The sequence below is a fragment of the Protopterus annectens genome, chromosome 8.part1 (assembly GCF_019279795.1).
Source record: "Protopterus annectens isolate FY-2018-M chromosome 8.part1, PAN1.0, whole genome shotgun sequence".
Taxonomy (NCBI): Eukaryota; Metazoa; Chordata; order Ceratodontiformes; family Protopteridae; genus Protopterus; species Protopterus annectens.
Window position 1 is genome coordinate 496,249,010 of NC_056742.1, and position 62,615 is coordinate 496,311,624.

Below are 62,615 nucleotides of genomic sequence, written 5' to 3' on the forward strand. Positions count from 1 at the left end.
AAAGTCCGTAGAGGAATTTACATTTAAACATTTCCATGTTGAAGTTACTTTGCAGATACTTCAACTGAAGCTCAACAGATCCAAGCAAAAAATACAATTAAAAAAAAGATCCAATATTTCCATGAAAAAAAATCAAAAATAGAATTGTGCTTGAGGAGAATGAGTGGTTGGAATTCCAGGACATTTGAATACAAATCAGTCTATTCCTACTGCTCTGGAAATGTTTTCTGAACTTGAAAAGGAAGTTAAAAATGCCTCATTTATACAACATTAACATATTGATGGCTCACAGATTTAGCCTTGAGACTGGGACTTAAAGTGATCATTATAATCCTCAGATTTAGCCTTGTGAGACTGGGACTTAATATGAACGTTATAATCCACAGATTTAGCCTTGTGAGACTGGGACTTAATATGAACGTTATAATCCACAGATTTAGCCTTGTGAGACTGGGACTTAATATAATCATTATAATCCACAGATTTAGCATTGTGAGACTGGGACTTAATATGAACGTTATAATCCACAGATTTAGCCTTGTGAGACTGGGACTTAATATAATCATTATAATCCACAGATTTAGCATTGTGAGACTGGGACTTAAAGTGATCATTATAATCCTCAGATTTAGCCTTGTGAGACTGGGACTTAATATGATCATTGTAATCCACAGATTTAGCCTTGTGAGACTGGGACTTAATATGATCATTATAATCCACTTTAGTTTAATGGCTGAAAAAGATTTGGTACTTCAAAGTGCATATCAAACTACAGTAAATATTTTTCCAAGATTTACCAGAGTTGGTGGCTTTTAGGCATCCAGTTTTCAAACAGAGGCACAGACAGTTACAGCACCCAACTTTTCCAATATTAAAAAGCTGAAGTTGAATACAATTCCCCAAATTTACTGCTGTAGGCTCTAAAGGCTACTAATGGCTATTAATTGAGGAGCGCCTGATGGACTCCTTAACTGATTTTTTTTGTATTGGTGATATATTACAAAGTACTCATTCTTTAGACAAATACGTCTGTTTTTCTTTTTCTAATGAGTTTGGTACAGGGCTCCCCCTTGTTTAGATTGTATTAGGTTTAAACAATAGGCACTAAATATTGTGCCTATTAAAATAAATAGCCTGAACCACCAAATTAAAAGAAAGCTATTTGAAACTTTTTACAGTATATTTCTGTTAGTATTACTTGGCTTCAAGAACAAAAGCTGCGGTGGTGCAGCGGTAGCATTGTTGCCTCACAGCAAGAGGTTCTCCCATTCGATTCTCAGCTGGAGCACCTTCTGTGTGGAGTCTGCATGTCCTCCTCATGGTTGAGTGGCATTTGAAAGACATGCATAAATGGGTGTACCTTCGTTGAAGGCTGGGCATCGAGGTGGCACCTCGGCACTGTAAAAATCTACTGCCAATCATTAACAGACCAAAGTTCTGCTGTGGCGACCCCTAACCGGGAAAAAGCTGAAAGAAGAACAACATTACGTGGCTTCAAGAAGCTTATTTTGTTATATTTTTTGTTAACCATGTCAGACGGGCTAATGCAATGCCCTTTTCAGCCACTATTCAAGCCCCAAGGTAAGACAAATAAAACATTTTAAACAAGAATACAAAAAGTCTACATGACTAATTAAGCATTAATTACAGCAGTAGTATCAGATGAAGCCCCATACTGTATGTATAAAATGTAATAATTGTACTTGAAGTAAGAGAAAAGTTCATAGTAACAGAAGGTAGGATTCATCTTTTAAAAACATGGTACTATGGCTTTACATTTATTGTTGGCTCTCTTTGCACACCTTTCACTGGATATGATATTTTTCTGATTCACTGTTATTGAGTACACAACAGTTGTGGTATAACAATATAGTTTTGGCTGGAGATTTAATGTGCGTTTATGTAACAAAAAGGGAATGACAGCCCAAGATTTTCTACATTTAAGCAATAGCTGACAAATGGATATTGGTAAACCCTTATATACCCACACCCATACCCATGAGTCAATTATTATTATTATACAATTACACTGTTTAAGAAAGAAATTGCTTACCTTTCTTAAATAATGTCTTTTTATAACAGCCCCATAGTGTTCCTCTGTGTTGTTTCCTGTTCTTCCTTGTTTGTTGATGTGCCACGCTTCTGTATGGGACTTACATTCCCACACCTCCACAGTACATCAGTGCTTTTGAAAACAAACAAAAGAGAAAAGATGATCTCCATTGCCCTTTTAACTATAAAATACAGAGAGTTCAGAGGTGCGAGAGTCTTCCAAGACAGTGCAGAAGTTCAAAGAAAATCAGCTACATCTCTTCGGTTTTGCAGAACATACCTGATTTTTCTTGTATTTGCTTTGCACTCCATATGTGTCTCTCAACCTCTTAGCTGAAGAAGCAGGAACAAAACTTTAAATAACAGGAGACAAAGGATCCAAAATAGGTACAGATTGTAAATGTCTCTCTTATGAACTCATGAACAAAGCCTTAAATAACAGGAGACAAAGGATCCAAAATAGGTACAGATTGTAAATGTCGCTCTTATGAACTCATGAACAAAGCCTTAAATAACAGGAGACAAAGGATCCAAAATAGGTACAAATTGTAAATGTCGCTCTTATGAACTCATGAACAAAGCCTTAAATAACAGGAGACAAAGGATCCAAAATATGTACAGATTGTAAATGTCGCTCTTATGAACTCATGAACAAAGCCTTAAATAACAGGAGACAAAGGATCCAAAATAGGTACAGATTGTAAATGTCGCTCTTATGAACTCATGAACAAAGCCTTAAATAACAGGAGACAAAGGATCCAAAATAGGTACAAATTGTAAATGTCGCTCTTATGAACTCATGAACAAAGCCTTAAATAACAGGAGACAAAGGATCCAAAATATGTACAGATTGTAAATGTCGCTCTTATGAACTCATGAACAAAGCCTTAAATAACAGGAGACAAAGGATCCAAAATAGGTACAGATTGTAAATGTCTCTCTTATGAACTCATGAACAAAGCCTTAAATAACAGGAGACAAAGGATCCAAAATATGTACAGATTGTAAATGTCACTCTTATGAACTCATGAACAAAGCCTTAAATAACAGGAGACAAAGGATCCAAAATAGGTACAGATTGTAAATGTCGCTCTTATGAACTCATGAACAAAGCCTTAAATAACAGGAGACAAAGGATCCAAAATAGGTACAGATTGTAAATGTCGCTCTTATGAACTCATGAACAAAGCCTTAAATAACAGGAGACAAAGGATCCAAAATAGGTACAGATTGTAAATGTCGCTCTTATGAACTCATGAACAAAGCCTTAAATAACAGGAGACAAAGGATCCAAAATAGGTACAGATTGTAAATGTCGCTCTTATGAACTCATGAACAAAGCCTTAAATAACAGGAGACAAAGGATCCACAATAGGTACAGATTGTAAATGTTGCTCTTATGAACTCATGAACAAAGCCTTAAATAACAGGAGACAAAGGATCCAAAATAGGTACAGATTGTAAATGTCGCTCTTATGAACTCATGAACAAAGCCTTAAATAACAGGAGACAAAGGATCCAAAATAGGTACAGATTGTAAATGTCGCTCTTATGAACTCATGAACAAAGCCTTAAATAACAGGAGACAAAGGATCCAAAATAGGTCCAGATTGTAAATGTCACTCTTATGAACTCAGAAAGTTGCTAGAATAACAGGATTTATGTTAGTGTGCATTGTCTGAAAGATATGGAGTTTAAAACTCAAATGCATGTCATTATTTATTGACTTCACTCCTCAGTGATTTGCCAGAAAACCACAAATTTTATGAGGAACAGTTAAAAATATGAGACAAACATCTGGACATTCTGTGAAAATCTGTAGAGTTGAGAGGTTTGCCTGTGTAACACATATGAATATAAAAAAGATCTGGCCACTCAATGGTACTTTAGTGGCCATTTTTCTATTGGTATATGCTCGATTTACAATGGCCACAGCCACTCAATGATACTTTAGAGGCTGTTTTTCTATTGGTATATGCTCGATTTACTATGACCACAGTGGTACATCTGTCCAATCAGTGTGCTCATTTTTGAATAAAATGAAGTATCCTTGTATAATTCTCATTTATTTATGAAGCATAAGTATCCTAAAAAATAGTTATACACACCCTGATCTTCAAAATCCTCAAAAAATAGGTATATAGACACGTTGATCTTAAAATGATGACCCTCTGTAGGCTTCAGTATTGATATTTTTTATCATTTGGTCTATCTTATAGTGTTACAGAGATGAAAATATTTTCCAGATGTTTCTTGGACCATCCCACTATCATGCTACTGTTTGGTAACATAAGCAATTAAAAAGAATCCTTCTATACGAATGTACAACATCTGGATATTTATTATTCTGGAATTATTAATGAAATTTCAGGTGGGGATAATTTTCTGAAGTCTCACTTCTCGAGAGATGGGCGACATTTAAATCTTTTGTAGCTGGTTCAATATTCCCGACGACACATACGGGAAAAGAACAATGAAAGGACCTGGAGGAAGTAACTGACCAAATAACTCATGACTGTCAGTTACAATAAACACGTATCACCTAAACCCCGACACTAATAAAGAGTTAACAACCTCTTGAGGGAGAAATACAAGGCCACTATTATAAACAAAGCAAACCACTAAATTTAAAATGAGCACAGGAGACAGAATTGTTGGAAACATCTTTTCTGATGTGCTTAACACCACATTCATTCATACAATGCATAATCCTGGAGCACTGGTTGCTACACTAGGGGAGATTCTTGAATTTTTTTATATATTATTATGACATGTATGCCCAGCAAAAAAGTATAAATATCCTTAATTTTTTGAAGAACTCCATACATTACAGTTAAAATTTCTAGATTTTCAAGTTATAATCAAGAACATTTTTGATAGAATTAAAGCTTTACCTGATAGTAAAGCTCCATTTCCTAATTCACTTCGGAAATCGTTCACCGAGCTCTTGGCCCTTATTTATTATAATTGAATGAGTTCCTGATTGGGGTGGCCGCGTTGGTGCAGTGGTTAGCATTGTTGCCTCACAGCAAGAGATTCTCCAGTTCAATCCTCGGCTGGGGTGCCTTCTGTGCAGAGTTTGCATGTCCTCCCTGTGGTCGCGTGGGTTTCCTACGGGTGCTCTGGTTTCCTTCCACATGCCAAAGACATGCTGTAGGTGGATTGGACACTCTAAATTGGCCCTAGGTGTTAGTGCGAGTGTGTGTGCCTTCTGTGGAAGGTTGGGCACCGGGCTGGCACCTCGGCACTGTAAAACTCCACTGCCAATCATGAGCGGACAAGTGATCCATTGTGGTGACCCCTAACCAGGAAAAGATAAAAGAAGAAGAAGACTGAGTTCCTGATTGCTTGTTCTGGTCTGGTACACATAAATTATTTTAGCAAAAATCATCATGATGCAGAAACCTGAAAATGCTGACAACATTGCTTACTAACTATAGACCAATTACTAAGTTAAATACAAATGATAAAATTATGGCTAAATTTAAAAATAATTACATTATTCCACTTTTAACAAGATGAATCCACCCTAACCAGTTTGGTTTTATCCCTGAGATTAACTATATTTTGCAAGCTGTGGTGCTGTCTTACGGTTGTAGTACACTAAACTGGGAAAGTGATATCACATCCTGCTCTGTCTAGCATTTGATACAGCTCATAGGTTCATTGGTAAGAACCAGGCTAGCTGCCCTTCCAGGCCATTTTAAACCTAGCCAGTTTCCCATTAAAGGCAAGAATCAAACCTTGTTCATAGGTTCATAGGTTCATAGGTTCATACTAGGCTATCTGCCCTAGGGCATTTATAAGCCTAGCCAGAGTATGTTTGGCTTTCGCCACCCATTTTAAATTAATTTTGCTTGGTATATATTTGTTTGGTATATATTTCTCGGAGGTACAGGCCAACATGGAAGGACTGTGGCTGACCAAGTTCGCAGATGACTGCAAACTGGGTGCCATGATCGACTCTCCAGCCGACACAAGCATCCTCCAAAAGGGCCTCATAGAAACAGACAACTGGTGCCAGAGCCATGGCCTCAAGCTAAATGCCAAAAAGTGTATAGTCATCCCCTTTGGCAAAAACAAAGTGCCCACAAATTACCACATAGGTGGTAATCCATTAAGTACAGAAGAAGTCGTTAGGGACCTGGGGACCCAAGTTGATAGCAATCTCTCATTTGACAACCACGTGGCCAAAGTGCTTCTGTGAGGTAAACACCATAACCATTATAAAGAACATGCTTGAATTTGCATCTCTCTCCCCTTGAAGTTACCGCATCCAGTACTGCCAATGATTAAGACCTTGTAGCAACATGTGAAATGCTATACTTCTGTCACTCGGCATGACTATTTAACAACTATTCAGTTTCAGGAAAAGTCTAGTTTAAGGGCTACTCCTAGTTCATTCTCTGCTTATTATCACTCATAACCTACTTTAAATGCTGCTCAGGCAGAAATCTGCCCAACCAGAATGAAAAATATGGAAATAAAATGTCTAGATCATTCCAAGCACTTTGTTTTCTTAGTTCCTCATCTACCTCATGACTGTTGTATCATTTGGTTGACAGATTGCACTTACTGACAATGGACAAGATTAACCATGCTAAATCTGAAGTTTTTATTTTTTTTCTTATGAAAATGCTTTATAGAGTCGGGTGATAAAAATCCAATAATTCTTAGGGTGGCACAATATGTTAATCCCCAAAGACATGACAACAATCCAGTTTATAATCCATTTTAAGAAATTTCAAACAGATGGCAAAACAAAGTTATCCTTTGTAGGTAGACTAAATTTTCTTACATTGAAAATGCATTCATTGGAGATTTTTTATATAGAGCACGTTAATTCCCCCATTTTCTTGGCATGATAAAATAAGGAGAGTTTGACGGGAATGTGTACAGTTTGGGGAAATGATACATATTCTGTGAAAGGCTACAATAACTCCAACTGAAAAACACAGCCTGTAGCATGATAGATCCATATATTTTAATGTTAGTGCAATTCTAGATCAACTGTTTGCCATGAAATACAGGCCTAGAGGATTCATAAAAAATGTTTAGTTTCATTTGGCAAATTCGACTTCCCATGTTACGTATATCATCATTTAGGACAAACTGCTGCTTAAGATTTATACTTTAAGCCATTTCAATATGCATAGTCTGTCTCATATCCTTTTTCCATGGATCTCTGCTCCTCATGTGGGCTGGCTCTCTTTTATGCTGTACTGCCCAGCCCATAAAAAGGGTGAAGTATATCATATCTACAACTAGCTGGATCTGGCTTTATTAGCTTGAATGCTTCAATAAAGACTTTCAAAAAGTAAAAAGTCAGTGGGCATTCAAACACCTTTACTGAATTATCACTTGTGACATAAGCAAATTTACAGTCATATAAAAGTGATCAAACTATATTAACATAAGCATTATACTTCACATATATTGCTATATATCATATAACCTAAGCAACATTACATAAATTATTCAATTCTTGCCTTTTTTTTTAGCAAACCATCACTTACTATGTAGGTAATCATATGTTTATATAAATGAAAATAAACCACACCGACACAATCCTAGCACAAGCATTTTACATCACAAACCATACTGACACACCCCCAGTTGCAAACATTCTACATCACATATAATCTACCCGATCTTTCTCACTGAAACATGCTATAGCTCATTTAAGTCCTGCTGTCTTTTAGGCCTCATTCCTCCCTTGTATGTATTGTTCCCACAATTCCCATTTTTTCCTATGTAGTTTTCTCCTACTGTTTTCTAAAGATCTCTATTCCAGTTGTTTTATCTCTGTTACTATATTCACCACTTCCAGTGTAGTTGGTTTAGATTTTGATTTCCATTTTCTAGTAACTACTTTTTTGGTAACCACTGTTATTAGACACAGCAAGGCCTTACCATGTCTAGGCAATTCCGATTCTGTTTCTTAGATCAGAAAAATCATCTCCCTTGTCAGACCAATCTGCCCACCCAGTATCTCTGACAGTGCATCCTGCATGGAATCCTTAAAGTCCGCCAACTCTTGGCACTGTCAGAAAATATGTTCACAATTGCCTCTTTCTTCCCCTTCATACCTCCAACATTTGCTGTCTGCCTGAGGAAAAATTCTCTGGAATCTATTTGGAGTATAAAAATATCTATGGTAAACATTTCCAGGCAAAAATCCTAAATCTTCTAGATTTTGTTGCATATTTGGGAGGCATACATGTATCCTCCCATTGTTTCTTTGTGAATTGCTTATCCAGTCTCTCTTCCCAATCATTTCTAACCTCCTCTGATTCATTCTTATAGTTATCATGAAATATTTTATATGCTGTACTAATTATTCCTTTTTTAATGACAGCTTTGGGTCTATATTAGATCAGCAAACGCTTAAAAAAGTGAACGCTGATTGATCAACGTTATTTGTTCGAAAGTGGAAAATATCGAAGCAGCAGAAACTCAAATTTTTTCCTAGGGAAAGAATTTGGTTGTCCGTTTCTGCTGCTTCGGTATTTTCAGTGTTTTGGTGGAAAGTTACCGGTCGGATTCAGGTAAGTGTGCGATTGTGTGGATGTGAGTGTTAGGGTGGTTTAGGTGAGTTAGGGTTAGGGCTCGGGTTAGGTGTGTGTGCGACTGAGTGGACATGAGGGTTAGGGCGGATTTAAGTGAGTTAGGGTTAGGGAGCAGGTGAGGTGAGTGTGCGATAGTGATGGACCTTAGGGTTAGGGTTTGGGTTAAGGTAAGTGGGTAGTTAGTGGTTTGTGCATAGTTTAGTGTAGGGTTAGGTATCAGATTTTAGGTGTATGTGTGTGGATTTCTGTTAGTTTGGTGTGCTTGTGTTGTGTGCATGTGTTTTGGATTAGCAATTTTTTTCCCTGGGAAAAAAATCGCTGATCTGACAGTTCGAGATTGTAAGCTTTCACTTAAATTAGGTCAATTAATCAGCATTCGCTTTTTTAAGTGTCCGCTGATATAATATAGACCCGACAGCTTCTGTTCTAGATTCTACTAAAAACTCTATCACTGCTGGTCTTTCGTTTAGGACCCCTATTTCTTTCTCTTTGCTTATTCTCTGATATCAATCCTTGATAGGGAAGATCATCTCTAACCTGCAGTCCAAATAAATGCATGCCCTCTTCCCATTCTGTTACATTTCCCTCTCTAGTAATTTGCCCCCAATACCTTGGTTCCTTTGCCGGTTTTCTCCAATAAATTCCAGCCCCTCTTGCCTGTTGTCTGAATCCCTAATTGCAGTCACCCCCATCAGCAGAATCTCCTTTTCCATTCCTGTGTCGGCTTAGTACTTAGGATACTTTCTGCTACTTTATAGATATAATATTCTGTATGATTATTGTTATTCTCCTTAAAGGCTTACATCAGTGAGTATTCAGAAGCCATCTAGCTGGAAATGTTTATACCCTTAAGGGGTCATTTATACATTTCCCATGGGCCTCCTGCAAATGAAGTTTAAGGTATTACACAGGTTTAATGGTCCTTTTTGCTATTTTGCTTGTTTGGCTTTTCTGTATGATGTTTTACTTGTGTGGGTTCTATAAAAAAGGCAAATGACTGTATGGGATCCAATGCAATGTTTTGTAAATTCAGAAAATAGTTTGCTCATAGAAACCATTTTGCGAATGGCTAATGTATCCCATGTACTCATTGTCAAAACTGTGACAAATGAGAGAGCAATAGAATTCCCAGTCTCTTTTTGCAATCATCTGCTACTTCCTTTGCAATTTTTGTCAGCAAAAAATCTGTAGCCCAATTTAGATGCTTATTAAGATTCTCATGCTGTATTTATCATCTTCTGCCTGAATGGCATAAATTGCTAACTGTGAATATAGACAAAAATTTGATTTCTGTATGGAAAGCATACGATGCATATATTAACTCATTTACAAATAGAGTGATTCAACAAAAGATTTTAACACAGTGTATTGGATACCACATGGCACAGGATGGATATTGCAATGTAAATCATGCTGGCATGAATGTTGTGGGCAACGTACTTAATATCACATATGGTAGTTCATGCCCCAGAATTCATCCTTGGTGGAAGAAAACTGCCCAGTTATTTCAAAGCATTATAATTCACTAGGCTGATTTTGACATTAATACTCATAGCAACATTTTTGCCAAAACATGATTTCTTACTAGTTCTGTGTACTTTGTACTTCTAAAAGTATAGCTAAACAAATTATATTTTCTGTGTGGAATCAACCTAGTTCTTTAAATTCAGAGTTACCTGCTTCTTATTGGTGGGCATTATTTATTTATTTTACCAAATTTGAACATTAATATATTATAAACAGCAGCAAGGGGTGAGAAGAACATTACATGTCAGTATGCAGTACTCTTTCACTCACTTTTCTGTTTTATTTTTTTACACATTTATAAATGTGTAAGTGATTTATTATTTAAAAATTAATAGGAAGACTTTCTAAAAATGTAAGATGTAAATTCACATTGCTTTTCAGCAATGGCAGTTCTTAACAGGAAGATAATGCAAATTAAATTCTCTGTTAGATACCTCTGCAACAAACTACCTGTCTTTTCAAACGTCACTCACCTAAATCTGTACAGCTGAAACCAGTTGGGGAGGGGGCTTACTTCAAGTGTACTTCAGTGTGAAGCCCGTTTAGAGGATATGTAATGAAATTCACTGCAGGAAGTTTGAGAATCCCAGGGGGTTATAATTGTTCAAAGCAGCCCTCTCTCAAAGGGGGAAAATAAATGTGTATGGACACTGTACAAATGTCCAAGCAAAAGAAACATGCCCAAAATGTTAAAAGCAATGCTTCCAGATGCTGAACTAATGCAGTTAATATGCACTGACTCTTTGGTTGGTACAATTACCTTTGCACACCCTAAAAGGTTGGAACAGCTTTCCTCTGTTTTGTTGTAAGACAACATGCTGGCAGTAAATTTAGACGAGAGGTGTTTTATGGTGAACAGAAAGAAAAAAAGGCAGGAGTATTGGTTATAAGTTCCTTCCCCTGGTCAGTCTGGAATTGTGTAGTTCATTGTCACAGAGGTTGTAACTGTAACCTCCCCCATAATTCCAGAGTCATCAAAGGCTGAGAGTCTGAGTCATATAACACCTGATACAACAGGGACTGTAACCATGACCCCTATAATGCAGAGTTCTCCAGAGTATAATTGTCGCCTGTATAATCTAGAGATTTCCAGAGTATATGACTGTATCCTGTATAAACCAGAGATCTCCAGAGTGTATAATTGTGACTTGTGTGATGTCCAGATAATATCCCACTGAACTGCCACCAAATAATGTGACACCAGACAATACCCCACTAGGCTGTCAACAATAATGTGACGTCTCCCACTACCCTGAGTCAGTAACGAAGGAGCTTCAATTGTGAGACTGTCACTTAAATATTTCACCATTTTTCCCTAAGAGCACAACAGGAACACACTCTATAACCTGGGACTGGAGTCTCTACTTATGTCTGCCCCTAATGTAACTTCTTATTACACCCTTCAGAGCAGTGTGTCCCAGTTTAAGACCTCTGATACACTCACACTTAATTAAATTAAATCTGACACACCCAAACACTGCTGGGAAAGCCTGATACAGATTTCCAGCTGTGTCTCTCCCCCAAAATAATATGGTAATGCTGCCATCCATCATTGTCTTCATGGCCTTTTAAAAGAGTATCCAGTTATGAAAATTAGATATTAAAACAGATAGTAGCAAATGACCGAAGCATCCAGGCTTTCAGAGTAGCTTGGGAAGTTATCAAGGCAAGTATAAGCACTCTCAATTCAATAAAAAAAGCACTGATTGACCAGCCACAATATAAGTTAATAAAAAATATTTATTAATGAACAAAATGATTAAAAAATATAAAACAGTAATTTCCAATAAACAAATATAACTTATTCACCAGGAAAATGAAATCAATACTGTAGGATAGAAATCCAACATTCAGAAAAACTCTAACTGATCTAATTGATTAGTTATAATTTCCTATCTGACTAAAGAACACTGTCCCTGATCTAAACTAAATTATTACAATAGAACAAATGCAGGCTTAAAGTTCTTGGATAGTCCTTTTTGGGGATACACTGCACAGTACATATGTGAAGTACTCACAATTAGCTGTCAACTGACAGCTAACAACTGACTTCTGTAACAGACTTTAGCAGGCTCTTTTATTGACTAGCCTGTCACAACTGTTCCAGTTCTAATTTTCATTTCATATTTTGAAAATTACCCACCAGCCCTTTATTAAAGTTCCCTCCTGTCTTTCAGCTTCTGACAGTAACACATAGCAACTTTCAACATTCTGATGACATCATCTGCAGATCAGCTGAGTCTGAGACAGTTTGCCTTTAGAATATTTTTTCACAAACATGCGCAATTAAAAATGTAAAAGGACACTCTTCAAGTCTTTAAAACATTCTGTACAAACAAATAAATCAACATGTAAGAACCTATTTACAATACCATAGCTAGTCATGCTGGCATACAGTACACAGGTCAGTTTGAAATTATGTACAAGAACTCAGCTAGACATGCTAGCACAAATAACAGTGTCTAATTTCTTCACAGTTTGTATAGGCCAGAGATCTCTAGAGTGTATAATTGTGACCTGTGTCAACCAGAGCGATCCAGAGTGTATAATTGTGACCTTTATATCTACAAATATTCGTAGTGTATAACCATGACCTATATAATTTAGGAGTCTCCAGAGGATGTAACTGAAGTCTCCACTAATTGTAATTCTGATCCTTATAAGTCCTGTATCACCAGAGGCTATAATTATGTCCACATAATTCATGAGTTTGTAGAGTTGTAGCTGTTTGCTGTAGAGTTCTGAAGACTGTGATTGTGACTTCTCTGTAGTTCAGGAGTCCACAGAGTCGGTTATATTCTTGGGATCATCAGAGGCCGTGACTCTGACCCCATATGATTTAGAAACAGATGGAGGTCATGAATGTGAGCCTTCAATTTTATTTTGCTAATAACATGATTTACATTGCGTACAACAAGATAAAGAATTCCCATTGCTTTATTATACCATGCATGTAGATTAGTTTTTGTAGCTCCTGTAATCTTTCTGAATGTGGGCTCTTTACGATTTCTGTGAAATGATTCAACTGGCAAAAATACACCAACAATATTTGCAAATGGTATAATTCTTTTGAAAATAGAGATCCAGTCTATCTGGTGAGATCTGAATGCCATTTTGCTTTTACTTGACTATAGAACATTTGCAGGCTGTTTGGGAAGGGTGATTACTCAAACTTTAAAGTTTTTTCCCCTTATGTTTTTCTTACAGCCTGTTCCTCATCAGGTGATGAGTTATTAGTTACTAGAGCAAAACATTTTATCCGGGATCTTTTCCAGGTAAGAATTAAAGGCATAATTTTAATAAATATAACATATTAATATATACTGTACTATGTTATGCTAAAAAGAGTTTGAGTTTCAACAAAGTTGTTACTTGGAGTACGTGCATCTTTATAGGGTTGCAGTTCAAAAGGTTAAATCCTCTTTTACATCCACAAAAACTTTTCAACCAAATAAGAAAGGCTGCACAAATGAGTGAATTCTTATTTGTATGACTCACATGTGATTGAAATTACTTTTATATAGTGTAGGTAAGCAGGAGTGTGCAGGAAAATTAATCTTTAAATGAAAAGGTGGTGGCTGTGAAGATGCACAAGACGGTGTTATAGCAGTTGTAAACATACAAGTGTTTGCGGGTTAGTGTTGGAGGAAGCATTTGGTAAGGGAACAGAGTCAGTGCTGTGCATGTTATGTGTTCTCTGTATTGTGTGTCCTTTTGTTTTGTGTAGTAGTAATGTCAGGAGTGAGGGTTTTAGTAACATAGTGTGTAGGGTTAGGGTCAGGGATAAGGATAACATACATGAGTAATGTGGTGCAGGGGGTCCACTGTACTACCTTGCTTGTGTGTGCTAACCTTAAACTCACCCCTGCCCCTAACTCTAACCCTACACATTACGTTACTAAAAACCCTTTCTCAAACAGTACCACTACCAAAACAGCATCTGATCTTGGTTTTATAGCCGGGGTTTACTGATACAGACTTTTTAGTGGGAAAGAAATTTGCAAATGTTTTGTGATTCACTTTTATTAGTCATTCAGTGTTTTATACACACACACACACACACATATACACATACACACACACATATATATTATTTAGCTATATACAGGTATGCTTGGATATGTTTTTAATGGTATCCAGATCTACCTGTTATTAATCAAACATTTGCATTTGTTAACTTCTGTCAGTCTAGCCTTCATCTTTTCACTAAAAGTATTTAAAGTATTTATTTGTCTATATTCCTTCCTTATATTCTGAAGTAGGCTGTTCCAAGAAGTTGGTGCTATTTTAGTGAGGGCTGTTTTCATGCGTTCATTGGTTCATAGCTGAATACTAAGATAATTACCCTGAAGGAACATTTTAAGCATAGCCAGTAACCCAAAGTCAGAATCAAATACTGTACCCTGTGTCGAGGAGGTGAAAATCTTAACCATAAAGTGAACCCCCCCCCCCATATTTACTCATATAAAGCATAAAAGGTGTCTGAGCAGGGGTGTACCTTCTTGTTTCCTTAGTTATAAGTACAGCTACTGAGCAGAACTCTGTTCCTCAACAGTGGGGCAGTAACTTTCATGCAGTACCTTAAATGTTGAAATGTTTAGAAGACAAGCGGCGACCAGTAACAATTCCGATCACTTTTGAGTAACACAGTGATGTTCTGTGTTGTCATGCAGATTGATAAACATGCATATTGTTTCCAGTTGCCTGTTTTAGCTTTGTGTTGTTTGGGGGAGGAGACAAATAACAAGTAATCCATAATCAAGTCTGAGTGGTAGAAGTTCTATATTTGTAGCTCCTCTGTCCTCCGTGGTAAGATGAAGGAACATTTTGTACAACACCTTTAATGGTTTTAACTCTTTGTCTGCTTTGGTTTTATGTATAAAATGTAAAATATTCATCAAGAAGTTTTCCCAGGTGTCTGATGCTTGCTTTGGGACAGAGATGTTCCACATGGGCCCCTGATAATTATATTCTTAGTCTTAGTTAATCTCTTTGGGGACCCAGACATCTTTACCGCTGTCTTGTTTGTGTTTATAGTTAGCATATTTTTTGCTGACTATTTCCATTTTGATATGCAATCTTCCTGGAATAAATTAGCAAGGCCATTTTCTGACTTTTGAAGTTATGACTGTCTTGTGCATTAAAACACACCTTATACAAGACAGATCCCAAATGAGATCATTTAAAAACATGAAAAATAATAGTGGCACAAGCACAGATCCCTGATGGACACCCTTCAGAGTTATGCTACTGTTGGACCAGACTTTGTGGCTACAAACCTGGAGATTCTGTTAGATAGTTTGCAAGTAGTTGTATGATTTCAGAGAAGAAGTCACATGTAGTTAGCTGTTGGAAAAGTGTGATATCATGTACAACAGTCAAAAGCTCTTTTCAAATCCATAAATGTTGCACTTGTCAGTTTTCATCCATCCATTTGCTTATGTATTTCATCAGTTAATATGTAAATTGCTGTGAATGTGGTGTAACTGGGTAGAATACATGATGCCTATTTGGTTGTATATTCTTGGAGATACTTCAGAATTTGTATGTAAATAATTTTTCCAATATTTTGAGAAGTGGACATATGTTTGTGATTGAATGGAAGTCATTTGCAATGTTTGGGTTACAAACTTTAGCTATTAGTTTGATCAGTGTGTGTTTAAAGCTGCAAGGGATGATTTGTGACATGAGTAGCACATTATATGTTTGAGCTAATGGCTTATAAAGGATTCGGCTACCTGGAATTAGACTCATACAATGCATGCTATGGTGATCAGAATCATAGGAGGCATTTCATTTCCCAAGCAGTTCTTTGACTTTAGATTTTTGAATGATTCTGAAATAGAAGGAAGGTTAGTTTATATTATGTAGAGGGGTAGCATCAGTAGTCTAATTTCTACTAGTACCTTATTGTTTGTGATTATACTGGAATTTTTCACACTACAGTGTGCAATTACTTGGAGAAAAGTAATTGCTTGCAGGCTAATATATTGCTAGGAGCAGTACAGGTCCAAACAGTGTTAGTTACAATGGAGAGAGCTGTGATGTTAGGCAGTAAAATGTGCAACAAACCACAGTGGATGCATCAGCAGTAATGAAACAGGGAGACGCTAGGATCATCCACAGTGGAAACTCTTAGGATAATAGTATAGCATCCAAAAAGGAAGGAAACCATTTCTGATGAAGGATTCCACTCTTATGAAGGTATAAACCAAAGAGGAAGGGGACAGGAAGTGTTCTCATGACTAAGAAAGACAATAAACAAATTTCTGATACTGAAGGAGCAGACCGGTGCAGAAAGGTTATCTGATTTAGAGGTCTCTGTATTACAGAGGGTCCTATCTTTCATTCCCACTCAGAAGACTGAAGTAAGTGACACTATTAGAGATTTGAGACTTTTTGTTAGAGGTGTTATGCTAAAGACTACTTTTCCTGAGAATACCAATGTAAATGTTTTCAGGAAGCCAAGCGTGTTCATGCCAGTTTGGCATCCACTTTTGGAAACCTTTTGTTGAACCTGTGAGAATGATTTACATACAAGTCTAAATGGAGCTAGACAGGATAAATGATTTTGTAACCTTACTAGGGATAAACAAGAAGAACTGACTGCTTTACAGAATGACTCTTTGATTATTCTACTGCCGGCAGATAAAGGGGGTGCAGTAGTCATGTTGGATTAATAATTTTATAAGATAGTGATCAAAGAAATGTTCTGATATTTATAGCCAAATCATGAAAATGGATATTGGGTCAATTATTGGTGTGATTAATCACACTGGAATTCTCAGAATATCTTACTATTGAGTTCCCCCTGATACCCATTTTTCAGTGGTTATCTAAGATTCATAAGGATTTGTTTAGACCACCCCTCCGACCCATAGTGATGAGTAAAGGATGGCTTATTGAGCCTTTTTCTATATTTGAGAATCAACATAGGCCTGTATTAGACAAGTCTGTGACTGTTTTGAGAGACACTAAGCATTTTTATAAGATCTTCATAAGTATACCAATGAGAATTTTGTACTGGAGCATTGCTATATGGTAAATTTGGACATTGTCTCTCTGTTTATAGTCATTCCCAGTTTAAAGGGAATAGAATCAGTTAGGCTGCATTTAACATCCAGTAGTCAATTTGTCAACAAACATATTGATTTGTCTGTTTTTGGAACTTATTTTAGAAAACAGTGTGTTGACATTTGAATGGTGTTATTATTTGCAGAAGTTTGGCATAGCTATGGGCACTTCTTGTGCTAATAGTTATACAAATATGGTCCTAGCCCAATGGGAATACAGTAATGTGTTGAATGCTGAGCAGTTTTCATCATATATTAAATTTTATAAGAGGTTTATGGATGACATATATATATATATATGCTGTGGATGGACCTTAAGTTCCCTATAAGAATTCATCAGATATTTGCATGATACCATGAATTACCTAAAATTTACTTTTCAATACTCCATGAACTCAGTGGAGTTCCTGGATTTTAAGGTTAGTAGGAAAGTTGATTTGACATTCAAAACTGGCTTTTTAGGAAACTCTGTCATAGGAATGGGTTGCTATCTAAAGACAGCATGCACCCAGGGTACATCTATAGAAACATTTTAAAAGGAATACGGTATGAGATTCTCAAGATTAAACAACAATGGTGCTAGTTTTCTGATGATTTAACTTGAATTTTTGTAGAGGGGTTATAAAAAGAGATCAATGAAATGTTGAAGGGTTGAGATCCGGATGGGCTAGACCTCATTCTTCTATCCCTGCAGAGAGAGAAGATAGAGTTGATATGGTCAATAAATGACCGGTTTCTGTCCCCCTGGTTTATACCAGCAATGTTGAGAAAGTTTGTGGGATTGTAAGAAAGAATTGGCCTATTTTATTAACCGATGATAAAATTAAATAGCTGGTGAGAGATACACCCCATTTCCGGTTTAAGAATAAGAAGTCTTTGAAAAGACTTTTATGTTCTACACAGCATAATGTCAATAGTATTAGGTCTGTGGAGGCTATAGATACTCTCCCTTGTTTAAGCTGCAGGTATTGCAGCTATTTTGATGACAATGGTTTCTTTTTACATCCAGAAACTGGTTTTAGGCATGATTTAAGGTTGATGCCGATTGTAATATGAGAGCTCTAGATTATTTGGCATTATGCAATCATTGTAGGTCCTTGTATTTAAGGAAAGTAAATTGCTTGCTCAAGGAGCAGATTAGGGAACATCTGTATAGCATTTACATCAGCGATGAGAGAAATGCGTTGGTGAGGCATATTATGGATAAGGATTGGGATCATAGTTTTAAGTTTATGGTCATCAAGATGTTGTTTCCTGACATACAGATGGGAGAGTCTGTGAATAAGACTGAGAAGAGAAAGCTTTAAAACCTATATTAAAATCTAGGAGTCTGTTCAGATGATCTTGGTTTAGATTTTTATGAATTAGTTTAGTGACAACATCAATCTGTGATCACGTGATTTTCTATCTTTTGTTTTTTTTATGAATGGAGGTTTGAGATGGGAAGTTTGATGACATTTTATTTTTTACATGCATGTTTTTAAATGGTTCTTGGTCTGATGAAGCTCCGTTAAGAGGGCATGAAAGAACTTGCCATTTGTTTTTTTATATTATACTTTATATTAAACATTTACTCTTGGCTGTGCCTCACTTCCAGGTTTATTTGTTTCAATTTTACTTTTTGCACTTGGGAAATCATTAGTCTCTGTGGAAGACTTCTTTTTGTATATAAAGTACTTTGTAACATTATGTTCTAAATCTACCAATGCATTGTTGTATGTTCTTTTATATTTTGTGTTTCTGTATTTTTCTCACATATATCGCCACTGTAAAAACGTTTTTATATTTTTCCTTGAATATCATTCCCCATTCAGACCAGTTTTTATAAAGTGTTCCCGTAGGAATATGATCTTTCCATAACTGTATTACTAATCGCTTTCCTTCTTCAGTCCATGCTGTCTCATTTGTTTTTTTTCATTCTTTTACCTATTTGTAAATTTATCCTTCTTTATTCATTTACCTATTTTTATATATATCTTGTTTTCTTTTATTACTAGCCATATCACAAGATCAGAAAGTCCTCTTTCAACTACCTCCTCTTTTCATATAAGTAAACCTTCTGATACTATAAAATAATCTACTTTGGTTCTGCATATACCCCTTTTGTAAGCCCATAAATTTTTGTCCCAAAGTTTTTACTTACCACATTTTATAACTTTTAACACTTTTCTTATATATTTCTTTCTTTTTATACTTGCCTCTTAAATCACAGTTAAAGTCTCCTGTTATTATAATATTCATATTTATCACTACATAGTCTAAAATCTGATGAAATAATTTCCCTTTCTTTACAGTTAGTGTTAACATATAATGTTATAATTCTATATTCTTGTTCTTTCCATTTTAAATCTACAATGTTTAATCTTCCCATTTTTGTTAAAGTTACATCTACTATGTCTTTACTGAGTTTCTATAGAATAGACTATTCAAGAACATCTCTCATTTCCCAAAGTCCTAATTATCTTTCCTGGCAACAGTTTTTCTGTTCATAATCTTTCTTCTTTTGTTAAAACTCGTGTCTTCTGATATAATTATATCTACATCACATGTATTACATTCCTGTTTGTATTACTGCATTCTTAGTACTATTCACATTTCCAGAAAGCGCTCTAAACATTTCCATTTTCCTTAGATTCATGGTTTTATAAGTTCATAGGTAATTACTAGGGCAGCTTTCTTAATAGGAATTCTAAGCCTAATCAGTTTCCTTTGTACAGGTGACAAGCACTGTGCCTTGTGTCTGTGAGTCAAACACCTTGACCATTACGCCAAGCCTCGGTCTTTAGCTGTCTATATTCTTTTTCATCCATTCCCTTTCTTTTTTCTTTTATATTTATCCCTTTAAATTTTCTTTTTCTGTCTGTTACCCTTTTACCAACAGAATTCTTTTTCCTTTCACTACCTCCCAATTTGTCTTCTTCATCACTTCTTCCTGAACCTTCTTTTATGTCCTCCTTATTATTTTTCTCATCTAATTTTTCTTCTTTTTCTACTTCTAAATGTTCTTTTCTTTCTTCATTCTGTTCTTTTTATTTTGTTTCCTTTTCTGTTATTTTCTTTTTTTTTTGTAATCTATCCATAAATGTCCAACTTTGTTACATTTGTAACATTTCGATTCACATTTTTTGCATCATGTCCCATTTCCCCACAAATGTAACCTTTTCTTTTTTCATGGTTACTTATCAAAAGTCCTTCTTTTTTCCAAAAAAAAAATGTTTTCGGCTGTCCCCAGTATTTTACAACCCTTCTACTCCCCTCCACATTTATCATGCTTTGGATATGTATAATTTATTTCTCTTTGTATGTTTAACACAATATTACAATCACAGTCACCAGTCCAGAAACCCCTTTTGTCAAACTTTTGCAATGTCCAGTACTACTTTATATAAAGCTTTCAAGTGTTCTTTCAAAGTCTCTTTCTACGTCTGTTACATAAATCTTCTTTTTTGTTTCCCTGTTAAATGCTTTTATCACATTAAGATTCCATGGGTTACAGTCTTTCTTTTTTCATATTCTCTAAGAAAATTTTCTATCGGAAAAAAAACAGTCTCAAATATAATGTCACAAAATGTCTCTTTGTTAATAAGAATAAATGGTCTTACCTCATGTGCTTTTATACCCAAACAAGCTATTAAATTGTCCACACTTCATACCTGTCTATGTCTTTGTCTTCTTTACGTTGAATCCTTACCACGTACTTCCATTTTTTTTCATTTTCTTCTGCTTTCTTATTTGCTACTCCACTTTTGCTTTCTTTTATTTTCTCTGCATATGTTTTCTATCTCACCACTATCCTTCAGGATTGTCTCTGCATCCTGCTTTTGCATTTTCTCCATAATGTCCCCCCAGGAAACATCTCCTTCATTTTCAGGCTCACACTGCTCCACCATTCCTTTAAGTAAATCATCCCTCAACCGTCCTGACTGGAGGGCTGTAATTATATATCCATCATTTGCTGACTCATCTCCATCAAACAGGTTTCTTTGAAACATTTCCTCAGACTCCTACACGTTTTCCAGTCTCAACATTTGCTTTCTCTTTCATTTCTTTCACTCTCCATCATCTCCTTCTCTCTCCATCTGCCTCCCTGTTTCTCCAGGACACCTCTGTGCCTAGAATGGAAAAAGGAAGTGCTTCTGCAAAATGGTTCCCACTCTCAACAATGACAGGTAGGGGATGTTCCCTGACACCCTTGCCAAATTTATTCTAGTACTATAAGTACCCCCTGTGTCTCCCCCAAAAAGAGGCCACAAACCTACTTGGACTATCCTGGTCAACAAAGTATTCACAAGTAAAATAAAAATTATAACAGAGTAAATGGAATATGATATTACTTATGGAATTTAAACTTTCTTAAGAAAATTAATAATATGAGTGTTCAGTAGAGTTTGAAGCCTGGCCGTTAATACAGTGGACTGAAATCATGAACTGATGGCAACCTGTTTCTTGTAGTCCAGGGTTTGAGTCACACAGCCTTCATTTGCCTTCTATGTGATTCTGAGTCAAGGGTTTGAGGCTGGGATGGTCTCTTGGATGGTCTCCTTGACTGCATGCCTGGTGACTACCTATGAATATAAGAGACTAAAAGACTAAACATACATTTAAGTGGAAACAAACTACTATATGATGTGGGGAGATGAAACTGAAACACATTTTTGCTGTACAATACTGACACATATTAGATGAAGAGGGTATATATTGGCTTTGAGCATTCAGATAGGGTTATTGAAAGATTGTTATATTGGTACCTTTAAATTCACATTAATAGTGGTTGTTGGGGCTTGTGGATGTCACAGCAGGTGGCATATGACTGACTGGGAAACCCGCACAGTCTTCAAAAAGTTAATGATGTGAGTGCTGAGGAGAGTGAGGCCTGATGGTTGGTGTTGTGGATTGAAACTGTCAGCTACCGAGGTCCAGTGTTTGATACCTATCCCACTCGTCTGCCTAGCGTGTGACTCTGAGTGGGTTGATTGCATAGGCAGTGCTGTGGGGCTTTTGGAAAAGTGAGACAGTCTGTTCAATAGACTGCTTGATTGTATATGTGGTAACTACATGTTGTATCTTTTGGATTTTCCCGTTTAGGGGTCACCACAGCGGAACTCTGGTCTGCTAATGATTAGCAGTAGATTTTTATGTACCGAGTTGCCAGCCCTGACGTACAATCTTCAACGAAGGTGCGCCCATTCATGAACCTATAAAATAAACATTATAAATAAACATAATAAACATTTCTTTAAAAGGATACGCCCATTCATGAACCTAAAACATAAACATTATAAATAAACATAATAAACATTTCTTTAAATGGATACGCCCATTCATGAACCTATAAAATAAACATTATAAATAAACATAATAAACATATCTTTAAATGGGTACGCCCATTCATGAACCTATAAAATAAACATTATAAATAAACATAATAAACATTTCTTTAAATGGATACACCCATTCATGAACCTATAAAATAAACATTATAAATAAACATAATAAACATATCTTTAAATGGGTACGCCCATTCATGAACCTATAAAATAAACATTATAAATAAACATAATAAACATTTCTTTAAATGGATACGCCCATTCATGAACCTATAAAATAAACATTATAAATAAACATAATAAACATTTCTTTAAAAGGATACGCCCATTCATGAACCTATAAAATAAACATTATAAATAAACATAATAAACATATCTTTAAATGGGTACGCCCATTCATGAACCTATAAAATAAACATTATAAATAAACATAATAAACATTTCTTTAAATGGGTACGCCCATTCATGAGCCTATAAAATAAACATTATAAATAAACATAATAAACATTTCTTTAAATGGATACGCCCATTCATGAACCTATAAAATAAACATTATAAATAAACATAATAAACATTTCTTTAAAAGGATACGCCCATTCATGAACCTATAAAATAAACATTATAAATAAACATAATAAACATATCTTTAAATGGGTACGCCCATTCATGAACCTATGAAATAAACATTATAAATAAACATAATAAACATTTCCTTAAATGGGTACGCCCATTCATGAACCTATAAAATAAACATTATAAATAAACATAATAAACATTTCTTTAAATGGATACGCCCATTCATGAACCTATAAAATAAACATTATAAATAAACATAATAAACATTTCTTTAAATGGGTACGCCCATTCATGAACCTATAAAATAAACATTATAAATAAACATAATAAACATTTCTTTAAATGGGTACGCCCATTCATGAACCTATAAAATAAACATTATAAATAAACATAATAAACATTTCTTTAAAAGGATACGCTCATTCATGAACCTAAAACATAAACATTATAAATAAACATAATAAACATATCTTTAAATGGGTACGCCCATTCATGAACCTATAAAATAAACATTATAAATAAACATAGTAAACATATCTTTAAATGGGTACGCCCATTCATGAACCTATAAAATAAATATTATAAATAAACATAATAAACATATCTTTAAATGGGTACGTCCATTCATGAACCTATAAAATAAACATTATAAATAAACATAATAAACATTTCTTTAAATGGATATGCCCATTCATGAACCTATAAAATAAACATTATAAATAAACATAATAAACATTTCTTTAAATGGATACGCCCATTCATGAACCTATAAAATAAACATTATAAATAAACATAATAAACATTTCTTTAAATGGGTACGCCCATTCATGAACCTATAAAATAAACATTATAAATAAACATAATAAACATTTCTTTAAATGGGTACGCCCATTCATGAACCTATAAAATAAACATTATAAATAAACATAATAAACATTTCTTTAAAAGGATACGCCCATTCATGAACCTAAAATATAAACATTATAAATAAACATAATAAACATATCTTTAAATGGGTACGTCCATTCATGAACCTATAAAATAAACATTATAAATAAACATAATAAACATTTCTTTAAATGGATATGCCCATTCATGAACCTATAAAATAAACATTATAAATAAACATAATAAACATTTCTTTAAATGGATACGCCCATTCATGAACCTATAAAATAAACATTATAAATAAACATAATAAACATTTCTTTAAATGGGTACGCCCATTCATGAACCTATAAAATAAACATTATAAATAAACATAATAAACATTTCTTTAAATGGGTACGCCCATTCATGAACCTATAAAATAAACATTATAAATAAACATAATAAACATTTCTTTAAAAGGATACGCCCATGAACCTAAAACATAAACATTATAAATAAACATAATAAACATATCTTTAAATGGGTACGCCCATTCATGAACCTATAAAATAAACATTATAAATAAACATAATAAACATATCTTTAAATGGGTACGCCCATTCATGAACCTATAAAATAAACATTATAAATAAACATAATAAACATATCTTTAAATGGGTACGTCCATTCATGAACCTATAAAATAAACATTATAAATAAACATAATAAACATTTCTTTAAATGGATACGCCCATTCATGAACCTATAAAATAAACATTATAAATAAACATAATAAACATTTCTTTAAAAGGATACGCCCATTCATAAACCTATAAAATAAACATTATAAATAAACATAATAAACATATCTTTAAATGGGTACGCCCATTCATGAACCTATAAAATAAACATTATAAATAAACATAATAAACATATCTTTAAATGGGTACGCCCATTCATGAACCTATAAAATAAACATTATAAATAAACATAATAAACATTTCTTTAAATGGATATGCCCATTCATGAACCTATAAAATAAACATTATAAATAAACATAATAAACATTTCTTTAAAAGGATACGCCCATTCATGAACCTATAAAATAAACATTATAAATAAACATAATAAACATATCTTTAAATGGGTATGCCCATTCATGAACCTATAAAATAAACATTATAAATAAACATAATAAACATTTCCTTAAATGGGTACGCCCATTCATGAACCTATAAAATAAACATTATAAATAAACATAATAAACATTTCTTTAAATGGATACACCCATTCATGAACCTAAAAAATAAACATTATAAATAAACATAATAAACATTTCTTTAAATGGATACAAGTTAAAACATGATAATAAGAATCAGACAGACTTTTTCTGGTGATTGTACTTCCAGATTTTTTTTTACAATATACTTAAAATAACCTGTATAAAATAGTTACTTGACAACACATATAGTGATCTGCATATTTAAGGTAAGGGTAACTAACATACATGGGTGAAATTGGGTAAAAGAGAATTAGAAAGGTGATTTGAATGGGATTGCTTTACAAACTAAGACCCTTACGTTCAATAGAAAGGAAATGGATTACGTATAGTTTAGTTATCTTTAACGGCGTTAACTCTTTGATGTTTGTGTCTGTGTCAAATAAAATGAACTTTAAGGTTATAGTTTTCCTTTTGTTTTCATGTAACCATTTTTCTAAGGATCTAGGTTACTGTGAAGATAACAGAATAGTAAACAAGAATGGCAATGTGTACGTCATCGATATGAGATGCCTTTGCTAAAATATGTTTCTTTAAATGTAAATGTAAATTGCTTCAACCGTAGCGATAAGATAGGTAGTTTGTTAAAAATGCATTAAACACATGGGACTTTTTATAAGAAACGTATTTATTGCAGGATCATATTAATAGATTAAATACAAAGTAATGTACAGAAATAGCAAGTTCTAGCTTTAAAAAAAGAGAGGTGGTATTGTAGTTTTAAATAGAAATTGATTGTAATGCCTAGTGTTATTGAATCATACAGTGTTGATGCTACAGGTATGATGCGTATGCTCATTACTGAATATTAAAAACGAATCTTAACCTTGGCAAATGTGCCCTGGATTCCAGGAATTTGAACAAGATACTCTAGGAAGTATGTGAAACTTTAACATCGAATATGAAGGGGGATATAATAATGATAAGAGAGTTTAACTGTATACATAAAGAAAATACTGCTAGTGCAATTAACAAACCTAGAGTTTCAGCATCAGCTAAGGTTTTAGTAAAGTCTATTGACTTACTTAATCTTTTGGATGTTTATAAGTTTTCTAAATCAAATTCTTTATTTTACTCTTACAAATTCAGTATGCAGTCAAAAATTGATAGGGTATATATTTTAAATAGCTTGGTTTCTAAAATAGAAACTGTGTACATGATAGCATGCCGTTTATTAGATCACAGTGCAATTACTTACACAGTATAGAAAAAAATTGCTTCTTTTAATAGACTGCCACTCTATATAACAATGCTAAAAGATTTTAAGGCATTGTTTCTAATAGAAATACAACAGTTCTTAGACTATGAGATTCAGTGAAAGCATATTTACATGGCAAAGTTTCTACGTGGTATTATAACAACAAAAAAATAATGAGATAAAGAGTTAAAGGACAGAAATAAAAGTAAAATACAAAATAGAGAACAAAGCCTATTATCAGAAGTGAAAAAACTGAATACAGAATTTCATTTGATCCTGCAGCATACGGTTTCCGTTAGTTTACAAAATGTTAAACTACATATTCTTATTCTCCATGTCGTAATCACAATACGGTATATCTGTGCCTGGCAGAAATATGAAATATACACATAGGGATGAAATTCTGCACTGTTTGAAAAACACATGCTGGAATTAATAAACATTCAACTCTTCTCTATGAGCAAATGTGTGTGATGAGCGGTCACTCACAGTGTGTGTAATTCAAAGAACTGACATGCACATTGTGGCCAGTTGTAATGCCATAGCCAGCCCTGCTGTATGCTGATGACTGCATAATGAACTGATGGGTACAATAATGAGGCAAAAGACATGGCAGAGTGATTCAGAACCATTCAAGTGTCACACAGCAACACTGCACCTGCCTTAGAGTCACACATGGCAGATACTCATGTTCGGGCAGTGCAAGCTACTGAATGTTAGCGATTGCCACAGCTATTATAAACTTGCAGCTGCAAGAAGCTCTTGTAATAGCTGTTATAACTGACTGTGAGTGACATCATCCTCAGAGACATCAGGTCTTCTGACTGTGCTTAACATTTTTTGCCCTCTATGACACTGACATAATGGACCAGTACCACACATCAGGCATGTCAGCCTCATCTGTAGCCCCTTCGTGTCAAGCAGTACCCTTCCCAGTAGGTACATAGGCATGTGTGCCTTTATATATACTAGCTACAGCAACACACTGGGGCCACAGTGGGGGGGGGGTATCTCAGGCATATGCCTCATGAATACTCCACCCGTTACTCTATGTATACTTCAGCACATTCATAGGTTCATAGGTGATTACTAGGATAATGGTGCAACAGCCTTTACAGGCCTAGCCAATAAAACACAGGCTATGGCAGGATTATATCTTAATTCCCCTGATATGGGATGGGGTGGTATCAGGGTAGTGAGTCCTTGGGTGTTGGAATCCTGACTCATTTTACAGACTGCCTCTGTCCATGATGGACATGTGCAGTACTCCAAGAGTGAATTTACTGTTGCCTATCCATTTATTCAATTTTTTTTAAGAGAGTGAGGTATGGGCTTTGTTTTATTAAGATGGGAAGCTTATTCCATAGACAAGGTAGCCCTTGGATATGAATCTGTCTCTGCAGCACGTTCTGTTAGAGTCACAAATAAGGTTCAGATCCATGGAACGTTTAACTCTAGTATAATGTTTCTTGTGAATATGTAACATTTTCATCAGGGCTGTATCAGAGAATGCCTTTTAGGTTAGGAATACGTCCCCTCTCAATAAATGATGTGAGATAGAGTAAAGGGATAGGGTCTTTAGTCAATCTGTATAAGACACGTGTCCCCTCTCAATAAATGATATGAGATGGAGTAAAGGGATAAGGTCTTTAGTCAGTCTAAGACACATGTCACCTCTCAATAAATGATATGAGATGGAGTAAAGGGACAGGGTCTTTAGTCAGTCTGTATAAGACACGTGTCACCTCTCAATAAATGATATGAGATGGAGTAAATGGACAGGGTCTTTAGTCAGTCTGTATAAGACGCGTGTCACCTCTCAATAAATGATATGAGATGGAGTAAAGGGACAGGGTCTTTAGTCAGTCTGTATAACACACGTCACCTCTCAATAAATTATATGAGATGGAGTAAATGGACAGGGTCTTTAGTCAGTCTGTATAAGACACGGGTCACCTCTCAATAAATGATATCAGATGGAGTAAAGGGACAGGGTCTTTAGTCAGTCTGTATAAGACAAGTGTCTTACACTTTGTATTTTTTTAGTGAGAAACCTCAGGGGCCACCCCATTTGGTATAAGTGCCTGGTTAGATGCATGCAGAAGGGAGCATTGTACACGATTATGGGCCTGATGAGGACCAAGTACAATGGCACTATGACTTCCTTTGAACTTTATGCCATGCCTTTACTTATAAGTTGAGACACACAGAAGGATTTCCTCACTACTATAGCCACCTGGTAGTCAAAGTTTAGGTTACTATCTATCTTTGTTCCAAGGTCCCTTACCACTGGGTCTACTTTTAGGGGTGTGCTATCAATATTATAATTTGCAGGGATATCTGATTTACCAAAGGGTATGATTATGCATATTTTGCATTTAGTCTCAAACCATGGTTTTGGCACCAGTTGTTTGTCATTTGTAGGCCTCTTTGTAGGATGTCACCATCATTTGGCAATTTGGTGATTGCTCTCAGCTTACAGTCATTGGTGAACATGATGATTGAGAGGCTCCCAACATTGGCCTTCACTTCAGAGAAGTATATACCAAACAGGAGGGGTCCTGATACTGAACCATGTAGGATATCACTAGTAGCAGGCTTCTTATTGGAAGTGGATTCACCTATCTGGACAACATGTCCTATCAGTGAGCCAGTTGCCTATCCATCTGACAGTGTAGGGGGTTCTACCTAACTCAGTAAGTTTATCTGTCAAAACTTTTCACCAGGTCTAGATAAGCAGTGTGTACCATTTTACCCTCATCCATGGTCCTGTTGACTTTCTCAAAGAAATCAACCAGATTGAGTTAACAAGACCTCCCTTTGACAAAGCCAAATTGGGTCTGTTCCAGTGCTTGGAGAGTTTCTGTGTCATTAATGATCAGGTCCACGATAAGTCTCTCCATGGCCTTGCAGATAAAACTGGTCAAGCTTATGGGTCTGCAGTTCCCTGGGTCAGTTGATGAGTCTCCCTTGTGCAGAGGCACAATTGCTGCAGTCCTCCTTTCCTCTGAGACAAACCCCATCCGGAGGCTGTGGTTAAATATGGTTTCTAGTGGCCCTGATAAATTCTGTTTTAAACTATTTAAGAAGCATCCTGGAATGTTGTCATGACCCATGGAGGCTGTGTTTTTGATTTTAGTGAGTGCATTCAGGACCCATGGAGGCTGTGTTTTTGGCTTTAGCGAGTGCAATAAGGACCTGTTCCCCTCGTAATTGCCGGTATTTCTTTGAGCATGCTATGAAGTGATGGGTGGGAGAAGTTTGAACTGAACTTGTCAGTGAGCAGGTTTGCTATAGTTTCACACTGGGTGTAAGTGTTGCCATTCATGATTACCTCAGCACATTGCTGAGCATTTCCTGTGAGGTTACAAACATAATTTAAAAAAAAGCTTTATGGTTATCCTTTACTTGGGAGGTTATCATTTCCTCATAGTTTGCTTTGGCAGATTTGACCAGTTCTCTAATTAGTTTGTTTAGACATGGTCTCTGTCTTTTTGCACAGGATCTTATGCAGTTTCCATACACCCCAGTGGGGAGAACAAACACAATGTGAAAATTCTATGCTATAGCCCATTTCCTTAAAGTACTGGGGGCCATAGACTGTACCTATATAGAAATAAAGGCCCGATTGGGAACTAAGAATGCAGTATTTGAACCACAAAGGGTATCATTCCAAAACTGCCAGGTGGTGTGTAGTGTACAATGTACATATACAATGTGTCTGCACAGGTGGTCTGTAGTGTACACTGTACAGCTACAATGTGTCTGCACAGGTGGTCTGTAATGTACAATGTACATCTACAATGTGTCTGCACAGGTGGTCTGTAGTGTACAATGTGCATCTACAATGTGTCTGCACAGGTGGTCTGTAGTGTACAATGTACATCTACAATGTGTCTGCACAGGTGGTCTGTAGTGTACAGTGTACATCTACAGTGTGACTGCACAGGTGGTCTGTAGTCTACAGTGTACATCTACAATGTGTCTGCACAGGTGGTCTGTAGTCTACAGTGTACATCTACAACATGTCTGCACAGATGGTCTGTAGTCTACAGTGTACATCTACAATGTGTCTGGACAGGTGGTCTGTAGTGTACAGGGTGCATCTACAATGTGTCTGCACAGGTGGTCTGTAGGGTACAATGTACATCTACAATGTGTCTGCACAGGTGGTCTGTAGTGAACAATGTATATGTACAATGTGTCTGCACAGGTGGTCTGTAGTGTACAATGTACATCTACAATGTGTCTGCACAGGTGGTCTGTAGTGTACAATGTACATCTACAATGTGTCTGCACAGGTGGTCTGTAGTGTACAATGTACATCTACAATGTGTCTGCACAGGTGGTCTGCAGTGTACAATGTACATCTACAATGTGTCTGCACAGGTGGTCTGTAGTGTACAATGTACATCTACAATGTGTCTGCACAGGTGGTCTGCAGTGTACAATGTACATCTACAATGTGTCTGCACAGGTGGTCTGTAGTGTACAATGTACATCTACAATGTGTCTGCACAGGTGGTCTGTAGTGTACAATGTACATCTACAATGTGTCCGCACAGGTGGTCTGTAGTGTAAAATGTACATCTACAATGTGTCCGCACAGGTGGTCTGTAGTGTAAAATGTACATCTACAATGTGTCTGCATAGGTGGTCTGTAGTGTACAATGTACATCTACAACGTGTCTGCACAGGTGGTCTGTAGTGTACAATGTACATCTACAATGTGTCTGCACAGGTGGTCTGTAGTGTACAATGTACATCTACAATGTGTCCGCAGGCCAGTTATGCAGATATCATAATTCTCACATATGACACACTTGTGACCTCTATCAGTGTTTTGTGAGGATTGATTATGCCCTGTAACCAATATCTATTGGAGGATGTACCAATATGACAATTATCATAACTAAACAGAATACTGTTACGGGCATTCCTTTCCACAAACCAGAAATGTCATAGAATGTGCGTCTAGGCTGTTGAAGTTACTTTTTTACTTCCTAGAAGCACCTGGTGGTACTTTGCAGTAAGATCTCACCATGAGTGCAAAAATACTTACAGCATGTGCTGTGTTAGTGTTACACAGTATTATAGTTTTGAAACAGTTACAGCAGGGTGGACGCTTGCAGGGCCAGCAGTTCTCAGTGACACATGCAATGGCAGCTGAGACAGATGAGGGGTCATAAGAGGAGCCATCAGGAGGGGATGACCATGCCATATGAAGGCGGGTGCACTACACCGTGGCACTAGCAAAGAGGCAACAGTTTGCACATAGCTTTACAACATAACTATACAAGTACTAAGCAGATTCATAGAGTAAACACAATGCATGCAGAAACACCAGCCTTTGCTTAAGGCTAGCCATGCTGTGCATCAGACATAGGCAACCCAAGTAGCAATGTATACAGGAAAAGACATAGTAATCATGATTTGCACAGGTGGGGAAGGGAGTGCAGGAGTGCATGTCTTTCACAGGAAAGTGTGTGAGTGGGACCACAGAGGTGTCTAAAAATAAAAACTGCTTTTAGAGGAGATATCACAATTGGTATGAGGGTCAGTGGAAGTGTGGCAAGTGTTGTGTGTGTGTGTGTGTGTGTGTGTGTGTGTGTGTGTGTGTGTGTGTGTGTGTGTGTGTGTGTCTGTAGGCACACAGCCTCAGCAAATGGTGCAGCAGTGGACAGATCCAGGGCATGCTGGACAGAAGGTTCAGCTTCCTGTACAAACCACTCTACATGGGAGATGGCTGTGCCAGGAATTGCATTGGCTGTCCCATGACCTTAAGGTCAGTGTGCTGCCTGAGTGTAACCAATATATGCTGGAGGATGTGCCAACATAACAATGATCTGAACCATTGGGACAGCCTCTCTTGGAGGTCGACAGATCCATAATAGTAGCAATGGATGTGTAAGCACTGCAGGAGCAGGATCTGCCTCATCTACAGTCAGGTCCACTAGCGTCCAATGTCATCAGGTTCGCATTAATCTACAGCCAGGTTAGCTATCATCCAATGTTGTCAAAGTTGATTTACTGAAAGGACATCCCCTTGCCCCTGACAAATGAGCTATAGCAGACCCTGTGTGTTCCAATTTATGGTTCATTTCTATCCCATAAGTAACACATATGATTCATTCACTACCATAAGTCAACATCCACAGGCTGGATCACCCTCACAACTTCTGCCCACGGTCTAGTAGAATTCACCTCTCCTTAAACAATAGCCCTGCACATACATTAGGTGGAAGCTACTGACACATAAACCTGAGGGGGAGATTGGTAACCATGCCTCCAGTAAGCATCCTTACCAACACCTCCTGTATGAACTTTCCCACCCACGACTGCTAGAGACAGATTCAGGTAAGTTTCTAATGAAGACCAATGCACTTCCCTGAACTATAGTGCCACCATCAACATGTCCACTCTCAGATGGCAGTGTGTCCTGCTTATGCAGAGGAATAGAGACTGTGTCCATAGTTTGAGGATGGAATGTGGGGGTCATGCTCTTTATGTCCAACAAACACTCTGCATTCACTGACTGTCAGCTGATCCCCACCATTCTCGCCAGCATAAGAGAACAATGATCCTACAACACCAGACAGGAATAGTTCTGCTGTGCTGCAAGCAGACAAAGTTTAACCTATGAACACACCAAAAGAAACCATCTCTAGAGTAAGTATGACCCAGCAACAAAACGGCCAAGCACCAAAAGAAACCATCTCTAGAGTAAGTACAACCCAGCAACAAAATGGTCAAGCACCAAAAGAAACCATCTCTAGAGTAAGTACGACCCAGCAACAAAACGGCACATGCACCAAAAAATATATATCTAGTGTAAGTACGACCCAGCAATAAAATGGCACAAGCACCAAAAGAAAACATATCTGTTGTAAGTACAACCCAGCAACAAAACGGCACAAGCACCAAAAGAAAACATCTCTAGTGTAAGTACGACCCAGCAACAAAATGGCACATGCACCAAAAAAAAACATATCTAGTGTAAGCACGACCCAGCAACAAAATGGCATATGCACCAAAAGAAAACATCTCTAGTGTAAGTATGACCCAGCGACAAAATGGCACAAGCACCAAAAGAAATATCAATTGTAAGTACAACTCAGCAACAAAACAGCACAAGCACCAAAAGAAAACATCTGTAGTGTAAGTACAACCCAGCAACAAAATGGCACATGCACCAAAAAAAAACATATCTAGTGTAAGCACAACCCAGCAACAAAATGGCACAAGCACCAAAAGAAAACATCTGTAGTGTAAGTATGACCCAGCAACAAAACCGCACAAGCACCAAAAGAAAACATATCTGTTTTAAGTACAACCCAGCAACTAAACGGCACAAGCACCAAAAGAAAACATATCTAGTGTAAGTACAAACCAGCAACAAAATGGCGCAAGTACCAAAAGAAAACATATCTAGTGTAAGTACAGCCCAGCAACAAAATGGCACAAGCACCAAAAGAAAACATATCTAGTGTAAGTACAAACCAGCAACAAAATGGCACATGCACCAAAAGAAGACATACCTATTGTATGTATGACCCAGCAAAAAATGGTACTTGCACCAAAAAATATATATCTAGTGTAAGTACAAACCAGCAACAAAATGGCACAAGTACCAAAAGAAAACATCTCTAGTGTAAGTACAAACCAGCAACAAAATGGCACAAGTACCAAATGAAAACATCTGTAGTGTAAGTACAAACCAGCAACAAAATGGCACAAGTACCAAAAGGAAACATATCTAGTGTAAGTACGGCCCAGCAACAAAATGGCACAAGCACCAAAAGAAAACATATCTAGTGTAAGTATGACACAATAACAAAATGGCACAAGCACCAAAAGAAAATATATCTAGTGTAAGTATGACCCAGCAAAAAAATGGCACATGAACTCAAAAGAAAACATATCTAGTATAAGTACGACCCAGCAACAAAACTGCACAAGTACCAAAAGAAAACATATCTAGTGTAAGTACGACCCAGCAACAAAATGGTCAAGCACCAAAAGAAAACATCTCTAGTGTAAATATGACCCAGCAACAAAAAGGTCAAGCACCAAAAGAAAACATCTCTAGTGTAAGTATGACCCAGCAACAAAACGGCACATGCACCAAAAGAAAACATCTGTAGTGTAAGTACGACCCAGAAACAAAATGGTACAAGCACCAAAAGAAAACATATCTATTGTAAGTACAACCCAGCAACAAAACGGCACAAGCACCAACAGAAAACATATCTAGTGTAAGTACGACCCAGCAAGTAAATGGCACATGCACCAAAAGAAAACTTATCTAGTGTAAGTACGACCCAGCAACAAAATGGCATATGCACCAAAAGAAAACATATCAATTTTAAGTACAACCCAGCAAGTAAATGGCACATGTACCAAAAGAAAACATATCTAGTGTAAGTATGACTCAGCAAGTAAATGGCACGTGCACCAAAAGAAAACTTATCTAGTGTAAGTACAAACCAGCAACAAAATGGCACAAGTACCAAATGAAAACATCTCTAGTGTAAGTACAAACCAGCAACAAAATGGCACAAGCACTAAAAGAAAACATATCTACTGCAACAAAACAGCACAAGCACCAACAGAAAACATATCTAGTGGTAAATGGCACATGCACCAAAAGAAAACTTATCTAGTGTAAGTACGACCCAGCAACAAAACAGCACATGCACCAAAAGAAAACATATCTATTGTATGACCCCATGAAAAAAAAAAACCAAAAAAATATATCTAGTGTAAGTACAAACCAGCAACAAAATGGCACAAGCACTAAAAGAAAACATATCTACTGCAAGTACGACCCAGCAACAAAACCGCACATGCAACTACTATCAGTATAGCTATAAACATACATGTTATTGGAGTGTAACCATGTCATACCTAGTGCAGATAGATTTTGCACATGGATGCCAGATGTACCTGTATGACACAAGTGAGACAGGTGTTTTATACTCTGTAGTGTGACTAACAGGTAAAAATAAGACAGATAGTGGTAATACTAAATACCAGGGTCATCATCAGTGGACAATCCCAGGGGCCGATCCTTCTCTGTCCCAACATATAGCATCACACTGTGGAATTCTGTTGAGGTGATACTGCTGTTAGGTGAGGCCAAGAACCCTACATCTCCATAAGGGGTAGTTCAGTAGTCAGCCCACTGCCTCTTGCCCTCTAAGGGGTGGTTAAGTACATGGCCCACCACCTGTCACCCTCTAAGGGGTGGTTCAGTAGACAGCCAACTGCCTTTCACCCTCTAAGGGCTGGTTGAGTAGACAGCCCACTGCCTGTTACCTTCCATTCCCATACCAAGGCCTTTGCTCTCTGGGGGGGGGGGTAGTATGGATCACACTGGACACTCAGTATCAGACCATGTCATAATTTAGGTGCTGACCACCCACCTGACATTGGTGACAGCTTCATGCCAGGCTCTGTCACAAAAGGTTGGATCAAGGAAGATGGAATTAGAGCTCTTACCATGGAGACAAAGGGCCTCTAGTAACATCTTATTTTCTGCCTTTGTAAACTTGGATTTGTGGGTGGATGTCAATTTCTGTACTGGTTTCTTCAATATCTCTCTGTTGGTATGGAAGACATTGGAATTAGCAGCTGTGGCTTACAAGAGTCCAGCTGCTACACTTTAGTTGGTCCTGACAGTAAAATATGTGTATCTACAAAACAATCTTGTATCTGAATGTTAGGCATGATTGCATAAACTTAACAAGCATGATTATCCTTCAGTACCACCCTGATAAAAATGATTAAACTGTAATCACATATGTCTAAGGTACATGACATTACAATGCTGTATAACACACCTTAACATTGATGTAACCCACACCAGTGTGACTGCATTTTCCTACAGCTGGTACATTTGCAATGTACCCCATCAGAGGGCTTTGGCCAATACATCTAGGTACACTGAGGAAAAACATGAGGCACAGTTTTAGGCCTTACAGTAAATACCACACAAAAACCTACCTGCTTGTACGTATAAAAAACAGCATACCTTAGTGAAGCAGATAGTGTATTATGTAGCAACAAGTGCTTGCAGTAGGAGACGTCTGTATTCGAACATTTTCATCTTCAGTAGCCATATGATGATCTGTGGCTTCAGTTGCACTTTCACCATGTAAATTTACCCCCTCTGGGAACAGTGAGTACGCTAATTTGGGCTCATATCATTATTGTTTCTGAAACCTGATAAACATCGTGCTGACTTCTACACAATGCCGTGCACACACCTGAGCACCTGCACTAAGCTCTGCACACATTGCAGGTCCACATCATAGGGGCTGGGAAATTAACATTCTCATACCTCTCAAGTGTATCTCATTATGAGTAATATTTTTCAAGTTTAGGTTTTAAAGAGCCATGGTCCTTGCAGTTCCACATTGAAAGGATCTGTCACATATTCATGTGCTGGCAATATTTTTAAAATTATATCCATGGTAAATTACACAGAATAATATCAATTGATCAACAGAACATTTTATAACAGTAATGTGACATGTTAAACTTGCTGTTACTTTCCTAATTAAGGGCGTCATTAAGCTGTTGTTAAGTGTTCCACATGTTGTCCATTGTATCAACATTTTCAGGGGTGGTGTTTGACAGTCTGTAGCGGGAACGTTGACATCAGTGGCCATGCTGTCTTTAACCAACTAATGACGGAGTTGCTGCTGAGCATTTATCCTCAGCAGCAAACAGAGGGATGGAGGCTTGGCATGTTTCACAACTTAAACTGCCATTGGAACCATAATAATAATAATAATAATAATAACAATAATAATAATAATAATAATAATAACAATAACAATAATAATAATAATAACAACAATAATAATAATGATAATAATAATAATTAATAATAATAATAACAACTAATAATAATAATAATAATAATGATAATAATAATGATAATAATAACAATAATAATTAATAATTAATGATGGTGATATAATTATGATAACAATAATAATAATAAATAATAATAGTAATACTTATAATAGTAACTAATAATGATGGTGATAATATGATGATAATGATGATAATAATTAATAATAATAGTAATACTTATTAATAATAATAATAATTAATGATGGTGATAATAATATAACAGTAATAATTAATAGCAATAGAAATACTTATTAATAATAATAATTTAATAATGATGGTGATAATATAATAATGATGATAATAATAATGATTAACAATAGTAATACTTATTTAATAATAATAACTAATAATAATGATGATGATAATAATAATTCACAGCTAGAGCGTCTTCTGCGTGGAGACATGCGTGAATGGGCGTACCTTCATTGAAGGTTTTGCATCAGGGCTGGTAACTTGGCACGTAAAAATCAATTACCAATAATTAGCAAGCCGGAGTTCCACTGCGGCGACCCCTAATCGAGAAAAGCCTAAAGACACAAACAAATAACAGTAATACTTATTAATAATTAATAATGATGGTGATAATAATATAATGATGATAATAATAATAATAATAATAGTAGTAATACTTATTAATAATAATTAATAATAATGATGGTGATAATATAATAACATAATAATAATAATAATAATACAGTGCCAGTTTTTTTATTTGCCCATCCGTTGTGCAAATGAGGTGCCCATCATTGCGTGTCATTTTGTGAATCCATAAAAACATGAGAAGTCGACTGGCACCAATTGCCTGTCATTTTTGTTCTGAGATCTTCGAGGGTGAGATAAGTATTGTTGGGGAAGGTTAGGGTAGTTGTCCTTTAGATCACAGAGCTGGTGTGAGGAGGTATCCAAGATTTTTCTGGACATTGTCCATAAGCAGTACAAGTGGATGCTCCTGCAGGAGGGCTGTACGGGGTCACAGTATAAGGCTGATGCCTGGAATAGTTGGCCAAAGCTGTCATCATTGCTTCTGACATTGCACTCACAAGGACAATGCCCTCACCACTATAATGGCTTTCTTGGCCAATGGGAGGCTGAAATTAACACATGATTACCCCCTCTGTGCGTTAAGTGCAACATACTTTATCCATCTGTGCACCTTGCCAGAGCATGGCGCCAGACACCTTGTCATTTTGCTCTCTCATTATCTCCAGCCCTCGCAGAGATTGAAAAGAACATCAGGATCCATAGGGACAGACGAGACTGGCTAAGACAGAGCCAGGATAGGTGTAGCTGAGGTTGTGAGAGATGTGTCTCTTAGTATAACAGCAGGTAACAATTAGAAATAAAGGTAAATAACATTTATACAGCAAGAAAGTATCTGTCAGTACTGCATTATACTGGAATTAATATGACTGTGAAGTTAAAATTTTGATTCTACATGCCAACCCCTGTATAACTATAGAGAAGTGTGTCATCATGTTAAGTCTCTGTGCAATGAGATTGCTCAAATGGAAGTGGGTTCAATCCCTCCCACTGAAAAAAATATACTCTTGTCATGGCATGATTTTAACTGTAAATGAGTTCAGCCAATCAATTTGTAAATAAAATAGTTAAAATAACTGTGTAGGACCTATTATTAAAATGTTATTTTCCTTCACTGAAGTTGATGAAATAATTAAGAATGGGGTTTCATTATGTTTGTATGTCTCTCCCCTACTGTCTTTGCCCCTACATTTTTTTTGTTTCTCCGTTTCTGTTTCTGTTGTAGGAAACAGCACAGATACCTGGACCATCCACTCCAAGCCAGCCTGTTGTCCCCCACAAGTGGCAGCAGCAAAACCAATAGAACCACTGCAGCAGGTACCCAGCACACCTGGTTCCCAGTCTGCTAGAGACTTTCCACACACCTCCTGCTCTACCTGCACCAGGTGGCCCCACATCACCTGCACCAGGTAGCCCCGCATCACCTGCACCAGGTAGCCCTGCACCAGGTGGCCCCACACTACCTGCACCAGGTAGTCCCGCATCACCTGCACCAGGTAGCCCTGCACCACCTGTCAAGGAAAACAAAGATGGGGGGGGGTGTACAAAAATAATGAAACTGCAGTTTTTGGAGGATTTATTTCTCCCTCCTGCATCGTTCTACAGCTCCCTACCAAGTGTCCCATATCCATTGCTGGGTCTACTGGCCAACTCCATAACCCCCAGACTAATTCCATAAGGCTGGGGCCCATTCAGAAGTTGAGGACATCCTGGAGGTCTGACAGTTCAAATCTGTGTGGGGGGGGGCTTCCTTTTTATGCCCTACCCCTGTTACTTCCCTCTCCCTTTGGTTCTTTGTGTTACATCTCAGGAGTGGGCATGCAATGAGGACATGTGGCGTATCACACTGCCTGCACAGCAGCAGCTCAGCCTTATCCCCATCCTCTTCCCCCCTTAGACACATGCCTCCTACCATGGCATCCTTGCCTTCCAACAGGGATCACCACAGGAGATATCCACAGAACTACTCACCCACCAGGGATGGTAATGCCCATGTCACCCTCTCACTCCATCAGATGCCTGAGCCAGTAATTGAACCCTGATCACCTGGGCTGTACTCAGGGATTTATTCTAAGCCACCCAAGCAGCTTAACAAGTTTGTATTCTTAATTATTTTTTCATACTCATAAAATACAGTGAGGGAAAATAATCCTTTAATAACTGGACCTACACCAGTGGCGGTGCAATGTGGAGGTTATAATTATGTCACTCATCAGGAATTGGCAGAACTTCTAGAGGAGATATTGGACAGAACATTTAATGCCTGCATCAGCTGTAAAAAAAAACATGCCACAATGACTCATTGAGTCTCATCCATGCTCATTGCTGCATCCAGGTTCCTAGGCAGGGCCCAATGGTGTAGTTCCTGGTTGAGAGGTAATCTCCCAGTGTATCTAAGGTGGTAGGGTATGCATCTCCTAACACTGCATCTGGTCCCCATACCCAGTGTCTCCCCTCCCTTTTGTGTCTACAGTTGCCCCTGTTACAGTATACAATCCACCCTTTACCATTGTCTGCTCTGTGTTATGTCTGATGTGTCCTTTATCATTGTGCTACCACTCCCTCATTGTGTTACCCCCACACCAAGTCAGTCATGTCTGCCTTTCCTTATGACCAACCCTCCCCTTCATACCCACCTCTGACTGCCTTACACAACTTTTATGTCCCCCATACCTCTCAACTTCCCAGCCCTTTAATTGCTGACCACACTGAATATCTCTAATATTGCATCATGGAAAGTGTGTTTGTCTGGCAAATGACTGAGCATTTTTCACTCAGTAACTAATGAGGAATATAATTGTATTATTGAGCTAAGACGCTGGAGGCATGTTGCTATCCCACCTCCATCCTACTGCTTCAGCTGGCTTCCTCTTTCATCTTTGTCTATCCTCTCATTTCTGACCTTAGTCTGGTCGAAACAATAAATAAAAACATCACACAGATGCCTAAACAAGGCACTTTTCTGTGCCCATACGTCATGCAACAGCTGGCATAGAGTAAGTTGCTGGTCATGTATAAGCACAGGGGAAGTGATGGTTCCTGTCTTGGGGCAAAAGCTGAGAAAAATGCTTCAAATGGACAAAGATCTTGCCAACAGTCACACAAATTAGCATAGCATGCATGTCCATCAGCAGGCAATAGTAAAAGACAGTGAAGTTAGTACTTCCCCTGTGAAGCTTTACAGCTGAACAAGTTCAGGATGCGATGCCATCCATTTTCATTGCAGTGGATGCAGGGTTCTTACCCCTTGGAGTGGCATATTGCTATTATTGTTTTTTATCATATGACTGTATCTGATTCCACTGTAGCATTTTATTTTCTGTCAGTATTTTATGTTCTGTTTTTACACCTTTCCTCTAAGTGCTTCAAAGGCTTATCTGGCTAATACTCTGGTTCAGGGGATATAATTGATGGAGGCATGGGTTCAAATATGGTCAGATATATTTCTCTTTTATTGCTATGCTATGTTCCATTACCCTGATATCTGCTTATTTACTATTTTATTTTGTTTATTTATTTATTCAATTTAGTAACTGGGATACAACACTGATTCAATTGGACCCATTTCAGTCCCAGCCAAGACAAATTTAAATGGCAGTAGACAAGCAAGTTAACAAGACGTATTATGAATACAAACAATGTTGATTGATGATCGCAGTTAATCAATAACAGTAAGTGTAAGTGACAACAGGAAGGGATGGTTACGGTAAGGCAGTAAGAAGAAGAAGAGAGTGAAATAGTGAAGGAATAAAAAACACAAAGTGAAAAAGATAGCAAATGTAAAGGCACACAGAAGCTAACTATGTGCAATATCTATTCTGGGGAAGAGATGCCACATATCAGTGCAGGGAATTAAATCAGAGGAAGACAAAGGTGTCTGACTGGTGAATGGCAGACCAGGGGATTAGATGATGTGTCCACAGGGAAAGCATTTGAAAACTGACTCAGATTTGAGAAAATCTTTAAACTGAACAAGGAATGAGGGGAAGAGACAAGGTTTTTACCAACACCTTCCCCGGCTCTCATCTTACAGTATTCCCTGCTAATGCTCTGTTTTAGAGAATGTCAGTCACTCAGGGATGGCTTCAAAGCCATTATTTACTTTGGCTATTGAACCCCTATCTAATCACATAAACATAAAAAATGAAATAGTAGAATTTAAAATAAATGCTCAATGTACTTCCTAAATTCAGTTATTTACCAATGATCTTCCGTTAACAATATGCAAAATTGATTCTGTACTAATAAATACAAGGCAGTGATTAATATAATTTGAGCTGTCAGAATGTTCAATCAGAATGAAATTAAAATTGTATTAATATCTTATAAATTATTTGATGATAACTGAAGGTGAATTTAGATGGGATAAAAAAGAGATTAAACATTTAGGGGATAGTGTTACATGCAAATGTAAAGAAATAGCAGAAACAATACAATTTTTAATCAGTATTAAAACAGTAATAAATTAAATAAACTATTCTTTTCTTTTGAAAATATATTGATTTGAATTAAAATGGTTCTTTTACACAGAATACTATATATTATACAGATTTTTTTTTTGTCCCTTCTAACGAACACATTAAACGATTCAGTTAAATTTGTTTAAGTTAAATTTGTTTAAATTGCTTATGGCACCTCAGCAAACCCAGAATAGCTCTGGGGCATCATAGAAGAAAATGGAAAATGCTGGAATAGGATGTCCTGGCCTAGACACTTATGCTATAACATCAGTTATTAAAACAGTGGCTTTATGATTAAATTCTGATTATTCAACCATTTGGAAAAATTTCATGAAACCATTTAGTTAAATAATGAAAAATATCACTGTACAACATATGCAGGTCTCGAATAATAATATGAAATAGCTGTTAAAGAAATATTTGTTTAAACACACCAATAATCCAACATATTATTCATACATAAACAACATATTCAAATATTTTGACATGTTATAAGCAAATTCCAGGAGATAAATGAATGGAGTTTCACATTGTCCCTTATAGCATTTACACCAAAATGTATAGACATTATGAACTTTCAAAAAATAATAATTTAAAACAGGAATTAGATTTTTTGAACTCCTATTTTAAGAGAGACTAAAGTGCATAACCTGACTAAAGGGTAAAAATGATTTGGATAAAGAAATTGGTTTAAATCGGTTTTAATATTATAATATTAAATCGGTTTTAACCGAAACACTAAAGGCAGAGGCGTGTCCATATTCATTAAGGATATCCACACCTCCAGGCTGGTTACTCAGCATAATGCATCCGAGATTATCCAAGTGCAATTAACTCTGGGCAAGACCACAATCCAAATTGTAGCTTGCTACAGATCCCCATCATGCCCCAGGATTCCCTCTCCTCGTTTCTTGATACACTGGAAAATATTAGGGTACAACCTAACACCCTAATAATGGGCGATTTCAACTACCCCACCATTAACTGGGAAAACTACTCATGTACCAACTCTTGTGCTCAATGTTTTCTGGAATTCATAAATTCCAATGCCTTGGATCATCTTATCCACACCTCCACCAGGGGCACCAATATCTTAGACCTGGTTATTACCAACATGGGCAACCGGTGCTCCACACCAGAGGTCAATTCCTTGTTGGTCAGATCCGACCACAAGCTAATCACCCTAGACATCCACATCCCTCCCCCACCCCCCATTAGGGAAACCACCATAACAAATTTCCCCAAAGCCAACTTCACGCTTCTTAAGACAGAAGTGGCAAACTTCACGACACCCATGCTGACGGACAATAGAGGTATGACTGCTGAATCCTACACAAATGCACTTTATAAGCAGTTACAGGAGTGCATGGAACGTGCAATCCCTAACAGAACCAAGATGCTATCCTCCAAAAAAAGGAAGCCAATCTGGTGGTCCCCTGCCATAAACAAACTCAACAACAGAAGAAAGAAACTGTTGCAAAAAAGAGTATGATGGGGAAACTCCCTGGTCAGCCTCAGTAAGAAGCTGAGATCCCTCATAAAATCCTCCAAAGCTAGTTACAAAAACAAAATCGCCACTGACTCTAAAGACAACCACAAAGCATTCTATAGCTATGTCAAGAATCTCAATGGCAAGACTCAGATCTGCTTTGAGTTACAGTACAATGGCACTAAATATACAGAACCAACTGATATTGCCAACATCCTGGCAGATAGGTTCAGTGCTAACTTTACCCCCCTCTCATCCCCTAAAGGAACCATCTCTATACCAGAAGAATGCAAAGTTCCTGTAATCACGGCTGCACAGGTAAAAAACACACTCTCCAAAGCCAAGAACACAGCATCCATGGGACCTGACAACATCCCAGGCTGGTTCTACATGAACTACAGTACGAACTGGCACCCCACCTAAGTACCATGTTCAATCATAGCCTCACCTCAGGGTATGTGCCCACTGAATGGCACACAGCGATGGTTATCCCACTCCACAAAGGGGGAGCCACCATGGACCCAGGAAACTACCATCCCATTAGCCTGACGAGCCTGGTCTGCAAGGCTATGGAACGTATCATCATGGAACTTATAAACAATGACATTGGTAATCTCCAAACTCAGGACCCCACCCAGTTTGGGCTTGTAAATTGCAGATCATGTTTCCTAAACCTGATAGACTTCTTTGAAGCAGTCACCAAAGCTGTAGATGAGGCTAAGGTGGTTCACACAGCCTATCTAGATCTCGCCAAGGCTTTCGATACCATCCCCCACTCTGGAATTATAGATAAACTCATTAAACTAGGTATAAATCCCTATGTCACAAGATGGGTTACCAACTGGCTCACCAACAGAGCCCACACTGTGAAAGTAGCAGACTCCAAATCAAACATCAAACCAGTGACAAGTGGAGTACCACAGGGTTCAGTCCTGGGTCCACCCCAGTTTGGTATCTACTTCACTGAAGTACAGGCTAACACAGAAGGGCTTTGGCTAACGAAGTTTGCAGATGACTGCAAACTAGGAGCCATAATCAAAACTCCAAAAGATGTGGACATCCTACAAAAGGGCCTCGCTGAGACAGATGCCTGGTGTCAAAGCCATGGCCTCAAGCTCAGTGCGAAAAAGTGCATTGTCATCCCTTTTGGTAAAAACTCTTTACCCATGAACAACCACATAGGTGGTAGTCTACTAAACACCAAAAGTGTGATAAGAGACCTTGAAACACAGGTGGACAGTAGTCTCTCCTTTGATAATCACATCGCCACAGTAGTCAGGAAATCCTTCTATGTGGCACACCTCATCACAAAAGGTTGCTCATCCAGGAAAAAAGAGGTCATTGTTCCCCTCTACTCATCACTCATTAGACCCATTATAGAGTACAACACCTCTTTTGGTATGTACCTCACAAGACATCTACAACAACTGGAAAGGCTGCAGAAATAATTCACAAAGAGGATTACCGGCCTCAAACAGATGCCCTACGCAGACCGTCTCAAAAAACTGCACCTTTACTCCATCGCATATCGCCTACTCAGAGGTGATCTCTGCCTAACATACAAAGCTATGTCAAACCCAGAGCTTTTGGACATGCTCCACTTAAAGAAATCCCAATCCCTCAGAGCTACACGCTCTAATGACCTAAACCTTGTCACCACAATAAACAGAACATGCTGGAGGGATAGATTCCTGTGCCAGAGACTTCCCATACTCTGGAACAAACTACCTATCTATATCAAACAAAGCTCCTCATTAGCACTCTTCAAAAAAATTCTTGATGATTGGATGGGAAATAGGAAATTCACCTCGGGGATCACCTCTGTGGCTCTGCTCAACAGTGGCACAGGAAAATAATTTTCTTGGGTGGCGAAAACCAGGGTACCTTTTGGCTAGGCTTATATAGGCCCTAGGGCCAAAAGCCTAGTACCTACCTATGAACCTATAGTACAAATCAGTAGGTAGTTCATAATCTCTAAAATTGATCTAATGTCAGACATAATTTGAAAAGAATATCCACCCATTTTAGATTTTCTAAATAATCTAAAAACAGATGGTGAGACAGGGAGATCGTAGTTATCCAAACTGTATGAAATAATTAAGAAATACAAATTTCACATCAAAGATAACTATTCAGATTATGCTCCCCAACTGATTGGCTCACCTTTAGCTACAGTAGGTGAAAATCATTTTAATAACCTCAAAAAAAATACACCATCTTTATTTGGGTATTATTCTGTTGGGAATGTTTACACTGATCATTTATCATGCCACATAGAATTGAAACTATATCCGGAAAAGGAGGTATAGGTATTGGCTTTTGGAAGTGTAAATCCTTAGTCAAAGTGAATTGGGAGCATATGGCTTATGACTGCAAAGGTCTGCTACCTTTTTTTTTGGGGGGGGGGGCAGTTGTTGTTATTGTGTCTTTTGGCTTTTCCTGATTAGGGGTTGCCACAGCGGAACTCCGGTCCGCTAATGATTGGCAGTAGATTTTTATGTGCCGAGTTGCCAGCTCTGATGCACAACCTTCAACAAAGGTACGCCCATTCACGCATGTCTCCACACAGAAGATGCTGTAGCGAGAATCGAACAGGACAACATCTTTACTGTGAGCCTCAACGCTACCGCAGCACCACCACCGCAGTATAATGTTTCCTGCAAACATTGTGGTCTGCTAAATTCATATTAACTAAACCTTTGGAGTTGCTTAATGCCCCAAGTTCCAGTTCTCACTTCTCTGGAGCTCCGTGACATTAGCCCAAAAAATAACAAAGAACTGGAGTAATGAGATTACACTTTCAGTTACAGACTTTGTAAACATTTTTACAGTTGTGTGTAATAAAAAATATCTATTATTGAGAAGAAAACAAAATAAGCAAACAGTATAATTACTGCATAAAACTGAACTAATTTATAGAGAAAAATCTATCTTTTATGATCAGTTTATGGCTGTTTAAATAATTTCTGTAATATATATATATATAGCAGGAATTTGTATACATATTTGTGTAAATAGTTGTTTGTCTTATTTTGTTAATGTGTTTGTTTTTGTATATCAAATTTTATTTAAAATATTATAAAAAAAGAAAATACATTCCAATGCAAAATAAGTTATTCAAGTAGATTTCAAAGTTTACAAGAGCAGTATTTAAAATTTGTCATTAATTTGGGGCCTTCTCCCATTATTTTTGGTTTTGTCCCCGATTCATGCAAGAGATGTAAAGTATAAATTATTGTACAATTTAAGGTCCAGTTACCCATAAGAATAAGCTGCATATGTGGCAGGCGCTACCATGTTAGTAAATGGAATTAGCACATCTAGCATTGCTCCTATGTGTCTGTGTTTTGCCGCCTGCCTGAGGTCCAGGGTAACACTAAAACAAACCTAATGTTGCAATAGTCCACTACATAGCCATAAACAGCTTCTTAGTCCTCTGCCCCTGTCATAACATTGTTGTTTTGTAGTTACCTGCCTGGAACTGTACCTCTTTTTATTGTGTCATGGCCAATGTGAAACTCCCACTCGGCTTCCAGGTTATGTCCTAATGTGTTCCTTATGTTTAATCTCACTCATAAACAGGTATCTGCATACAGCACCAATAAAATGAATGTAGTAGGGCTCAGCCTAAAAGAAGTAAAATGTGTTGTTTCCATGTGTCACTAATGTAGCAATACTGCATATAGAAAGTTAAGCCGTTCTATGCCAGGTGAACTTTTTCTTGCGTATGGTCTGTAATAATTTCCTAACTTTCTCTTTGTACATTGCAGAATGCATTGAAGGAAATGCTCAAAGATGAAACATATTTTTGTGTTCATTTCACAACAGCCATAGACAGAGACACTATGAATGAGGTCTTTTTGAAATGTGAAAGTTTCCTGAAACAGCACAAGATTTTAAAATAATGCAAGTTTCCTCTGAAGAAGGAGGTGTCAGATGTGTATGTTTAGGTCACATGTGAGTCGTGTAACATGGCTGAATGCAAAAAATGTGACAACAGTAATGAGGAAGACTCTTCTCGTAAGTCTCACCTGGGAAGTGCAAAGCTTGGCATCCTCACAGGCCAAGATGATAAAGACTTCAGGAAATGACATCATACAAAAGGTTCCTTACGTTTTATCTGAAAATCTTTTACAGTCATGAGTCTGAACTAGTGAAGATCCAATAAAAACAAAGTGGACAACGCCTTTTATACATCTTGCTACTGTTGAGATTTCAACAAAATTTTATTTTGTTACTTTTGTAATTGTCTTATTTTAGGTTATTTACCTGGATTCTATATTTAGTCTGAATATAGACAAATACTTCAAAAAGCAGAGTCATTACTGCAGTTCCAAGAAGCATTAAAGTGCCATTTCCAACTTTTAGTCAGAGCACATCAGTGAAACAAATGTACACGCTAATTTTTGGTGTTGTAGTGACAACAGAAATCATGTTGGTTTTTAAGGCCTGTAGTCATGTGAAGATGGAAACTGACTCATTACCAAAGAATGGCCTGTTCTGGACAGTCAAGGTTTTGTCTCTTGAAATGTTTTTAACGCTCACTGGCCAAGGTGAATACTGCATAATATTTCTGTTATTCTTATTTTTTATTTGGCATATGCCAACTGGGTAGATGGATTGGTCCTGAAATCCTTTTCAGTCACATCCTGAGGCTCGAGAACATGTTTTCTATATGTTTGCTTCCCAGCCCCCCCCCACACACACACGCACACATGCACACACACACACACACACACACACACACACACACACACACACACACACACACACACACACACACACACACACACACACACACACACACACACACACACACACACACACACATGCATATGCATCAGATGTAACCACAAAAGAAACAAGATAAGCTACGTCTATAATGAGAGAGATGTTGTAAAATGCCTTCATCGTTCACAGTACATTTATATAGCTGCCGAATGCTGCATTAAGTGTAACACGTACTGATTCTTTGAAGCTGCCACTAATATGATAAGTAACTGAGAAACACTACATGTGTGGCCATCAAAATAGATGTGGCAAAGGTAGAGCAAAGGGTGTGGCTTTTGTCCAGTTTTTAGCCTTTTCAAAAACTGGTAAAAGATAAAGTCACTACTCCCTTTGTCTGGGTTTAGGGGTGATTTCAGGTCACCACTGTCATCTGCACGTCTTTCCTGTTGCTATCACTCTATACATACATATATATATATATATATATATATATATATATGTATGCAGTTATAACAGGTAAGTGCCAGTGTTCAATGCTGAAAGAACAAGCAGGTGAAACACTAATGTTTAGGCCGTTGTCCCTATCACTAGAACAGCAAGATATGCCATGAAGTGCAGACAGTTTTAGAGCAAGAAAATTCTAGGCTGAAGTGGCATTTGAGTCAGATGCCTTACCCCCCCCCCCCTCAGACACTTTGTTGGTAGTGGCTAAGGGCTTGGGACTTAGATATCTCACCTTAGGTGTAAGTTCTCACTCTGTCACCTGTGACAATCCTTCTCATCCTGCTTCTCCGTTACAGAGTACAGCTGTAAAATGCAGAACTATCTCAATCACCCCAGCTGCACCTCCACTGCTACTGTAATCTAAGAACCTGTTCTCAGCATCATATCTAAGCACAATCGAGACAGGAACTCACAACAAAAGTTATGGGAGATTATTTAGATTCTGTCTCCTTCTGTTTTTTTTGTCTTTGCACAGGTGTGGCCCTCTCTGACAAAGACCATTACACTGGTGCAGCTTGTACTGGCATGCAGTCATACACCACTGTAACATTCCCAGTCTTTTGTCACCCACTGGTGCAGATTTCTAACCACATGTCAGCACTTTCAGAAAAGGATACCCCGGCTTCTTCAATGTCACTGTTTAATGAGCCACATGGGACTCGTGGCCCTTCTTCCTTTATTGCTTACTCTTAGAAATACCATTTTTCTGTCTAGAGGCACTATCATTCTGTTTTCTTTTCCTAAAATTGTGGATTGTCTCCACAGAGCTATCCTGGATCAATGAAATTACTTAAAAAAATAAGGTGAGTGCCATTATGCTCACGTTTATTTTATTTTGACCATGTGTGGTAGATCAAGCTGCAAGGCCCTTTTTCAGTCATGACCTTGTTACATAAGGAACAAAACGGCTTAATGGTACGGTATTAAAAAATTGCACAAGTAATAACTGCAGAGGAAGAAAAAGCAGCATTTTATACTGTTTAGAAAGGCAAGGAATAAAAATGTGCAAACAGAATAAACGAGTTAAAGTTAAGGGGAAACTAGTGGAGGATATGAGAGAAGGAAAGGATAGGATGGAAAAAGAAAGAATGTAAAACAATGAAATTAAAAAAATCACTTGCCATAAGAAACAGTCGATAAAGACTGGAAGAGAAGCATTTGAAGCAGCATAAAAAAATGGAAACAAACCGAATAGTAGGATTAGGAATAACACAGACCTCTCTTAGAAAGGCCTAGATGTTGTATGTTCCCTTAGCACTGACAATATAGGGAATTTGAAGTTCAATGTAGGGAGACAATACATGTAAAGGAGCGTGGAATTCCATGTTTTGGAACCAAGAAAAGGAAAGTTTTTCCATCCAGAGCAGAAGGAATGATTGTACAGTAGATGATAACAGAGTTTGGTCTCTTCCAATCATTTGGTGAGTTTGAATAAGAGAGTGCTCTGATCCTCGTGGTCACTCCTGTGCAGGGGCATTGTCTTAAAGTGATTTTTGGAAATAATTGACCACTGAAGGAAGTTGGCACCTAGATGAATTAAGAGGCATTTGACTTTAGAAAGTATGAGGTAGTCATGATACTTTTTGTTTGATTAATTTTATTCTCTGGTGCAAACATCCAGCAAAGTTAGTACCTTCAGTGGAGAAAAAGGAAGAGAGAGGACCTATTCAAGGACGTGTAAGATAACACGGGTGCTGAGATGCATAGACTGAATGAAAGACAATCGCTACAACTATGCCCCAATGCAGTGTGTCTAGTACAGAGATATGCAGATGTGCTAAGAGCAGTGTTGTCACTGCATGGCTGTTCCTTGTCTTGTTAGTGAGATGTATGAATGATGTTTACACAGTGATAGGGAGGGTGGTATGAAAAGACGGTGGTTGATAAACTTGGGAATAGCAAGGAAAACTACAGGTTGGAGTTCAGTAGCCAATCATTACCTCTGGAATGTTTGCATTTAGCATAATATTATTTCCCATCTTTATCAATAACCTGAGTTTTGAAAATCCCAACCTCAGACTTTTCTTGTTCCCTCTTTTTTGCATGGCATATGTCCAACTGATTCTTTCAAAAAGGCAGAAACTACTTTGGTTATTTTAACACTTGATCTGTCAATTTTGTAATAAATATTTTAAGCAGGTCATGATTTCACAATCTCTCCTCCTTGTAGTAACTTATGCCTGCAGTAAATTGGTTTTAAGAAGCTTAAGTTTTCAGTGTAGAATGCAAAAATCTGGAGTTTAATTTGAAGTGCAACCACCCAAGTTCCTGCCCCAGCATCCCAACTTACAGAACCCCACCACTCACTTTATGATTGTGGCTTACATGACAATATACAATATTCTAACTGTATTTTATCAGAGAGTTTGTCAGCAGACCTTAATCTCTATATGCACTACAGAGATTGCATCAAGTCAAAGAAAAGGCCAGGAAACCTGGTTATTCCCTTTTGTCCACATTGTTGTGACATCAGCGGTAGTATATTGATAATTGTTTTTCAGGCTTAGTCCGTGGTATGGAGGCACAGCCCTGCACTGGTGGTACAGAGGGACACAGTCCCCCTGAAAACACATTAAATATTGTTGTTTTAGTTGGTTGCCATGATATTTGTATGGGTCACTAGAACAATGAGGTCAGACAAGTCAGCCAAGGCAGTGAGTTATCATTAAAGCAAAGTAGATTCAATGGCTGGACTTAGCCTGAAAAACACTTATCAATGTTTGCTTATGACTGTTTAAAATGTATTAGCAATAAGTTAATTATCTCCTGTGATGCACTAGGCTTGCACAATCTTCTTTAGATTCACCGTCAAACACAAATATTTATAAGTGAAGTAAATTTAAAATTACCACCCTCTAGTGAAACAATCCTTCAGTTACAACTCTTACCCCAACAATTCACAGACCAAGTTATATGAAACACTAATTATTAATCATGTTCACATTGTCTTATTGACTAAAATTGCATTTTGCTGCATTTTGTTTTGTTACAATTATTGAATGGACACTTTGAGGATTTTTCCTTATTCCCTGTTCTTTCTGGTACACCACCGACCATTACTGAGTCTGTTAAAACACTTAACAAGACTCTAAAGAACCCAAGAAATTACCCTCAGTCGATGACAGCGTTTTGCTGCTATCAATAGCACTGAATGATCAGAGTAAAGGACACAATCTGACGTAACAGGAAACCCAGAACACAATTTAGTTGTTAATTAGAAACACTTCCAAGAAAAGGCAAAAGTAGTGACTAAAGAAGGATGAGAATAATATTTTTCTGAATTAAATACCCATTAACATATCAACACAGAGGCTTAACATTTCAAAGTTTAGAGTCTGAGTAATGGAACTTTGACTAGCAAAGGAAAAAAGGCTCAGACTACAGGCAGCGTTGCACCGATGGCTGTTATGTTAACAGGAGCCATAATGTGCCAAAAACAATGGTTTTATTTTTGTCCCTTGATTTTCAGATGACCTATAACTTTATAAAGATGTGAAGCACCATTAATCATGACAAAATAAAAGCTGTGATGTTTGGGTGTGGGCTGATGTGAAGGAGGTTTACAAGTTTTTGACATTATCAGATCATAAAAAAACATCACTAGAGAGGACAGATAGCGTTCGGATACCAAGGTATGCCTACATTCACGAGTTAATATTCAGCAATCATGTATCAGAAGCAGCCAAAGAAATAAATGTAAAACCAAGGATACCCTACAAGGTTAAGTCGTCACTGACTCTAGATAGGATTACATGCATCTCTCCTCTTCAGCTGCCCTCTGAGGTCCTGAAGATGTATCTGAGCAGAGACCAGGTGGCATGAAACAATTGTCAGGCTTAAAGGAATCACTGTGTTCTGCTTAAGGAATTTAAAAGGCTGTCTACAGATGGATCAAGTCATTTGTTTACGTGTGTGTGTGTGTGTGTGTGTGTGTGTGTGTGTGTGTGTGTGTGTGTGTGTGTGTGTGTATGTGCATGTGTGTGTATGTGCATGTGTGTGTGTGTGTGTGTGTGTGTGTGTGGTGTGTGTACATGCATGCATGCCCGTGTGTGTGCCAAGTTACTTGTGAAGCGTACCTCTTCCATCAAGGTATTATATTGTTTGTTTATTTTATTTTAGAGTACATCCAGTACATTTTCTACTACGTGTTAACATTTTCTTGTTTCAGAATGACCGCTGTAACACCATTGTATAATTTTCCTGTATTATTGTGTGTTTGCTATTAGCAGCACATATGTGTGTATCTTTATACACAGCCTGCCATGTTTTCATGTGAGTCATTTAAGAAATTATGTAAATCACTGAGTTAACTAGTTTTGTTACTTAGCCATCAAACAAGGCGCAGTTTACACCAGCATTGAATAGTTATTTTGCAAAGGTGGTGGGTCACAGTATTCTGAAAGTGTCTTACAAAAACACTTTACTATTAGTGTTTTTTCCAGTTTTTTGCATTAATGTTTAATGTTTATTTTACGTGTGTTATGTTTTTACTAAATAAATCCTTTGGTGCTAAATGTTTGTGACACATTGCTACTTGAGGTACCAACTTTATAGTTCTACCAGAATTGTAGGGTTTGCAAATTTCTATGTTGTTCTAGTCAGACGGACTGGAACTGAACGGCTTGTTTAATATTGTACAATTTAATGAAGGGGAACACATTTTCCAGAGATTGCAGATAATTAAAACAGAAATGCAGTTTAACCAGTGCCATTTCTGAGCTCTGCTGTAGCATTTTGCTGCTGATGATGTCTGCATACCTCTCAAGCTCTTAACACAAAAAATCCTAACAAATCCTAACACAATGGCAGGACAAAGGCCCAAAAAGAGGGACAGATTTTAAAATATTGCTTTTATAAACATAGAAAGTTGCTAGAATAACGCATTTTTTCTGAAGGATAGGAAGTCTGAAACTGCAATCTGTGTCATTATTTAGTGATTCCCATCCTCAGATCATCCCAGTGATTTGCCAAAAAATCACAAATTTTATGAAGAATAGACCAAAAATATGACATAAAAATCTGGACATTCTGCAAAAATGTGGACAGTTGAGATGTGTGGTTGTCCATTAAGAGTGTATCTTGATAATATCTGTAGCATTTATTTACATGATAACCAAGTGCTACAAATAATTTTTAATGAAGTATCTTACGGGTATCATAAAGATGTTTATCATTCCTTAAAAATATTCCTTTATTGCTCCAATTTTTACTTCCAAATCATCAGAAAATGTTGCTTTGCAGCAGAAAAAAATGTTTACACTGCAAATGAATAATTGTATTTCTGTTCAGTCTTTATTTCGCATAGTTTTACATTTTAATACATGTTTTTCATAAAATGTATATTTATATCCCTTGTTGTTTCATTTGCATTTGAAAAAGTGTTTATTGAACATTTACTTAATAGCACAGTCCTCTTTACGTAGGATGTAGTGCCTGGAGAAACACTGGGACTTTTTTACGCGGGGGTACAATAAAGGATCATACGAAAGTCTTTTGAGAGGGGAGAATAAAATGACTCCAACAACATGCAGATTTTATTCCTGACAGAGATTCTGGGTGCCGGGGTTTAAGCACTGAATCCAGTACCCAAGGAGCAAGCCAGAAAAGATGAGTGAATGACTCTGAGCAGTGGGACTGGCTGCCCCCCCCACAAAACCATTTCCTAAAGGGCAGACCACCAACATTGAGTGCAGAGAGTGCTCACTGAGCTTGTCGTAACGCTGGTAATGGACAGCATTGCTGTTGTATTTAGTAAACCAGTGTTACCAGGACAAGCTGTGACATCACAAGTGTAAGGATGCGACTCAAATGAAGATGTGTTACCAGGACAAGCTGTGACATCACAAGTGTAAGGATGTGACTCAAATGAAGATGTGTTACCAGGACAAGCTGTGACATCACAAGTGTAAGGATGTGACTCAAATGAAGATGTGTTACCAGGACAAACTGTGACATCACAAGTGTAAGGATGTGACTCAATGAAGAGATCACAAAGCTGCTGTCAGGGAATGAATGAATAAGGCAGACTATTCTGAAAATAAAATGGAAGGCATAGAGAATAAAAACAGATGGAATAACTGTTCTCCTAGAAGATGAGAAGGCTGTAGATATTATGGCTTTACCAAACATCTTCTGTTTTCCTTGTGCATTGACTGTGTACATGGTCTAATGTCCTTAGTCAACTCTGTCAAAAGCTGTCTGAGAGATTTAATCAGTAAAATATTAAATCATATATCTGAGTAGGGAATAATGTGATAAACAAGTGTGCCTTGTAGTACAATAATATCAGGCTTTGTAGCAATAAAAATACTAAATAGGTTCATAGGGTCATAGGTTACTAGGCTAGTGGCCCTAGAGCCTTTACAAGCCTAGCCGTATTAATCCCCAGTTGCCTCAGTTGCCCATGGTTAGATGGACATAATTTGTACAGTGAGTCTATGAAAAACACCAACTACCCCTGTCCATGAGGAACATGGGTGCCACCATAGGGGAAAATTTCCTGTCTCCCATCCAATTATCTAGACTGCATTTGAATAGGGTCAGTCAGGAACTCTGTTTTACCTGAAATATGGAGTCTATTCCAGAAAACTGGCAGTCTCTGGGAGACATATCTGTCTCTCCAGCATCATCTATTAATGTCACAAGCTAGGTTGAGATCCCTAGAGTGTGTGACTCTTGAGCCGTTTGACTTGCCCATTAGGGCAGGGCTGGAGATTCCCCTATATGCCAGGCACAACTCACCTCTCAGCACCCTATAAGATACAGAGTAAAGTTCATAGTTTCATAGGTGTGTACTAGGCTAATGGCCCTGGAGCCTTTACAAGCCTAGCCCATAGAAGTGCCCTGGCATCGTGCCACCCAATGTTAGTTCCCAGTGCCTCTATGAAGTATAGCCACTGGAGTGATCCCTGGGATGAACTTTCTATTTCCTATCTACTCATCAAGAGTTCTCATGAAGAGGGCCATTGAGGTGCTCTGCTTCACATGTATGGGAAGTCTATTCCAGAGCATGGGCAGTCTCTGGGTTATGAACCTGTCTCTCCAGGTGATAGAGCTATTAGCCTGTCTACATAGGGCATGGTTTGGAGTCCCTGTATTTTTTTAGTGTGAAACCTCTGAGGCCACTCCAGCTGCTGCAGGTGTCTGGTGAGGTATGTGCAAAAGGGTGCCTTATACCCCGTTAGTGGTCCGATGAGGGTCAAGTACAGTAGAGTTATAACATCCCTTGACCTGGATGCTATGCCCTTGCTTATGAGGTGGACTATGTAGAAGGTTTTCCTTACCACTGTGGAAACTTGGTGGTCAAAGTTCAGATTGCTGTCAACCTGTGTTCCCAAGTCTCACCCCACTGGGTTGGAACTGGGGGGGGATGCTGTTCATATTGTAATTTGTAGGGAATTCCATTTTGCCAAAGGGAATAATAATGCTTTTTTTTGTTTCATTTACTTTTAGACCATGGTTTTGGCACCAGTTATTTGTTTGTGTTGCCCCTTCTTGTAATATGTTGACATCACCATTTGGGAATGCTTGTGGTGAAGAGGGCTGACGATGATATCTAACACTGCTGAGATGGAAGAGGTGAGAACTGAACCTGTTCTGCTGTAACTTTTAGATACTGTGAAAGTACAGTGAGAAACGAGATGGACACAGTTCATCCCAAAACTATGGAGATGGCAGCTGTCCAAGCTGAGAGAGAACAACAAAGTGACTGAGGAGTATTAAGGAGTGCAGTAAAGGTGAACACAAGCGTGCAATGCCATACCTCTGGTGAAGAAGCATAACCCTTAGCAGTTATCATTGACCCCAGCTTGTAAATCTTAGCAGTCTAACATACTTGTTAGAGAGTACTCAAAGGTCCTAGTAACTTTGGCTCATTTCTCTGAAAGGTATGTATTCTTTTACCTGAATGCTGTAATGTGCCAAAATAGGTAAAAAAGTATGTATTCTTTTACCTGAATGCTGTAATGTGCCAAAATAGGTAAAAAAGTTAAACTTCATTAGAAAATGCAGACCATCCATGCAACTGAATTATTGTTACACAAGTCAATGCTATCTCGCTGTTGGTGAGTAAGCCTGTACTGAATTATTATCCAATGGTAACTAAGGCTCTGCATGTTTTAATAACAAAGTGTAGTAAAAAGATGGGAGGATTTTATTAAAAATAGACCAAAGAGTTTGAAAAGTTACTAATGACCCTTCATTAGGAATCCAGAGAAGTGAGATTGCAGCTGGTTCACAGCCAGGTTAAGACTCAACAGTTAGAAAGGAAGCTAGCTGACCCTGAAGCAGTGCAAGGCAGACCTTGTAGGGCTAGTTTTCAAAGAAAGGGTATTGAAGCTGACATAGTTTTCAGATGTTTGCTATTAGGGTGGACTGGCTATTGGAAAGTCTACGGACTCTAGCCATTGACTGTTTTCTCCAGTATCAGTAGCTAACGGAAAGAGACCGAGACACTTTACAGTCTGGTTTGCCTCTGGTGCTTTACTGGAGTGAATGCTGTCTCTGTTATGGAAACCAGGCAAAACTTTGTTGTACAACAGGGTGTGTGTCTTTAGTGAGTGGATTCCAGTCCAGAAAGATGAAAGACAAGCTACTTTATTTCTCTCATGTGCTCTTCATGATGAAAAAACAAAAATGCCACATAATCTACCTCATTATTTCAAGGTTTTCTTCTCTGCGGGTGAAAGCCATTTTTTTATTTAATGTAGCCATTAACAATAATGTTTAGTTGGTCTACATTACTTGGCAAAGAAAGCATTACTTCAGATGGCTGCGATCATAAAGGCATGCCAGAGGCTATATATAAAACAAACAACACCAAGAGGAAGGCCAGTGCTTTTTCCATTATTCCACCAAAGAACAAAACAGCACCTGCTTTAACTACCAGATCAATCTGTAGTAAAGATGATCCAGAAGTAACAACTTACAGGCACAAGATCAATGTCTGGTGGAGCTGAGCCCTGACATGACAAGGTATAACCACTAGATCAAAACCTGGTGGAGCTGAGCCCTGACATGATGAGGTAGAGGCACCACATCAAAGCCTGGTGGAGCTGAGCCCTGATGTGATGATGTAGAGGCACCACATCAAAGCCTGGTGGAGCTGAGCCCTGACATGGTAATGTAGAGGCACCACATCAAAGCCTGGTGGAGTTGAGCCCTGACGTGATGAGATAGAGGCACCACATCAAAGCCTGGTGGAGCTGAGCCCTGACATGATGAGGTAGAGGCACCACATCAAAGCCTGGTGAAGCTGAGCCCTGACGTTATGAGGTAGAGGCACCACATCAAAGCCTGGTGGAGCTGAGCCCTGACGTTATGAGGTAGAGGCACCACATCAAAGCCTGGTGGAGCTGAGCCCTGACGTTATGAGGTAGAGGCACCACATCAAAGCCTGGTGGAGCTGAGGCCTGATGTGATGAGGTACAGTCACCAGATCATTGTCTGGTGAGTTCAGCCCAGAAGTGATGACTTACTGGCAGGAACTAAGTAGCCCTCAAGGAGTCAAACATGCATGTTTAGATAATTCATTCACAAGAATGGACTGCTGCAGGATGAATTTCAAGAAACGTGTTTGTTTTGAAATGTTTAATGTTTAAACTCAAACCAACATTAGACCAATTTCTTTTTTCTTTTATGGTTCAGGTTTCAATGTTCATAGCTGGTAAGTTTAGCAAAAACATCCTTTTTTCTTTTGTTGTTCTGTTTGTTTTGAACTGGGGAAGGAGGTTACTTGGTGGCTGGCAGACAGAAGAAGTAGTTCTGGTCCTTTTCTTGTAGCCTAGATGGTGACTGGTGGGTTAGGATGCTGGACTAGGCCTTCTATCCTTGATAAATAGGTGTTGGTCCCTTTGTTCACGTCTCCACATTCTTATCAATAGTAATAATTGGATCTTTAATTGGAAAATAATAATTACAAATTAAAGTAACAAGAAGATCCTGTTCCTGTTGATCAACCAAAATAACAGTTCTTGGCAAAAGAGTGAGATTTTGATTTGTAATTGCAAAGACACACCAACTGTGGTAGTGGCATGATCTGTGCCAAGTAAAGTAGACTGTTTCTACTGCATTACTTGCCTTTTGATATTTATAACTTCTCTACATGACCCGAGGCTTGTTTGTATGGGACTTGTAGAGGCTACAGGATCAATGGTATATGGGCAGTTAAGGTCTGTGTGCTCCTAGAAAGCAAGTTCAGATCCTAAAACAATATCTTTTTCATTAAGTTACAGCTTCTCATTTGAGTTGGGAGGTAAATTTACAAAACAAGATGCCTTATCTGCTATGGATGGTATTACCACCAGTGTAGTGGTGTTGAAGGCCCATGGTTTTGTATTTAATTTGAGACAGTTTCACATTATGCAAAATGAAACTGGTTATTTATTTCATTTCTGTTTTTTTATGAGGTGAGTGAACTGGTCCATTGACCTTTTTAAGCCACGAGCCAGACTCAGTGAGCAGCACTGTATGCATATAAAATACAGAATAAACATAGAAAGAAATGTATAATTAGGAAAAAGCAAGTCATAGCATTCAAAGTCTAGTACACTGGTGATAAATAACAGTCATCGTCAAGTACAAATACACTGACAAAAGAGAGTTATAAGCAAGAATTATGTACATATAAGTGATAAGGAAGCACATTAAATAATATTTATATTGAATGTAAGGATTCAGGTTATATCACACATACTGTAGAACATTTTTGGTGATTTTGCATCTTATGACTGTACTTTGTTAGTTTCTTGTTTTTTCTAGGAAACAAGGTTATACAATTTTAATACCACAGGAAAAATGTCATGCAAAGACTCTAAGGAAACTCTGTCTGACCTTATCAAACTGGTGGTTTTGCTTAGGTTCGTAGGTGTGTACTAGGCTAATGGCCCTGGGACCTTTACAAGCCTAGCCCATAGGATTACCATGGCATTGTGCCATCCGACCCGAATTAGTTTATATGATGGTCTGTTATAGTTAGTTACTTCTAAGTAAGGGTAATTAGCATGTTAGATCTGGGATGATTGTGAGAAGTTTTACTGTTAAGTGCTGTTTGGAGATATTGGTTCTCTCTGGCCCTGTGGGATATTTCTTTATAATGGAAGATTCAATTCTCATGGAATGTGAAGTTGGACGCCTTTATCCCAAGGCAATTTTTTTAGTGATCCAGATTTACTGAAGATTTTCACTGAGGGCATTTGCTTACTATATGTGACGATGGTATTATATGCAATGATGTTACTAAATGTAATTTATTTATGCCTTTAAAATGCACCTACCTGATAGATTTTGATTATTTGACCTTAATACTCTATTAGAAGTGTACAAACCTACTCATCCCCCAGGCAAAAACCTTCTGTCCTATGGCCGAGCTCGCCTCTGGAACTCCCTACCACCGTCCATTCGCACCACCTCTAACCATATTACTTCCAAAAGATCTCTTCACTCATATCTAGCATCCCGGTGGGAATGCTCTTGCTCCCACCCCACATAACTAACACTGGATATTTTCTCCTTCTCCTTATTCCAGCAAGTTTCCTTATTTTGTTCCCCCCCAACACACATTACTATTCCTATGGTACTTGTTTCCTTATTATGTTCCGCTAGCACACACATTACTATTCCTATGGTATTTGTTTCCTTATTATGTTCCCCTAGCACACACATTACTATTCCTATGGTATTTGTTTCCTTATTATGTTCCCCTAGCACACACATTACTATTCCTATGGTATTTGTTTCCTTATTATGTTCCCCTAGCACACACATTACTATTCCTATGGTATTTGTTTCCTTATTATTTACCCCCTAGCACACACATTACTATTCCTATGGTATATATTTCCTTATTATGTTCCCCTAGCACACACATTACTATTCCTATGGTATTTGTTTCCTTATTATTTACCCCCTAGCACACACATTACTATTCCTATGGTATTTGTTTCCTTATTATGTTCCCCTAGCACACACATTACTATTCTTATGGTATTTGTTTCCTTATTATGTTCCCCTAGCACACACATTACTATTCCTATGGTATTTGTTTCCTTATTATTTACCCCCTAGCACACACATTACTATTCCTATGGTATTTGTTTCCTTATTATGTTCCCCTAGCACACACATTATTATTCCTATGGTATTTGTTTCCTTATTATTTACCCCCTAGCACACACATTACTATTCCTATGGTATGTGTTTACTTATTATGTTCCCCTAGCACACACATTATTATTCCTATGGTATTTGTTTCCTTATTATGTTCCCCTAGCACACACATTACTATTCCTATGGTATTTGTTTCCTTATTATGTTCCCCTAGCACACACATTACTATTCCTATGGTATTTGTTTCCTTATTATTTACCCCCTAGCACACGCATTACTATTCCTATGGTATTTGTTTCCTTATTATGTTCCCCTAGCACACACATTACTATTCCTATGGTATTTGTTTCCTTATTATGTTCCCCTAGCAGACACATTACTATTTCTATGGTATTTGTTTCCTTATTATGTTCCCCTAGCACACACATTACTATTCCTATGGTATTTGTTTCCTTATTATGTTCCCCTAGCACACACATTACTATTCCTATGGTATTTGTTTCCTTATTATGTTCACCCTAGCACACACATTATTATTCCTATGGTATTTGTTTCCTTATTATGTTCCCCTAGCACACACATTACTATTCCTATGGTATTTGTTTCCTTATTATGTTCCACCCTAGCACACACATTATTATTCCTATGGTATTTGTTTCCTTATTATGTTCCACCCTAGCACACACATTATTATTTCTATGGTATTTGTTTCCTTATGTTCCCCTAGCACACACATTACTATTCCTATGGTATTTGCTTCCTTATTATGTTTCCCTAGCACACACATTATTATTCCTATGGTATTTGTTTCCTTATTATTTACCCCCTAGCACACACATTACTATTCCTATGGTATTTGTTTCCTTATTATGTTCCCCTAGCACACACATTACTATTCCTATGGTATTTGTTTCCTTATTTTGTTCCCCTAGCACACACATTACTATTCCTATGGTATTTGTTTCCTTATTATGTTCCCCTAGCACACATTACTATTTCTATGGTATTTGTTTCCTTATTATGTTCCCCTAGCACACACATTACTATTCCTATGGTATTTGTTTCCTTATTATTTACCCCCTAGCACACACATTACTATTTCTATGGTATTTGTTTCCTTATTATGTTCCCCTAGCACACACATTACTATTCCTATGGTATTTGTTTCCTTATTATGTTCCCCTAGCACACACATTACTATTCCTATGGTATTTGTTTCCTTATTATGTTCCCCTAGCACACACATTATTATTCCTATGGTATTTGTTTCCTTATTATGTTCCCCTAGCACACACATTACTATTCCTATGGTATTTGTTTCCTTATTATGTTCCCCTAGCACACATTATTATTCCTATGGTATTTGTTTCCTTATTATTTACCCCTAGCCCC

The 62,615-nt window shown here is 37.5% G+C and overlaps 1 long non-coding RNA gene across 1 annotated transcript; it reads left to right on the forward strand.

Moving 5' to 3' along the window:
• The first annotated feature begins 13,351 nt into the window (after positions 1 to 13,351).
• Positions 13,352 to 48,244, forward strand: LOC122810090. Its single transcript, XR_006366056.1, has 2 exons — positions 13,352 to 13,423; positions 47,654 to 48,244. It is a non-coding gene; the product is annotated as an uncharacterized LOC122810090 (long non-coding RNA).
• Positions 48,245 to 62,615: the final 14,371 nt, after the last annotated feature.